At 37.6% G+C, this 60,948-nt stretch overlaps 3 protein-coding genes across 4 annotated transcripts; 2 read left to right on the top strand and 1 right to left on the bottom strand.

Annotated features, from left to right (window-relative positions):
• The first annotated feature begins 918 nt into the window (after window positions 1-918).
• On the top strand, window positions 919-20,299 carry LOC100894028. 2 transcript variants are annotated; one of them, XM_003725441.3, is made up of 17 exons: window positions 919-978; window positions 1,425-1,562; window positions 2,296-2,486; window positions 4,930-5,037; window positions 6,204-6,391; window positions 7,152-7,267; window positions 8,286-8,551; window positions 9,363-9,524; window positions 10,396-10,436; window positions 11,420-11,520; window positions 12,725-12,986; window positions 14,743-14,954; window positions 15,574-15,824; window positions 17,691-17,870; window positions 18,270-18,372; window positions 19,144-19,333; window positions 19,712-20,299. In XM_003725441.3, the coding sequence occupies exons 2-17, from the start codon at window positions 1,437-1,439 to the stop codon at window positions 19,909-19,911; spliced, it is 2,697 nt and encodes an 898-aa protein (XP_003725489.3). In that variant the 5' UTR covers window positions 919-978; window positions 1,425-1,436; the 3' UTR covers window positions 19,912-20,299. The 2 variants fall into 2 exon arrangements, with proteins under 2 accessions (XP_003725489.3, XP_011672146.2); XM_011673844.2 differs by having other exon boundaries at window positions 935-969.
• Window positions 20,300-25,764: 5,465 nt separating this feature from the next.
• Window positions 25,765-30,002, bottom strand: LOC100893014 (protein LTO1 homolog). The gene is made up of 5 exons (XM_003725721.3): window positions 29,842-30,002; window positions 29,192-29,377; window positions 28,225-28,339; window positions 26,988-27,112; window positions 25,765-26,285 (listed from the first exon to the last, which is right to left on the bottom strand). The coding sequence occupies exons 1-4, from the start codon at window positions 29,919-29,921 to the stop codon at window positions 27,044-27,046; spliced, it is 450 nt and encodes a 149-aa protein (XP_003725769.1). The 5' UTR covers window positions 29,922-30,002; the 3' UTR covers window positions 25,765-26,285; window positions 26,988-27,043.
• Window positions 30,003-31,263: 1,261 nt separating this feature from the next.
• Window positions 31,264-39,814, top strand: LOC105442065. Its single transcript, XM_011673847.2, has 2 exons — window positions 31,264-31,465; window positions 37,531-39,814. Exon 2 carries the CDS (start codon window positions 37,560-37,562, stop codon window positions 39,459-39,461), a length of 1,902 nt encoding a protein of 633 aa, XP_011672149.2. The 5' UTR covers window positions 31,264-31,465; window positions 37,531-37,559; the 3' UTR covers window positions 39,462-39,814.
• The last annotated feature ends 21,134 nt before the right edge of the window (window positions 39,815-60,948 follow it).

Genomic DNA, 60,948 nt, shown 5'->3' with positions numbered 1-60,948 from the left:
TGAAATAATTGTTACATATATCATGTATATATACATTTTGTTTTATATTGTGCTGTTGAGAAGGAAATAAATGTTAATAAATAAATAAATAAAAAAATAAAAAACCAACTTGATATCAGGATGGACTTCGATCCCCTTTAAACCTTTAAGGATTGAAAGGAAAAGACAGACTATCGTAAAGTTGGACTATGAGGGTATGTCGTTTTCTCCCCCAATGAGGCCTAACATTCAAAGCTAGTGTCTATTACAAGAATATTGAATGATTTATGTCGAAGGGGTACTTATTTAGACTTGGAGGACCTTTTACTCGAGTGACGCCCTTATTTACAATGATCAATGAACCAATTTTTTTTTCTTCTTGTTCTTCTTTCTCTCCTTCCTCCTCCTCATCTTCTTTTTTTCTTCTTCTTCTTCTTCTTCTTCTTCTTCTTCTTCTTCTTTTTCCTCTTCTTCTTCTTCTTCTTCTTCTTCTTCTTCTTCTTCTTCTTCTTCTTCTTCTTCTTTTTCCTCTTCTTCTTCTGGTCAAACAAATTGTGTTCTATGTCCGTTTTCCAAAACCTTGTGTTTATAAGAGAATTTTTCATTGCTTTAATGGGAACAATTTGATCCCATTATAGTATTCAGTTAAGAACCGTCTTTTGTTTTTGTTCTTGTGTTGTTGTTCGTGTTTTTTGTTTGTTAAGTAGTTGTGGGGGTAAAGTTTAGAGCGGGGTGGGGAGAATAGAATAAATGATTTAAAAACGAACACAAACAAATAGCCTGCTATGCCTTCCACGAAATAAACATGCTTTTTATTCCCGAATTCCTCATATTTCATGTGTTTATGCATCGTCAATGACGTCATTCAACTTTTTGGGTCAAATGTGTCGTATTTCCAACTGTCAAATCATACAAATAGGCTGGAGTCTTCAAAAATCATCAGAATCATTATCAGCGAGAAGAGGACAAAACCGCTCAATATACATTTTGGTAATTTTGGTAATGGAAGTTTATCATGCTTTTTTTTCTCTTTTAAACTTTACGCAACATCGAGATATGGAATAAAACCTGAACGAAAAGTTTGTAATTTCGTTGATTTTGAAATAGGATGATATAATAAAAATAGATCAGCGGTACTCAGCACTACTTTTAGATTTTTATAAAGATTACCAACAAACACCAACACCATTTTGAGAGCGAGATACTAATTTGGTGCTTAGTTGTTGCATTAGACCTTTCTCAAAAGAACAATACTATGCTATATAGTATTTGCTTTCATATTTTCAATTTACACGTTTCCGTATTTCAAGACAATTTCTAGATCATTATTTTTTAAGTAGAACATCATAATAGGCCTATTCACTAACCGCTATTCGATCAGGCCAGGAAAACAGGAAAAAGAATGGTAAATGGGATTTTTTTTTCTCTCTCTTCTTAACGGGCAGCAAAGGAATATCATGATGACCTCAAACGGTTCGATATTAAAGCTATTCGTAGTCGTCTTCATTCTCGTCATCATTGACGTCGGGGATTGTGAACATTTTCGGGGTGGATCGATGTCATGGAGAGCTACGCCAAATGGGGTAAGTTTTTTTAGTTTGTCAATATCTTAATCATTTGATAGTTTGACTGTTAGGAAAGCATGTGTATGCTTAACGTAATCAACTGTGACCGATGGTTTTAAGTTCTCTCTGAGGGACTGGTTATTAGGATTACTGCCTTACCAAAGGGCTCTCCGACTAGTGCATCGACTTAGTGTCGAACCCAGGACCTCCTAGACCACTAGTCTACCACTGAGCCATCGCTCCTCTGCTTATTCCTTTCTTTATTTTTCAATTATACTTTTTAGGGGTCATCTCATACAACAGGAACATCAACAATGATAATGATAAAAATAATGATGATGATATTAATAATCATAATAAAGAAATTTATCATGCGCAACATATCCACCCAGGGGGGGGGGGGGGGGGGGGGCTCAAGGCGCTTACAATGAGCTACATAATTATAAACAATAATAAGATTATGTTTACATTACATATGGTGAAAAAGATGTTATTAGGTAAAGTTGGCCATTAGATAAGTTTTCAGACTGACCTTGAAATGATCTACTGATTTACAGTCCTTAAGATGTTGCTAATGTTAATACTATTGATGATGAAACGATAATAATATCAATACTATTACTGATACGATACGATAATATTATCAATATACTGATATTACTACTTCGAGTACTTCTAGTAATAATTCATCATCTCGATCACCATTATCAATATCGGTATCATTTTCTTCACCATTTTTTAAATGCCCCAGAATGTTGAGATCACGTACCGGCTCGCCTGGAAGGCAGATACCGATGAGGGCGACCACAACTGCACCTTCGACAGGGTCTCTGCGAACACACTGCTGAACGGTGATCGAGGAGGAATTCGAATCCAGTACCCCAATGTCACCAGAGATATCGGTTATGATCGGCACCGTTTGGACTACTATTGCACTGCAAGGTTAGGTTAAAGCATTGTTTATCGTTTCAATTCAATTCAATTCAATTCGTTTTATTAAACCATTTAAAATAAACAAAAATCAATATACAAATCATGAATGTATGAAAATTATTAATACAGTATAAATGGTCAGGGTGCCCCTAAAAGCCAAGGCTTGATTAATAATGGGGTGCCCAATATATAAAGAAATATACATTCAATAAACATGAGATACAAAACAAACTTAATTAAAAAAACAAAAAACATTAAACACTAAACATACAGGCAAAGGGATATAGGAAAAGGTGAAGTAAGAAAACTTAGGGAGGAGAGATGAAATTACATGTTTATTTGACATAGGTAATTATTATTGAACGTTTGAGTTTGGTTTTCAAGTTTCCATCTTTGAAATCTGAGATTCATGGCCCTTTGCGTTATCAGACAGTGTCTGTGATATGGTGTAATATATTAATTGAAGCCCTAACAAAATTGCTCTTTGAAATGATCATGAAGTGCTTCAAAAAAGTAAAAAATCTTTGAGTGACCGGTTTTACCATACTCATTTTACCAAATAGACTCTAGTTCTGTTCAAAACCGTTTGGCAAACGGTTTTGACAATCTTAATTCCAATCATAAATATCTTGATAATCAGACAGGCGATCGGCTTGTAAAAGTCATGGGATTTCTGACTGACCTAAAGGTTTACAATTATGATTGCAGCATGAGCTAAATTCCAGATTTTGTTTAGAATCTGAGGTAAAGTTGCCCAATCCTTTTAATACTTGCCGGTTTCACAAAGTTTGTAGAGACAAACTCGTGTCAGTCGCTGTGCGTAACAGTGTGTACAATGCGAGACTAGAGCATACTGCATATACATTAGGTTATGTATCTTTTGTTTTGTTTAGCTGCTCCGGACACTTTTGTTGTTTTTGTTGTTGTTTATTTTTGTTAGACAACAAGTCAAGACTATTATAAGAAATTATAATTATATGTGTGTATATATGAAAAACACGAAATAATGAGCAAAACTAAATACTTCCTTTTACTTATTGCAGACATAATTTTGTTATTATTGGTCCGATTCGCCCGATTTGTGCACCAGATGTATTTAATGCATATTTAAAACATTCGTGACTGTTATAAGTTATTTGTTTGATTTATAAATGTATATATACATATATTTTCACCAAATTTATGTTTTAGTACCTTCTCCGCTATGATTTTTCCTCATTGAAAAGAAAATCAAAATGTCTTTCCAATTAAACTTCGCCTGGTCGCACTATCAAGAAAATGGCTGCGCCCATGTCATAGTAAAAAGGCATTATGCATCATCATGCCAAGAATATCATTTGCATATCTCTTGTACACTTTTGTAAAGAATATTGTACATAAAAATGCAGGAAATACATATCATCTTTCCTCTTACCCCCCCCCCCCGCTAATTCAGCGGCCGGCTGAGTCGTTGCCATTTTTGGGGACAAAAAAAACACAAAAAACGTGTCCTCTTACCTCCACCACCCCCCTCCCACCCCCCCCCCCACTAATTCAGCGGCTGGCTGAGTCGTTGCGAAATTTTCGGCCCGATTTATAAATGTTAACCCCCCCCCCCCCTCCTTGAAAAAATCCTGCGTACGCCACTGCCTATACTTACTCTTTGGGGTGAGGTTCCTCTAATGTTTGACTGGCGCAATAGCTCACTGTTTGTAGAGCATTGGTCTCGTAATCCAGCGACCCGGGTTCGAAACCAAGGCGATGCGCAAGTGTGCTTTGGTAAGGCATTAATCCTCATTACCAGGTCTCTCGGAGAGGACCTAAAGCCGTCGGTCCTCTGGTCGCTTACTAACAAGCATTTATGCATTCTTAGCTGTCAGGTAAAACAACCACCACTACAAATATCACTACATATACTTTAAAGGGGAAGTCCACCCTGAAATTAAGTTAGTTTTAATAGGAGTAGAAAAATGAGAGAAACAAGTCAGTGAAAGTTTGAGCAAATTCCGATTAAAAATAAGGAAGTTAGGATTTCTGAAGTTGTGATCAATCAAACACAAATTGGCAACTCTATGACGTATCATGCGAGCTCAACTTCCATTTGCTCAGTACTAAAAAATCTAAAATTTTCATTTTCCCTCAAGAAAAATTTCAACCATACATGCACCCTAATTATAATAATTGCAAATATGTTTCTATACTCCCCCTGCAAGGAACAAATATATATTCCGTCATCAATAACGAAGAAAACATGATTTTATGGAATATTATGCACAAAGCAAATGAAGGAGAGCTCGTATAATAAATCACAGAGTTGCCAATTTGTATTTGATTGATCACAACTTCAATAATTCATAACTTTCTTATTTTCATTCAGAATTTGCTCAAACTTTCACTCACCTGATTTTCTTATTATTCTGCCTCTATCGAAACAAACTTATTTTTGGGGTGGACTTTCCCTTTAATGTTTCAGACACGAGGCGGCTGGCTACCCGGTAAGCCTGGACCGAAGCTGGGTGATGGGTGAAAACAAGAAGATTATCGCACCTCCGCCAGATGGACGTCTAGACTTTGATCTCTTGTAAGTACAACCATGATATGTTTTTTTAATCAAATCACTATTCAATTATATACTATCTATTTATTCATTCATTCATTATTGTTTATCTGTTTATTTATTTGTTTGTTCTTTTATCTAATCACTTTCTTATTTATGTATGTATTTAAACATTTATGTCATTCTTTAATATATTCATTGGCTCGATCATTCATATACCTATATATTCATATCTTTCTTTCTTGATTACATTTTTTAGGCTGTATTTTTTTAAAAATTTATTTATTTGTCTAACATTTATTTATTTAGTTATCATTTACTCATTCATTTATCATTTATTTATTCAGTTAGCATTTATGTATCTACTTACCTTTTTATTCATCATTTATCTACTTATTTATTTATACATATAGGTCTTTTCATTTTATCAACTTTTTATACTAATTGATTAATTCATTCTTTTATCATTTATTTCATCATTTAAAAAAAAAATCTTTATTATCGATTTATACACATTAGATTGATATAACTTTTCACTCGCATATTTTTTTCTTTTATTCTTTCAATCATTCATTTATCATTTATATGTATTGATTAGTTTAATCATTTATTCAACTTATTATTAGAAAAGGAAAAAGCAGACAATTGATGGAGAAAGAATATTTTGAAATGTACGAACGATTACATTTTCGGGATCCGAAAATGATTATATGCAATAATATATGGAATTGAATTGCCCTCAAATTAATTTCTTGAAACTCGTTGCGATCGTGATTCGCACTCGAACAAAATCGATTCAGTTTGGACTCTTGCTCGGTCAACAACAGTGACAACATAATTATCATTGTTGTCATTATTGTCGTTATTGTCATAATCATTATTTTTGGTTGCATAGTAGTAGCCTATAGTAGTAGTAGTAGTAGTAGCAGTAGGGAAGTAGTAGTAGTAGTAGTAGTAGTAGTAGAAGTAGTAGTGGTAGTAGTAGTAGAATAGTAGTAGTAGTAGTAGTAGTAGTAGTAGTAGTAGTAGTAGTAGTAGTAGTAGTAGTAGGATAATAGTAGTAGTAGTGGTAGTAGTAGGATAGTAGTAGTAGTAGTAGTAGTAGTAGTAGTACACTGTAGTAGCACTATTATTTGTATAATCATCATCGTCGTCATCATCATTATCAATATCAATATCGTCATTACTAGATGGGACTCGTGTTGCTGGGTCCATAGTCTGCTGAACTATGAACCTCCAAAGAACTGGGACTTCGTCATGTCGGTCAACCTGTCTGTCAGGGCGGACACGGGGGCAATCAACCACGCCCCTATCACCACCGGACTACCCGTCCAGAGGGTCAATAGGGGTTGCGCAAACGCCGTTCTAAACATACCAAGTGAGTATCGGTTCAAATTCAATTCAATTAAAGCCCCACTTCGCTACTCATAACTACTTGTGCCCTCTATTTAACAAACATTACCTAATCGGTGACCATTAGTCCCCCATGATCCCTTATTTCTTATGTGATAGCTTGATGAGATAACCACCTGTCACTGACCATGCAGGGAGGTGTAATCCATCCTGGCCAAACTTAGGCAGTGGGGCTTAAAAATGGTTTCGTGCACCGGTTTTAACCCTTTTTCTTTCAATCACGGCATAATTTTCAGAAATTAAAGGTTTCGCGTAACCCCAATCCCAAATTCATCACATGCTATTACTTGTGCATCACTTTGTAACTAGTCAAGTGCCGTGTGCACACTTACCATACATATTGGAATATTTGTTTCTTATTTTTGCTAACGGGCAAATCAAGTGAGCCCCCCTCCCCCCAAACAAAATACCAATTAAAAAAAAAATGTCATCTTTGATATGTTGAAATAATTATTCTGCGATCAACATACTAGATAATATATAACATAACGTATATGCGGTCACCCCGCCAACAAATATACAAGACAATGTGGATGTTCAGGCATCTCGTTCAAATACTAACAAGGAAATTTTCGTGAATGGGGTTTAGACTTAAATTAACGAATATTTTCAGCTTAAGTTTCGATAATAATGTATCCATATTATCCGCTTGATTTTCATTTGTATTTGTATCTCTTTTTATGTTTTGCTTTTTTACTTTTTTGTTTTCCCTTTTTGATTGAAAGCTTACGATGCGGACGGCGATGACGTAAGATGTCGATGGATTGACGGTGAAAGAGGCGAGTGTAGGAGCAATTGCAATGTTCGCCGCGTCTGGCCTATTTCAAAATGGCGTCTACAGGTAGGGTAGTAATCTAGGGGCGTGTAGTTTCGAATTGGAGGGGTCGTCGGACCTTGTAAACCGTATCCTGAAACCTACCCCCTGGACATCGACCCCCGGATAATCAACCCCTGGGTTTGAACCAGGGGGTAGTTGTCCTGGAGGGTGGTTGCCCTATAGGGGGTAGATGTCCTAGAACCCTTACAAACACAATCAGCCCTAGATCTTATACAAGCAAAGCAAGAAGAAAGTTAACAAATTAAACCAAAACAAAATCATCAATTTCTGCATTTTTAATTGCCAAGAATGCTCGAATATGTAATTCAAGATTTACCAATGGTAATGTGGGTTTCATTAAACACACCCCTTTATGTAGCGAAATCCCTGTAGTCAATACCGTCTTATTCTATCTATCTCAGTATCTTCTCCCGGTTCGGAGGTTGAATGCAACATCTCTCCATTTCACTCTATCTTCTGCCATTCTGGTGCACTCTTGCAGTTTTAGTCCACTCCAGTTCTTGACATTCTCTTCCCAGTTGATTCTACATGGTCTCCCTCTACGTCTATTTCCTTCCACTCTTCCTTCCAATACATCCTTTAAAAGGGTTTGGTGCCTTTTAACGTGACCAAAGTATTTGATCTTTCCCTCCTTAACTAATCCTACTAGTGCAATTTGTTTACGTCCTGCCATGTGCAATATCTCTTTGTTGGTTTTCATTCGTCTTATTATTCAGAGGTTAAACAGATTAGAAACGAGAGAGTAGTCAGCTCTCCCCCTCCCAAACCTATTAACAAAGTTACTCTATAATTTAACTAGAGTTAACTTTTTCGTTTCGGCTTTAAAACTACACGGGTGAACATACATATGTAATATGGCAATCAAAATAATAGGGAATCGTCATCAATAGTGATCTGTCAGTTTATGACAGGTTCAGTGACCCAATAAGAATTCTATGTCAAGTGTCAAGTGTCTCTCAAAATAGTAAATATTTTTAACGATCAGGAGACAAATCTTAGAGCCTCCCATCTCCCTTTCTAGAATCGAGAACTCGGCTGCCGCCTCATACTCCCCAACCCCGGTGCCATGGAAGTCGGCTGGTACGCCGTGGCCATCATGATCGAAGACTCCAGCAACGGCGTCGTCCACAGTAAGGTCCCCTTCCAGCTCATGCTGGAGGTCACTGGGGACATGACCTGTTCCAAGCCCGTCATCCTCGGCCCGTCGACGGGCTCCTGTTGGATCCTCCGGGTCGGGCAGACGTTCAGATTTAACGTCACCGCACAGACGACAAACAATGCAACAAGGTTAGCGAATAACCCAATTTAAGCTCCTAAATTCGTTAACAAAATTCAAGGAGGAAGGAGGAGTACGTTGATATGATGAAAAGTCCAATTTTTTGTTTATTTAAATGAGCTAAACAGAAAAGCATATAGAGTGTAAGCTTCTTTGAGAACAAAGTCATGTCGAATCCGTTTCCATGACCACCTGTTCTTAAAGGGCATCTGGGTAAGGGTGAAATGTGTGTTGCAGAGCCTTTTGCATAGCAAGGGCACATGGCTAAGGCATCTGAAGCCTTTTATTGTCAGACCTATATAGACCGAAAGCTTCATTCTCTGATATTGACGGTATCGCAGATATCCTCTGGCCCTGACCGCCTCACAAAGAGGTTGTATGTGTAAGTGAGTGGAGGTTGCACAGTGCTTGTGTTTACTTGATTGCCGATCTCATCGCGCACAGAAGCCTCAAGAAAATGGACAGATAAGCTAAATAATTGTTTTTGTTAAATAATTTGTTGATGTTGTTAGATTTTAGGCCTACCTCTGGGATGATTTAATTCATTTAGTTGTTTCCATGACCTCAGTTTTACGTCCCATGCGAAGTACATGAACTATAGGTATGGTTCATAATCTAAATGAAGTATCTATTATAATTCACCTAATATGCATTTTCTGACTACTGGCAATTAATTTCGGTTTCAGGAAATGCCAACATGAGACTCTCGTTAATAACTTGTGATGGACGTGAACTTTCAAAAGTAAGCCGGCTTTGTCCATTTTGCCTTCAACTTGTCCTCGTCGGTCTCTCTGATTCTTTCCCAAACTGAATCTTCCACAGGATCCGACAAATCGCCACGACCAGCGTGCGTGGAATGCAGAGGAGCCCTCTACGCCAGGTTCCAGGAAACCCATTGCAGGCTTACGTCACAATGTCATGGACACCGGAAGAGAATGACAGGGGTGTGTCTCTCTTCTGCTTCCAGCCAGAAGATACTACCGGGTAACAAAAATAGTGTTTTACCGCGATGTAATAGTTAACAGAATCATAACTACTTTCATCTGCTGTCAAAGGGGGGTGTAGCTTTGCAAATACTGGTTAACGCCATCTACGTCTTCTTTTGGACAACTGTACGTAAACGAATGGACTTGATGGACGGTAGTCAGCAACTTAATCTCTACATGGTCAGCGCGCGCTAGCGTTCGCGAAACAGACCCAAGTTCTTCTCACGCTTCGGTTTCGCGTACGGTTCCACGCACCGGCTGCGGTCGCGTCGTCCGAATTCGTATTATACCCGATTGGCCCCGAGTCAGGCCACGCGGGAAAGACACGTATAGTCTCGTCATGCTACACTCCCTTTAATTTTTTTTTTGTAATGAACATACCAGATATAAAATAATGTACGCGTGCAACCCGCCATCATGATAATTATATGCATGAATATGAGGATATTCGGGCATCTCGTTGCTCGGAATTATCCCTTTCTAAATGTTGCGAGGGGGTGAAGCGAACAACTTAGTAGTAACATAAATATGTAATTTTTATTCGAAAGATATAACAAGAGATTGTATCTTGGTCTATGATTTATATTTCTTTCCCGATTGTCATTAAATAGTGCAATACTGAAAACACCTCGTGGGAAACCGAAGAATCGTTAAAATTGGCCCAATAAAAATGACGCACCGATTGCAGACGTCATCTTAACATAATTATGCTTGTTTTAATGAAATCCCAATTTGTAAGTGGGCTTTGATGATGGGAAACGCTTTGTTTGTAACGTTAACACTGATGTATATTTCTCTATACCTCTGTCACAAAATGAAACCCTCCTTGGTTATAGTAATATTACGATTTTCTTCCCCCTCAAATTCAGGTTGCAAGGAAGTCAAGGATGTATTGACATTTCAGTGGGAGGTAAGATAGAGTTTAGCTTCGAACCACAAATATGCTCACCCCAAGCACTTCAACTCCATACACACTCCTTCGGCCCCCTCCCCCTCCTCCGTATCCCTTCACTAAATTCCTGATAAATCCTGTTTTTATTTGAACCAATGACAGACGAGATGAGTTTTTAATAATGTTGTTTTTAGTACGCCTATTAATATTTTCAGTGATTACAACTTTTGAATGTTACTGTTTCATACTGTCTCTCTTTGTCAACATAATGTCTCTATAATTCCTTTCAAATCTCCATGAATTTTAGATCTGTGCACAGTCATGACTCCTATTATTTCATAACAAAAAAAAAGGAAGAGATGAAAAGCAACAACTGATACTTTCCGACAAATAGGGTTTCCAGCTTTCACCATTTCCAGTTTACATTCTAGTTGATATCCCCTATCAATAATAAGTTTTAACTGAATATAGGGCTCGTTAGCACTGAATGAAACCGTGCATTATGCATCTCGTGTAATTATCATGAATTTGTTAATCGCATTTGTTTACTTGTACTTATATTATCATTTATAATTATTAATAATTGATCAATATTGTAGTTATTTTTGGGACCCCGAGGAAGAACGGATCAGCTTTGTCGATGGATCTGAATCGGATGATACCTCGATCTTTATTTGTTATTTCTTTTAATAGAATAGTCCATGTAAATATATTAGTGTTTTGTTTCTTTTTATGTTATTATGTTTGTACAGTGTGAGTCAAGAAAAAGTTTACAACTAGAAAAAGCGTGAACATACCACACAAAAATGATACTAAATGATTTGGGATAAAACGCTCTTTCACAAGATGTATAATGATTTACTGTTCATAGATGATTTTTTAAATAATCAGCAATTTTCCAGGTGTATTTTTTCTTTTGGCTCACATGGTATTTTATATTTTATGATCATAAATATAACCAACCAATATCCTACCAACTTTAACGTATTTTCACGTCTTAGATGAGAGTGCTCCGACACCGAGTCCTCTCTTCTCCTATCCGGGTGACGGCATGGCAGTCCGTCCCGAGGGGACAGCTTTTGAGATTGTCTTTGATGATCTGGTAAGCTTTTGATATACATCGCAGTATTTTCTTGCTTCTCTTGTTTATAGCCATTATTTATAGTCAGTAGATTCTATTATACTTATTTATGTTTATATTTTTCTTAGTTCATTATTTAGTTTAGTTTGTAAGCATTTTAATGAATGCAGTATTCTTATCTGACGAGTTTTTTAAATTTTGGACATATTCATGTGCTACTCGACCACGAGGGACCTTAATTCCACAAGCCTTGCTTTCAACCAAGGTCATCTCATCTAACGCCATATTCTGTCAACTTGTAATATATTCATGTCATATTTGTAATGCGTGTTATGAAAGAAAGATAAATAAAACTGGAACTGGAACTTATACAAGCGTCGTGTTCATTAGACGAATCTTCTAGCAGATGATTTGTCCTGTTTAAATTGTATCGATTCGCTGTACTTCTGTATGTTTGTTCTTTGACATCTGTACGTCTCATTTCTTACCACGTATAGCCTCTTAGACATACGCCTATCATCGTATAGGCAGCAAATTGACTAGACATTTTGTTGTCCAAAGCTTAATACGAAATCGTAAGTCACACTCCGTGATCGGAGGGATACCATGCGTGTTACCAAAATGTCCGGTAAAAGGGAACTTTTCACGCACCAAAGTTCGGCTCGTAGTACACAAAAGCCCGTTTTAAACACCGGACTTAGGTTTTTTTTTCAAAGAGGGTACATGCATATGCGTACCCTAAATAACACTGAGTGGGGGGGGGGGGGGGGCGGGCTTTTCCCCCTTATACACAAACCGAATGAACAGGAAGCAGAGATAAACAAAATCGGTGTCCACTTCAATGTGAGCCTATCCCTGCGCTTATATACAGATCTGGGCCCCGTTGCATACAACTTACTATCGATGATGTCTTTGCCATCAATGGCTACTACCATGGTAACAGGGTTCAACAGCCAATCAAAATCAAGGTTTCCATTGGTAGTTACCATTGATGGCAAAGTTACCATCAATGGTAAGTTTTGTGCAACAGGGCCCTGAACAGCCAATCGAGATGATATATCGAGAAATGGAACCCAGATTATTATGCTCTTTTGGAAGATGTAATACAACCACAACAGTCTGTGATTGATCCAGTTGTATTGAGTGTTTAAGGATATGAAGATTCGTTTTTGGCACAACCATGCTCGAATTCATAGACTTTGTTTCCTTCATATTTTGATCACAGATAGCCCGCCCCAATCTGATATCCGAGATCCGAATCCTTCGGGCCGACGACCACTCGACCCTGGTCCACTCCGTCAAGGTCGAAACCGAACCGGGCGACGGCCTCATCTACGACTACAACGCCATCTTGTTTAGCGTCCCCGATGGTCTGCTTCACGAAGGCACCAACTACACCCTCAGCCTGCCCGAAGGTCTGGCGAGGGGATTCAGCACCTGCGAGCCCTGGTCAAAACCGGCCGCCTGGGACTTCTACATAGGCACAGGTAGATTTGAAAGTGGCTACAGGGATTGTTACCGGGGAACAAGCGAGATGAAAAGTAATTCAAAGTTGAATGTTTGAGCTAGATCGCTTGAGTCGCTTGTAGTCATGCAAAATCAAAAGTAGAAAAATTTGGAATCCTGAATTTCTTAGTCCATAAATTACCGGAGTATGACGTTATTAGATCGCTTGATTCAATTTTCGAGATTGCAAGAGGCCCTAGAGTAAAATAAATTTTCTTATCTGCAAACAATATTACTGGTGAATGGTCAAGAGTTAATCAGCTCCTATATCGCTTGCATTGTTTGGAGTGGCTTTGTCTAGTGCTACAATGTAGAGACCAGATTTCATTTGGATACTAACTTTTCTTTTGCCGCCTCTCATAATTATGAATTCCTAATCCGTCTCTGCCAAAGAGAGCATGTGATAGGCTTTGCATATCAGCGAAAAAGACGTCTCCTATTGGTTGGAATGTTTTAAAGCGGACAGTGGCGCAGGCTTGCATTATCATGAAGCTTCAACAGTGAACGAAAATCTATAATGAAATATAATTTAAGTCGTTCAGTTTAATAGCCATCAGTTTCAGCACACCTTTTTCAATATTACAGGTAAATGGCCGAGAGTAAGCTCGTCTAACGCCCGATTGTTTTGCAGTGGCTTTTTAGTGTTACAATGTAGAGACTAGATTTCAGATGGGCACTAACTTTTATTTTGCCGCCTCTCATATGAATTCCGTATTTAAGCGATTAGCAAAAATTAATCACCAGAATTAATTCCTAATCACTGATTTAAATATCAAGTTTTAATTAATTTTGATCAACAATTACTTATGATGATATTTTAAACAGAAACAAAAGCCAACTACATTCTTTACGCCTTCAACACCAAGTTCCCTTTCAAAATGCATAATTTTGTTAGACCATAAAGAGGGCGTCCTAGCTTAATTTGTTTACATTGAAGTTGACACAAGATGAATAGATTTTTATGCGAGAAGAAGTGAGACCAAAACGAGAGATTGCTCAGCATCCTTATGTTTTTATAATATGAAATTATGGCAATATCTTTGATAGAAAGGTAGGCGAAATAAATATTCTTAAAAGGCTTAGATCGTCTTTATCCCAATTCTAGTAATGTATTTGCTTGATCCCATATAAGCGATAAGCAAAAATTAATCACCAGAGATCGTACTTGATGTGCCCGTTAACGACACTACCTTACGATCAACAGGGATGTGGGGAGGGGATGTTCGGGTGGGGTGGGGCTACTATGGCAGATTTTTATTTTTTTTTATTTTAATCAATATGTATTATGAACTTCTAAAAACAATAGCGGTTGGACTGCCTGCGAGAAACAGTTAATTTTGTAAATACTGGAATGACATGAAAACAAAGTTATTTGTTTTAAAAGTTTGATAACCATCAATATCTATTTTTTCTAAAGACAAAGGCCTAAAAAAATATTTAAAAAATAAAATGCCATGGTGGTAGGAAGCTTACCTTTAACAGAGTAGTCGAAGAGATGCTAATGTTTGCTCGACATCCCTTTATACGGTTATGTCAGTTTTTCGATTTTTATCTGTTTTATATGTGGTTCTCGTATCTTGCATTCATTTTCTTGGTGTGCCTCGGGAAAAGGTTTTGGAGGCTTGAACATGTATTGTTAAGGGGCGGGAACTTGAGCACCCCCACCCCCCCCCAAAAAAAACAACAACAACAAAACAATAGAACCGATTCGATGTTGATTTGCTTTATTTCTTATAGACTCGAAAGGGATCACGCGTCCTCCAACCGACCGGTTCCTTCCGCGTCCGCAATGTTTCGGGACTTTCATGCAGATCTTCGTTCCGAAGACAATGGTCCCATTTGAAGACCCGAACAACATGCACTTCAATGAACCAACTTGTGTCGGGCAGGAACACAATGGGACCCATTTTGTAATGGGGACCCACTACCAGTATTGTGGAACCCAAATCGTAAGAAGTCAATCTAATTATCTCAAATCTAAATACGGTAACGGTATAATATCCCCTTCTTCATCCCTTCCCTCTTTGTTCCATAATGTGATTTACCCTCTCCCCAGCCACCCCCCCCCCCCACTTTTAGTACTTACTTCTTAGTACTCAAAAACTTTTGACAAGACTTTTTTTTTTAAAATTTAAGCTCTTAACTGTATTAACTAAATAAATTTACTAAAATAACTAACTTGTTACCTAGTTCTTATATTGTTACCTTACCTTGTTATCTTATGTTTCATAATTTCACTTTATATTTGTTTTCTTGTCATTACTCTGTTTAGTTTTAATTGTATCAATATTGTAAAGCGCTTTGATATAAATGTTTTATGAAAAGCGCTATATAAGTAAAAGTTATTATTATTATTATTATTAATCCATTCTAATGTTTGCTCCGATTCAATGAACCAGTGTAGGCATATTTGAAATATCAATCTACCTTGTCATTAAGTACGGTACTTGGTATATATATCTCAGGCCCAAGTATTTTCCCCTATAAAGAACGATAATGAAGACTGTATAACATTAAAATCCCTCTTTTAAATATGATAAGCAAAATCTCGTTGATTATTTTTGCCAGGATGCGGGACGTGGAAAATCAATAATATCCAACACAATTCGGATAGCCCCATTGACGGTTCTTGGACACCCGTCGGTTACCCGGCACAATGCCATGGCAATCAACGTGATCTGCGAAATGGATAAGGATAAGATAACGTTTGTCGAGTTCGACGCGGATCTACCGGCGGTGGTCTTTAACCGAACCGGCCATGGTACTTTCAATTTTTCCATGAAGATGTACGAGGATGAAACCTATTTCCGAAAATATGTGTAAGTCTCGAAGTGTAACCCTCCATAGGTTAACCCTAATAGGGCCGGGCTATTTGAAGTCTTAGTAGGGCCGGGGGGGCATTATGGCCCCCCCCCCCCCCTGAAGATCTCGGCCGCGAAGCGGCCGATCGCCGCGAAAATTTGCACGCATGTCAAGTGAAGTGTAAAGAATAATATGATAATTTCAATTTTTTGAAAAATTCACTCATTTGCATATTTATGGTAATTTATGCAAATAAAGTCATAAAAATTACATTTTTACCCATAAATCATATATTATTCATTTAAGCATTCTTTTTCACTAGATATATTCATTAGACCATTCTGAATAATAATACGACAAAAAATTTAGAAGAGCCAGCTTATTTCTTATGTTATCCCTTGTTTTGATAATTTCTTATGTATTTCATTGTTTTTTTAACTTATGTATTTCATTGTTTTTGTTGTTTTATTTCATCTTTTACTACAATTTAACTATTTTGGCTCCCAAAACAACCACCTAAACTTTAAACAAGACCCAATAACCCATGTTTGATCTGTTTTTAGGGAAAATGACTTTGCCATACGTTTTGTACACAAATCACGAAAATGAGCGAATTTCAGGCTGACATGCAAAGACAAAAGGTCACGTGACCTTGTAACCGTAGGTCCGATTTTCAAAAAAATTATTTTAAAAGTTGCGCAAGACTCGAAAGAAAAAAGTCAGCGAGGGGCGGGGCGCCATCCATATGCGTTCCCGAGCAATCAGAAAAATTGTGGAGGGGGGGGGGGGGGGCCATAATGGCCCCCCGGCCTTATTAGGGTTAAAACAGAAAGGAATTAGACAGAGAGAGATAGATAGACAGAGAGAGATAGATAGAGAGAGAAGTGGGGGGGGGGGATTGTTCACTCGAAAGAATGAATAGAAGCTAGGAGAATTTTAAAAAGAGATTATATTCAAATTATGAGTTTGCCTACATAATCTCGACTGTGAAAACAAGTTTTTAGTTGCTTGTGTTTTGGATTCCATCCTGGTGTAACAAACTGCTAGAGTTTATAGGAAATAATTCCACGCTTTCCTTTTCTGGTTATGGAATTTTGATTTTGTTGTAATATGCGAAATTGACTGAAGGAAAGTGACTTATTTGAACGAATTATTGAACGAATGATAGAATAAATGTAATGAAAATTGATTGAAAGAATGAACAAATGCAAGAAAAATTATTAGAGGATGATTGATGAACTAAACATTATTATAGACGTTTGATTTGATGAATGTAAGAACGATTGATTAATTGAATGTAAGAACGATTGATTATATTGAATGGATGAATAAACAAACGATTGAATGAATGCACAAATGAATCAACGACTGAAATAATGAAAGAATATTTGAAAGAATGAACGACTGATTGTAATGAATGAAGGAATGAATGAACGAATGACAATGAATGATTTAAAGGAATGAATGATTTAATTGTGTGAATGAATGATTTAATTGTGTGAATGAATGATTAAATATGAATGATATGTGGAATGAATATATGAATAAATGAATTAATTAATGTTAGAATGACTGAATGAATAAATACAATATTGTAATAGTAATAGTATAAATGAGTGAACGTTTGAATGGTCTTAATAAATGACTAAAAGACGAAATTAATGAATGTGGTATGCTTATTAATTTGAGCCTAGTAGCTCTTGTTGGAATGCTCCCAAGGGAGTGGAGACAGTGCATACATTGTGTGTGGGCAAGCCAGAATCCGATGACCGGGGTAATAATGTACAACGCTTAGAAACTCAGACATTCCCAACGTATTAAGCGCTATATAAGCAAAAATATTATTATTATTAATGAATATATAATGTTTTACTTCGATTTAGATACACCGACTACCCACTCGAAGTCACGCTTGAGGACAGATTGTTCTTTGAAGCTAAGGTCATCCTGGATGCCCCTCAGACCAACACGTTGCCAGGGCAACGCATCTTCTTGAAATCTTGCGAAGCCACGCCTACTCCTAACCCTGCCGACCGTTTGTACTACCGGTTCATTGAAAATGGGTAATCAAACAACACATAACTAAACTATATGTACGGTGTAAATATCGCGATGTTAAGAAAAAGGGTTAATTTTAAAGTAAAGTTAGTAAAATCACAATGGTTTGACCGTACAACTAATGGCTTTACATCAATTTCTAGTAGGCCTACGATGTATTCGGCATTATTTATCTTCTGTCTTATTAGTTCTGCATACAAAAACAAAATATTTGAAGAAAAAAAAATGTTTTGTACTTCTTTATCTCGTCATTCATCCCGTCTGCATCTTCTCGTTGATAATTTACCTGATCCATTTATATTTTATGTTGAAGATTGATGAAACCTATTTTTCAAAAGAAGGAATCCAGTTCATATATATTTGTAACTCCATACTCTATTTGTTTCCCTTTTTTAATAAATTAGCTGTGCTTTGGATGATACGGTCCAGTTTGAACATCAAGCTCGTCTGAAGACCCGATTCTCAATTCAGTCCTTCGCTTTCCTCGGCCACTTCATGAGCGAGTCGGTACGTTACATGATTAAATTGTGACTTAATACCCGACAAGAAGTTATTGTGCCATGAATGTTTGTACAATTTTGCAGCGATTGGTATCACTTTATAAGATCAGTTGATGTTATTACAAACAATTACATAAATAGTTACAATTTTGCAAATTGAAGTTTCAGGAAGAAGAGGCCTATCTAAAGTTCACGAAATTATGCTTACAGAGAATGTTTCATTTCATTTCTCTCAGAAACCTGTTTTATTGCACAAAATATGGGGCCTATACGCCTGTGTAGTACAGACAGCTCTGGTAATTTTAATTTTGCATGTTTTTCCGGCCTTATAATCCTATATCACTTCACTCGGAAATTTATTCATAAAGCCTTTAAGCCATACTATTTTGTTAACTTTAATCCAAGACGTAATATTTATCTCCTACTAAAACCGGTCTATGATTCAAAAGCTATACGCCCTGATGCACGGCAACTATTGTCTAATCGCAACTCGCATGCAATCTCCCCTCTGTACTATTAGCCAATCAATATCCGTCAGACTCGATGTATTCCGAAACGACGATTCTGATTGGCTTATTAAACCAATGTCATTCTCTTCTGCTATGCATCTTCCTTCAACGTGAAATACAGCTTAGGGAGAATGGAAGCTTCAATTTTATTTCTTCATGTAATCTCCCCCCTGTGGTTTTAACCAATCAGTATCCGTCTTTTAACAAGGTGCTCTGAAACCTCGCATCTGATTGGCTAATTGGAAAAATCCCATTCTTTTTCGTTGTAGATCTTCGTTCACTGTGAAATACAGCTTCAGGATAATGCAAGCCTGCGTCACTGTCCTCTTTACAACATTCCAACCAATAGGAGACGTCGTTTCGCCGATACGCACAGCCTATCACATGCGCTCTTCGGCACAGACGGACCAATCAGAGTTGTTAAGGAGAATGGTCGTGGAAAATCGTCCTCCTTAATAGGTGGGAGCAAATAATGACATGTTTTCTCTTTCTTTTCTTCCTCCCCCTATCGGCCTATTCCTACTTTTCCTATTTGCATTCATTTAAAAAAAAAGAAGAAGCTTATCTGTACTAGTTTATAGGAGGGATTAGACCATCCTGCAAGGTCACTCCACAGGTGGTTATCTAATCAACTCGGCTCTCAAATAACATACGAAAAAGAGGATCATGGGGGATCAATGGTCACCGATTAGGTATTGTTTTCTATATAGAGGGAGCAATTACAAGTATACAGTGTGGCTTTAAAATAGGTGATAGAAAATGGAACTATTATGCCTTCCTTTGTTTTGCAATCATGTTGTGTAATTGTTGTTCTCTCTCTCTCTCTCTCTTGTCTAGATAATAAGAATAAGACCCTATCCCAGAGTCCTCTCGGCTCCATCTATGTCTCGGTGAGCGCCCTCATCATGTGCCTCGTCCTCGTAGCTCTTCTCGTTTCCATGGTGACGGTGATGCGAAGACTCAAGATCCAGAATCGGAGGTTGGGGAAGTTCGTGGGTCGCCCCGGCATCTCACTAGAATCCATCACGGAACGTTAGAAATGCCGGTTGAACATAAGGCAACAGATGTCGGCCAGAAGGAAGATGGTCAGAATAATTTGTCAGTTTTATGGAAAAAAAGGACACTTCGCCAATGGTTATAATGTTCATTTCGAGGTTTGAAAATAGGGCAACGGATGTAAGAAGATGGTCAGAAGAATTTTGTCAGTTTTATGAAAAAAGGGACACTTTGTCAATGACTATAATGTTCATTTCGCGGTTTGAAAATAGGGCAACAGATGGTAGAAAATGATATGAAGAATAAAGTCAGTTTTATGGAAAAAGGACACTTTGTCAATAATGGCTATAAATTCATTTTAGCGATGAGGTGACGAATGTAGGCCCTACTCGATTAAGACTTTTATTTATTCTGTTCGTTTTCTTAACAGGTGGAAAGATTTGCAACGAGAACCTGAAGGGAGGCGAGACATTTCTGTCCAAGAGAGAGAGAAGGGGGGGGGGGATACATTCTAGTAATAACTTTGTCACTCTCAGAGTCTCAGTAGTACAAATCGACCACTACTTTTGAGTGGGTTCAACATCATGATAATCAGGATTATAATCATTATTAATATGACTCCAAACAGTAGATTTTTACTCTTTTGAATCGAGAAATTAAATATGTTAACACTTGACTTGAGTTTCGGTGATGGAATTGCGTTCAGAGAAATTCTTTGGACCACAAATAAAAACAAATGAACAAATTAATCCATCTTCGGATAGGGGAGGAGGGTAAAGTAATAAGGATTTAAACAATTTGCGCCTTGTATTTGAGTGTTTTCATTACTTTGGGATGAATGAATCTCAAGAATTGGAGAAAAAAATTGATAATAGATTGAATCAACCATCGACAAGTACCTGCAAAATCCGTCGTACTCGTGCAAGTAGCGCGAGTGACATGCTTTCTCGGTAGATATTCAATGCCAAGTAACTTGTATATAAAGTGATTTAATACTAGCCACCAAGCCTTATAAAATGTAAAATGAACGGATATAAAGGTATAATTAAATTTCTAAATATTATCGTTGCCAGTATGTGACTATACTTTAGAATACTAGAGAATTAACAAATTTGACAATCTATTTTTGCATTATTTGGCAGTTGCCGACCTGGATATTTGTGTTATTGGTAACACTCAAGGAGAGAGGAAAAATAGAGGTGAATGCAAAATAAATGAGAAGAGGGGGAGAGAGAGAAAAAAAATAAGCGAGAGTGATAGCGAATGAGAGATAGGTAGAGAGAGAAAGAGAAAGAGAGAGTGAAGGGGGGAACTTAGGAAGGGGAGGTACAGGAAGCAGGAATTAAAGAGATAACAACAGTACCAACAACAAAAAAAGAGATAATAATAATAGAAAGAGAGAGAGAGAGAGAGAGAGAGAGAGAGAGAGAGAGAGAGAGAGAAGGGGGGGGGGGCAGAGAAGTAGAAAACAAATTTGGAAAATATATTACAGTAACTTAATAAAATCCATTCTCAATAACGGTGATTTTTTCAATAATATGTCAAATGAGTTTATTACACAAAATAATAGATTTTTACTCCTCTGGAATCGAGAAATAAAAAATGATGTTAACGCTTGCCTTGAGTTTTGGTGATGGAATTACGATCAAAGGAATTCTTTGGACCACACATAAAACCAAACTAAAAAAAATTAATCCACCTTCGAGGTGGGGGTAGGAGGGCAAAGGAATAATGATTTAAACAATCTGCGCATTGTATTTGAGCGTTTATAACCTCAATGGGATGAATCAAATCTTAAGAATTGGCGAGTTTTTGAACCAAGTCATGGACAAGTACCTGAAAAATCAGTCGTACTCGTGCATGTAGCGCGAGTGACATGCTTTCTCGGTAGATATTCAATGCCAAGTAACTTGTATATAAAATGATTTAATACTAGCCACAAAGCCTTATCAAATGTAAAATGTAACTGATAGAAAGGTATAATTCAATGTATAAATAGTATCATTGCCAGTATGTGACTATACTTTAGAATACTAGAGAATTAAAAATTTGACAATCTATTTTTGCATTATTTGGCAGTTGCCGACCTGGATATTTGTGTTATTGGCAACACTCAAGGAGAGGGGAAAAAAGAGGTGAAAGAAAAAATAAATGAGAAGAGGTGGAGAAAGAGAAAGAAAAGAAGAGAGAGTGTGAGATAATGAGAGAGAGAAAGAGACAGAGAGACAGAGAGAGAGAGAGAGAAACAAAGAAGGAGAGAACAAATTTGGAAAATATATTACAGTTAACTTAATAACATTTAATTGTCAATATAATAGCAATTTTTTCAAATAATATTTCAAATGAGATTTATTAAAAAAATAAAGTATTATCTTACATTGCAGAAATCTCAGTATAGGAAAAATGTGATTTAAATATCGCTTTTTTAATTTTCAAATACAATTTTTTTTCTGTAAAGATTAAATCGCTAAATTAGAAGAACAAAAAAATCATAAAAATGAATAACTAAATCTGGGAGCATGAATTTACATTTTTGTTACTTCTTACATGTACATGTATTCCTAAAATACAAGAAAGAAAAATAAACTCATTGATCATGATTTCATCTACCAAATAAGGTAAAAATATATTTAAACATGTAGGCATCAGCTACATTAAAATAAAAAAACCTGTTACAAAACACAAAAGTTTCTTTTTTCTTTCTTTTAATGAGTACATGAACCTGCACACTAATACATTGCTCCCCCACCACACAAAATCTCAATCGGGAAAAAAGCCTCATTTTGAATTTGTCTATTTTGATACAAAATCCTGATAATACACTACATTCACAATCCAATACTCCCAACTTCAAGAAGAAAATAAGGAAAAAAGGCAGGCCTGTGTCTGTATTGATACTGATACCTACATGTACCCAATTAGTAATACAGTGATAATATTAAGACAATTTTTAATGATAATTGGGGTTTGACTAGCCCACAACACTGACATTATTATGTGTAGAAATTGCCATCTGCCCAATTGAGTAAATAAGCCTAGAATTCAATGGAATGTATGTGTCATTATTTCAGGCTGCCCCTGGAAAGCTTGCTTTCTTTGTGCCATGCAATGCAAATTGTGTAGCATTTTTATAGACCAGTTCATGGTTAGCACATGGCCCAAATGACCCGAAATATCCACAGATCTTCAAAACATGAAGAGGTCCCACTTTGTACATTTTGAAATAGTCACTCCTACAGCGATGGAGGTGCTACATAAATAGCTTTTGTTTCCCCTTTTCAAAGAATACTTCCACCTGTGTATCATAAAGTGCATGCCCTGTTTGTGCATAAACGAATAATGATAACATAACTTTCATGAGCACGTATTCAGTATTTTGTCTCTGTGTATTTCACAATTCGGTCTGTAATGACCTTTATCTGCTCATGCTCAGACTGCAACCGGAACTGGCTTATTCAAAAGATGCAATATCATTCACGGATAAATATCAATATAACAGTGATGCCTTTTTGACTATAAAGGATGAAACTCAAATACACATACATTGACGTACAACAGGGCATGATATTCTCAATTTGTGTAAAGTTGTCAGGAAGACTGTATATTTCAGAAATATTGGTAGGTATATCTCAGTCCTGTGAATATACAATACTGTATTGCACACCAATACTATCTACTATAACCCAAAGACCATTATATTTGTAAAGTCCTAGACCCATACAGGGGGCATACATGTATGTGCCCACCCCTGTCAAATGTCAAAAATATTAATAAAAAGGGGGATGGAATAAGTGGCAATAGGAATAGGGTTAAAGCAAAGTTAAAAGAAGATGACAACCCCCCCCCCCCCCTCCTCCTCACCCATCACTTGCTGGCCTAATTCTTTGCATTTTATCCACCTACTTTTATAAACCCAATGCGCCCCCCCTCTACAGTTCCATGTAAAGGAGGTTCCATGCTCTGCAATGCAATGCAAAGAACCTAAAATTACCAAACAATCTTACAAAACCAATGTGCGTACAAAAGTTGATACAGTTGGTTCCACATTATTGTATTCCTCGTTAATGACTGTCACTGAACCGGAGTGCCTTTAACGACAAGTTTAATGAATCTCTATTAACCTTTGCTGCTGAACAGCCAAGGAACGAGTAGCCGGCAGACCGCATGTTTCACCAGCTGATCAAAAACGCTAACAATGACTAGTCTAACTAGCATGTGCTAAAGAGCGGAGTAAGAAGATGTCAGACCAACGGTCCATCTCGTTGAACTGGACTGGTCTATTTTCTGACCGATTTAAAGCCTATCTGCACTAGTTTGGCCAGGAGGGATTAGACCTCTCTGCATAGTGCACTGACAGGTGGTTATCTCATCAAAATCAGCTATCTATTAACATAAGAAAAGGGAGACCATGGGGGACCATCAGTCACCGATTAGGCATTATTTGCTATGTAGAGGGCGCAAGTAGATATAAGTAGTGCAGTGGGGCTTTAACTTAACAGCCCCCCAATACAAAACAGCTGTCATATTGAGACTGGTTTGAAGTGGTTCTGATGATTTTCCAATGTAGACTGGGTTACACAATAGTCAAAAGAGGAGTAGCTTTAAGATAAAGGGGTCGAAGTAGCCAATGTAATTGCTAGTCTTCCAAAGACAAATACATAATAAGAATATGAAAGAATAAAGTGAGTGGGAGCAGCAAGTAGGTCATGGTACACAAAGTGAAATGCAACATGAGCCCCTGCACTTGCTTCTCCCAGTACATTTCTATCATAAAATCTCTACATTGAGTATTGCACGTGAGAGAGCATTTACATCAAACAATTACAAACAAAAAAATTAAGAGGTTGAATATGTTGTGACTAAAAAGAATGCATGAATGTAGTCTGAACGTAAACTTTAAGGCCTAAATTCACAAAGGAGGTTTAACTTTAAACTCTCATTTACATAACCCATAATTAAAAAAATTAGCGCAAAATAAGCGTACCCTGCCTTGAGCGTGTCTAATATTGGACCTCTGACTGCGTCACGCTTATTTTGCGCTAATTTTAGACCATGGGTTTTGTAAATGAAGATCTAAACCATGGGTTAAATTTTAACCTCCTTTGTGAATTTGGCCTACAAGTATATCAAAGAAACCAAATAACATTAAAGGAAAATACTAATTTACAAGAAAGAATGTGAAATGGGCCATTAGAATGACATATGAAAAATGTACATGTCCAAATACAAATTCTGCAATCATTATCATACAAAAACAGTACAGGTATAACAGGTGGTGCCAATCACAAGGATTAGCCTTCAGTTTTACGACCTACAGGCTTTACGTAGTGCTCTGCACTTTCCACCATTTGGAAAAGATATTTTCTTACATTTCCCTCAACCGCAGACTCTCCAAGAGACTAGGGGTATTTGTTGATGGGACCAAGGGTTTGCTGTGTGCAAGACTTGTACACCCATTGATGGTATTTCCAACAAGACTAGTGTCGGCGAATTACGACCTACTGCACATGGAAACTAACTTCCGTCTCCCTTAACGATAAAGTTGAGTTCTGGTCATGTGATTGCATTGTGAAAGAAACGGTGTGGAATCTATAAGAAAAGTTTGATCATCTAGTATTTAAGTATTTGTGTGTATTGCAAGGTTCTGGAATCATCAAAATGATAAGAAATTTGGCCAAATCTTGGCAAAGTTACAAGCACTGTACACAGAATGATGTATATGGGACTACACAAGCACATGGCAAAAAAAACCTACCCCCCGATTTTTACGACGTTTCATGTCATATTTAGAATATGAAGGCATTTGAAGAGCCATGCTTTTCAGGGAACATGTTTAATCTGATGTTCTTCCACCTTTGCTTAATAACAATGATAACGCTCACAAATTATTTTTTTCCTCTTCCCAGAACTCAACCTTCTCTTTAACAGCTCAGAAAGAAGCAGATGTGATACTAACAGTTTCACCTTGCTGATCTAGACCCTGTATTATAAAACTTGTTATCAATAACAAATGCTACATTTCTATGGCATATATGCTCTCGGCCAATCAAATGTCAGGATTTCAGTAGCTTATAACAGTTATTGTAACTTGTTATTGATAACAAGTTTCATGAAACAGGGCCTTCAGAGTATGTCCAATGACTGGTCCAATCAGGGAGTTGTTGCTATACAGCCGAGAAATATCAGAATTAGAGTTCCACATAGCAGATTTTAGGTCCTTCCTTTAGGTAGCCGTAAGAAACCAAGGTCAAGAATGGTGTCAGAACAAGAATGGTGTCGCACGAAGAAGGACTTCATGTTGGTAAACTGGAATCCTGTCAACGATTGGTCCAGCACACCCTATGCACGTTCTCAGCCAAGAAAGACATCAGATCAGATGTAGCTATCAGATCATGGGTTTCATGTAAATGATTAGCTGTAACAGTGGATAAAATAAAGAACAAAATGTTGTTTAGAGTCAGAAGGTCGTTACCTCATTTGCTTCAAGTTCAGCACAGTTAAAGCCCTTCTGGCTTTGAATGGGTGAAGTATTATAGGTACTATTGAGTTGTTGAACATACATTTCGAAATATCAGTCAATAAAAGTAACAGGTGGGATATTTGAATATCTTTTTAAACTAACCCATTTCATACCTGCCAGAATTTGAAAATAAGAATTAGGAACTTTTAGCACGGTATGCCTTCAAAAATAAGAAATCGCACTTGCAACTGGCAATACGTGGTAAATCTGTAGGCACTACAAAAAAGCGAATACAAATTCACTGCTCAATCATGCAGCCATTCAACGCACCCAATACGTGAACTCTCAAATCGTGGCACATGATAAAACAAGTTTAATTTGGCTTAAGCATCATTTCCTGAGAGAAATATTCTTATTGAGTGATTTCTCTGTCACATCATACATTCATCTTAAACCCAATTTACTCAATCAGGTAATATTAATAATAGATGTGGAATTAAATTTTTGTTTGAAAATCGCAATGTCTTTCTTCACCACATCATGACAAACTTTATGCTAAATTCGAGGGGAAATGAAACATTAGAATCAACTTGAATGCTGTATTACGTGGTGTTTTTTTCCGGAAGAAGAATGAACAAATACTTAATTACAACGAACCTCCATTTATGTAGACGTCTCATTTTCCTCACTTTGAAACCAAGATCAAAATGAGATCAAAATGAAAAACCTTTGTGTTCAGTCTTTGGAGTGTAGTTGACAGAGATTTTCAACAATGAGGCAACCTGCAAAAAAATATTTTAAAAAATAACGGATTATTCAGAAAAATTGCATCAGGGGATCATTAAATTAAAGGATGAGTCAGACAACAGTTATTGACAAGTTTAAAGATTACTTGGTGAAAAGAAAACACATTTCAGGTAGAAATAAAGAAAAAAAGGTCCTCACATTAATATCTTAACAAGTCAACGCAAAGCGTAGCATCCCCTCGCAGGGCACAAATTGCCTATATACATCAGAACATTGGACTATACTATTATATTACTAGGCAAGGAAGTTAACCACATTTTCACATATATAATTAGGTGTTTTTGCATATTTAATGAGCTATGACCTTTGACCTACATACTCGGAAATTGAACTTGGGCTGTGTTTTGATACCATATACCTTCATATCAAATTTGATTAAAATCCGTCAACCATTACTGAAGTTATCGAACAGAAACCAGATTTGGATATTTAATGAGCTATGACCTTTGACCTACATACTCCGAAATCAAACTTGGGCTGTGTTTTGATACCATGTACCTTCATATCAAATTTAATTAAAATCCGTCAACCATTACTGAAGTTATCGATCGAAAACCAGATGTGTATTTTTTCGCATATTTAATGAGCTATGACCTTCGACCTTTTACCTACGTACTCCAAAATCGAACTCAGACTGTATTTTGATATCATGTACCTTCATATCAAACTTCATTAAAATCTGTCAAACATTATTGAAGTTATCGATCAGAAACCAAATTTGTTACGGACTGACGGACGCACTAACGGAGCACGGACGGAAGGAAGGAAGGAAAGACGGACACCCTCCGACTTCGTCGGCGAGGGGATAATTAGCCTACATGAGTATAATAAATTTACACATTTTGCCAGAAAAGCAACGATCAAAAGTGAAATTATCACCTGCACAACGACCAACCTCTCCTAGCCCCTCCCCCAGAGCCCCCCCCCCCCCCAATGTCCTATGCACTACCAATTTGAGATGGATGGTTGTAAAAGATTACTGTGCAGGAACTACATGTAGTGGTCCAGATAGCTGTACCGATACTGTAAATTAGCGGTCTACAATTTTATTTTAAGAAAAAAAGATACCCTACTGTACTGTCTTTACCTGCTTAAATTTTGCTCTGATCTTCTGTATTATGTCCCAGTACTTGACACTGTTTGGTTCTTCTTGTGGTAGTTCTTTAATGATGTCGATTAAACTCTCAATGATCTTCAAGGGCCTATGAAACCCAAATAAGGGGCAGAGAGAGAGAGAGAGAGAAAGAAATTATAAGGCGACCTGTAGATGATGTTGCAAATGTTTAATAACGGGGTCCAAACATTGATTTTCTAATATATAATGTACATGTACAGAGTACAATATAACCCCTGAGGTTTTCTCTGGAATGTCTTAATTTTTAGGAAATCACATGTCAGTTTTGCATCCATATGATTAATCTGCCAAAGTCAGCCAACTGTCTACAGAAACCGTCATAAGTACAAGTTCACTGACATCCCATTGGAACGCGTGTTAAACTTAATACACACATTTCAATGAGATGTCGATGAACTTGTACTGTTGACGGTTTTGTGAGATCCTGCCCAGGTTAAGTTTCCCGTGTTTTGTATGGCTGATATCGTTAAATGTGAGCAGCTAAAAAATATAACAAATTGTTTCCCATTTTATTTTTTTAAAACATGTTTCTATCTACATTAAATGAAAAGATATTAAAAAAGCTAAACAGTTTTATCCGTCAAATTTACAGCTAATTTGAAGTATGAAACCAAATTGAGTCAGAAAACATAAAGACTGAAATTTTCTAAAGGACAAATTTCACAATGATTAGTGCTATTTGATCCGAAGGAAAAAGGGAAGGCTTTATGTTTGTTGAGTGTCCAGAAAAACAACCCCAAATCAAGCAAAAATTGAGTCAGTGAAACATAAATACTGAAATATTCTACAGGACAAATTTTATGATGGTTAGTGCTTTTTGATGAATATTGTTTGTTAAATCCAAGACAAAGAGGAGGCTTTATGTTTCTTAAGTCTCTGGACGGCGGACGCACAACCCTCAATCATGCAACCATCTTACCTGGGGACGTCTTTGTCACCATCAGGTTTGTTCTTCAGCAAAGCTCTCCATGTGACAATGAAACCAAAGTAGAAGCCCAACTCATCTCCAATCTGCCCTCCTTTCTCCATCCCCATGACTAGGCCCTGCTCTCTCCCCAACTCCTGCCCTTTCTTAAAACCATCCTCATAACCAGCAGCTTGGCATCTTAAGTTGAAAGAGAGAGGAAGAGAGAGAGAGAGAGAGAGAGAGAGAGAAACAAAACAGTTTGTTTATACAAGTTCATTTATTTATTGAGGGATTTTTTTTTATAACACATTCTGGAACAAAATGAGCGGAAGAAAGCTGTGTATTCAATAGTCAGGCTTCCAGTTCCAGTTTGTGCACTAGTATTCATCCTTCTCATAGCAAGATGTGTTCAGCAGGTAATCTGGCTCAGCAATGAAAGCGCGTACCGTAAACTCCACTGTACAACCAATGCGCAAAGTTCTTCGTGTCGTCGTAGCGAGGCCTAGTCCTAGACTACTAGACTCCTAGAGGTCGTTCTTTCTACACTCGAGTTTACCGTCACATTAAATCCAACATGTGGGGCAAGGCAAATTGATTCGGTCAATGTAAACAACGAAACGCCGTGGGAAAATAGCAATACAACGACATGAAAACCAACATACCTCTCTTCCGCCATCACAACACTGTCGAAAATATCATCTTCATCACACATTGAATCGTTATCCTCTTGAAATCGAGCCATTTTTCATTAATTTGTTCTCGGAACTAGATCCCAGATCTACATGTAGAGTTTGTAGCAGGACTGAACTTTCTGGCTATCATTATTAAGGATTCAGGCGAAGTTAGCCTGGAAAACGATAGAATAAGTACTATGGTGTCTTCGAAAAGAAAAACGAAAATGAATGTGTAACATTGGTAATAAAGAGAAGAAAAAATCTTTTAATACTACAGTCTTGAATGTGAAAATAAAACGTGGCATATTATGACAGAGCAAATACCTTATAAACCGGTACGTTTCAGGCGTTGAAAACGTCTAGTTTCAATTTAAAGTTGAGATCATGATACACCAATTTAAGAAAACGCGATTCTACAAATGAATAAAAGTACGTAATTTTAGCATGTTAAGACAATTCTTTAAAAATAAAATTGAAATTGAACTATACAAAAGAAAATTTCTTTAGTTTTAAGAGATTTTGGCTGAATTTTAAGAGTTGCAAAATATTATCAAAGTTTCAACGCTTTTAAAGCATAGCGTTTGATGAAATGCAATTATAAACCGGCAAATACAGGATTTATACGCTCTGTTCTTCCAAAAATCCCAGAAATGCGTTTTTAACTTGATGACCTACATACTTTTAAGCTGAAAAATTGTTTTTTACTTTTATTATGTCACATGCTGAAACTTTGAAGTGTGTTAAAGCTATCGTATGACATTTTAACTACATAATTAAATAATTACCCCCCCCCCCCCAGCTTATTCAGCGGCTGGCTGAGTCATTGCGAAATTCATTTGGGACATAGAACAAAAAAATGTCCTCTTGCCCCGATTTCAACCGCAACAACGATCACTGAATATCGTAGGATCGCATATGCTTCCTATAATGTTCATTTGAACCGAACTTCTTACCCAAACTTTGTATTACCTCTATAAATGCAGTGATTCCCGCTACATACATTTTCTTTTAAGTTCTCAAACAATGGCCCTAATAGAAGATGAAAGAAGAAGAACAACTAATAAAATGAAAAGGAGGAAGTATATTAGCAGAAGAAGGGCAAGAACAAGAAAGAGACTACTGAGTTCATTAACATTGTAAGGGCATTTTCGAGCGAGATAGGCTATAGAAGCGCTGAATGAGTAATTTAAAACCTATTATATATTATGCAAACTTTGGACCTATGCACACGTATACCTTCTTGATTACACGAATGATACTGTTCATAACCTCAGTCACACACTCGCTCGCCGACTCCAAAACCGACCGATCTTGTCATGCAATTAATTGTCTCGGTGTGTAGCCGGTCTGGTATCGGTCTCTTCGGTGTGGCCGGGGTCGGAATGATTTTGTATACTTGGCCAGCTGACATGGGACTGCAATTAACTACGCGAAACATTATCCAAACAAAACATCAACGCGGCCGTATCGTATAATCTTCGAGTTCTAGCTCCCCGCAAAGCTAATTCTTGCTTGAATTTAGAGACGGACGATGCATGGTACAAGATTAAATGTGATCATTTTGCCTACGGTATTTGAAGCGTGAAGTCAACGGTAACGGAAACTCTCTGATGTAAGTAGACGTTAATCTTCTTTGTCGTTGCTGCGTGAATGAATTGTTTGGTTGATCTCAGGGTTTAACAGAGACACCATAGTAATATTCATGTATTTCACGGAGATCACACTCGTTTATTGTACCCCAAATTTCAGTTAAGCAAGGATTAACCGGTTGCCTTCGGTTGCCCATCTTCAGTATTAGGATTGCGTTGAAGCCACGCAAACTATAAGACTGTTAAAATGTAATGGTTCTGTTGGTACTTTTACCAGTTCGGGAGTGATTTTACATCATATTTTTGCAGTCTGGGTAAGTTGTCTTCCTTCTTACTTAGAAACAGAAGTGTAGAAAGTCGGGCTATTGCGAAGGGATACGAAGAGTAGATAAATGGACAGAGAGATAGATAGGGAGATAGGTACGTAGGTATACCAGAGATAGTACATGTGTGTGTGTGTGTGTGTGTGTGTGTGTGTGTGTGTGTGTGAGAGAGAGAGAGAGAAAATCAATAATATTACGTTTTTTTACCGACTTTAATTTCATAACTATCTTTTAATCTTTAGCAAGCCTGTCTTTCCTCGTGGGAAGGTGAACATGTTTGCAATGGCATAAATGTCATAATCATGAAACCTCGCATGGAGAAAAATTAATTGTGTATCGATTGGTTATCTTAAGAGCGCAATCAATGATTGATAAGATCAAAAGAAGGACATTCATACCACTCATCCCCACGAGAAATTTCTCCTACCCTCGATTTTCTTTAATCGAGTGATATGACAATTATATATTGATAGGTTTTGAATGTCATTTATTATTCATAATATTTGACAGCCTACCTGAAGAGTCTCTTAAAGGTAGTACAAAGTTCTAGTATGGGGTCATGAATTTGGTTAAAATGAACATATTTGAAACAAAATGCGATCCTACAATATTTAGTGATCGTTGTTGCGGTTGAAATCGAATCTTAAGTGATGTAATTGTAAATATTAAACTATTTTCGTTGTTTAGCTCCCTCTCAAGGTCGATATATTAATTTAGCTATAAAACAATGTTTATTGAATAAATCGACCAATTGGCTATTTCCGTTTGGAAATTATATATCACAATTACATATTCTGATATTTTTATGGTCGCAGCTACCATTGTATGGCCGTAGGCGCTATTTGAAAATTATCGAAATTTACCGGGAGCACCGGTAAATTTTGATATTCAATTTTTCTCGAAAGTAAAAGTGTTTTAGGGCTAAAACTCTTGTGCTTATAATACATCCACAGAGGCATCCAAATATTTCAAAATTGTAAAGAATCACTATCCAGCCAATTTTCAAAATTTCCCAAAACTTTGTAAATACTTTTAAAGGAAAATTTCAAACCCGTTTTCATCATAATAGTTTTCAAATTTGTAAGCACAATTTATTGTGTGAGTGGGATTTAAAACGGGAATAAGAAATCCTGTGTATATGTTTTTTCAATTGAGGTTATATCCTTTACAAATAATCGAAAGCATTCAGAAATTATACTAGACCTTTCTTTCTCAGCAAGAAAAGAAACGGAATCATTCAGGACCCATAAGGATTCGAAAAAAAGGGATAAGAAGGATAAAAGAAGAAGAAGCTGAAAAGGAATAAGGAGAAAAAGAAATAGCAGAAGAAAAATAAAGTAGAAAAAAATAAGAAAGAGAAAGAGGCAGAAGAAGAAGAAAAATAAAAACATGAAAAATAATGATAATAAGAAGATGGAAATAAGAAAAAGAAGAAGAATAGGAAGAAGAAAATAAAAAGCAAGGAAAAAGTACATCAATAATTATGCTATATAATTAGATTTATTCTAAACTACCACAATTTTCAACAATACGGTGTATGTTTGTGTGTGAGTGTGTGTGGGGAAGGGGGGGGGGTCTGTCTAGACACAACCCCACGATATTCCCCTTCAAAAGAAGTTGTGGCTGGTGTATTTTTGCAGGATCATGCTAAACACTATCATTGTCCGGTTTGAAATACAAACACACATCGCAGTTCTACCATTGTAGGTCCATGGTAGGTCCATGGCTCTAACTTATTTTTTTGTTATAGTAAGCGTTGAAAGTATAGCTCGACCGAAAATCTCTGACTTCGGCGATCTTCTCTTTGTAATCCACTATTTGCACACCAAACATTTTGAGTGTGTTTGATCAAAACCAAGAAGTGTTTACCAGTGGCGAATCGTTGCCTCGTCTAAAAGGCCGCAACAAAATGGGGAAAAGGTAGAATGCATATCAATGAAGAGTTTTATAGGAGAGCAGGGGCGGATCTAGGGGAGGGGGTTCGGCGGTTTAACCCCCCTCCCCCCTTGGGCGACCAAGTGAAAGGGGGGGGGGGGGGTAAAGGGAGAAAAGAAGAAAGAAAGAAAAAAAAGAAAAGAAGGTAAAACAGTAAAACAGCGCGATTTTTGGAAAATCATGGATCCGCCACTGGATTCGCTATAGCAACCACGGACCATTTGAAATGGAATGTAGCATAGATTGTAGTCTTTGTGGTGTTATTTACCAAAAATAAAATGGACTCTTGTCATATTGATATGGTATTATGGCCGTCGAGCCATCTGGTTAGAATGAAAGGGAGGGGACAAACCCGTTGGAGGACTAACAAACGCGTCGAAAGGAATATACAGTGATAATGATATTGCTAGTAATAATAATAATGATGCTAATAATAACACCGATGATAAACGGTAGTAGTAGCTGTACTACTACTAGTAGTGGTAGTAATAATACAAATAAGCCTAATAATGAAAATGATAATGATAATGATAATGATAATAATAATAATAATAATAATGATAATAATAATTATGATAATAATAATAGTAATATTAATATTAATATTAAAACAAATAACAACACCAGCAATAGTAACAATGTTACTGATTTTAATAACCATAATAACAAACAAGAAAAACAATAATAAATTAAATACTTGTAGTATGTTGAAATAATGTTACTGGTCAAGATCATTGTATTTTCATAATCTTACCGCTTCTGAGAAATTGTTGCCGTTTTAATAATTTATTTCAAAGAAAATTATAGCAATGCACGAATTTGTACAATTACAATTAAAGTAGTCGTGGCCAGGGCCCCATTCCACAAAACTTGTCATCAGTGACAAATGACAGTTGTTATTATAAGCTACTGAAATCCTTGCTTCTGATTGGTTATCAGCAGATTTGTCATTGATTTTTTTTTCATTTGTTATTGAAAAAAAGCTTTGTGAAACAGGGCCCTTGGATTCAAGGCTCAAGTTTGTGCATGGAACTTAAATCATCGTGACTTTAAAAGAAAAGCATATTGCCATTATTGATGATATTTATAATATATTAGCAGGCAAAGTAATTAACGAAAAGTTTAGATAAAATATTGATCATAATAATCTATGGGTGATGGGTAATGCTGATTAAACATGAAATGAGAGAATGAATAAATCAACAAATATTTATGAAAATACGGGGGTGTACACGGGGTTAGAAAATTGTTTGCACAATGTTTTTTAATATGTACTACATATTAGGTAAAGTATGATGATTATCATGAATCATTTGTCATAGTGACGGGATAAATCTAAAATAATATTTATTTAAGTGATACACGTTTGCATATCATAGAGATTGTAATCAGTAAATGGGTACAAATTCCATTTATTTGAAAATCGTGTTCAGCACATCCTGTAATCGTAGTATGTTTCGGAATAATCGAGAAACAATACACATTTGCAATCAATCAAGTTAAACCCATATATAGTTAGTCCCAGAGATCCTTTAAAAAGTAGTTTCTTTCATGATTTACTTCCATCTATACGGCTTTTAAGCCAAAATGATAATTGAACTTGAAATCAATGAGTAGGTTTTCCGATTCAGATTTCTTTCTTCTATGATCATAAACGTATTACAAACCTTTGAAAGTATCATACATCACGATATGGCTTTCAAATTGATAAAGTGAAAATCTTAAAGTACAATCATGACGTTTCGTTTACCCCTCACCCTCATCGGTTTCCACGTCCTTAGCATGAATCAGTAGCGAGTGACCCTTCATCAGGTTATGGAAAATTGTCTAGATTAGTCATTGAGCAACAGCAATATCAAAATTAATGTAGAAAAAACTGGGCGGGGATGAACTTTACCCTGGCTCCAAACAAAAACTCGGTTTCAAAATTCCCCCAACCTAAACATTTTGAATTTGCGAGAGCGGGGAGCAGGGAATTCTTTCCATGTAATTATTCCGGGGAGGGGGGGGGGGGGGGCGGTTGAGGAGGGTGAATTATGATCCGAAACGTTCAGAGTTGAGTATGCAATCCACAATCTTTACGCTGGGTGGCCCCGAGGGGGGGGGGGGGGGGGGGGGGGGGCGGCTCCAAACGGCTGCGTCACTACAATATCACAACCTGTCTTTCAATACATTTATAAACACGTAATTGACTTTTGATAACAACTAGTAGATAATAGGATAACATTTCTATTATTCATCTGGCAATCAGACACTTTGATTTCAAATTATCTGCATGTTTTGTTTACACGCGTGTAATTGAACCTCAACAACACCAATTTAGATGATTATGATTCATTGTTTATAGTTATCAGATAATTGGAAATCTTATAAGCTTAATGATTGAACAATATAGCACTCAATGTTACCTGACTTTACTTACCCAAATGCACTTGATTCTTGATACTTTCAATCTGTGATAATCTCTTAGTAATTATCAGGACCAATTATTGATGGGCGTTAATGATCACCTGATAATCAAATGGCAGTTTGCTTGTAATTGTTTAGCAATAACACATTCATTAAAGGTAGTGTACCCCTTTTGCAGCCAACATCAAATTATGTAGAACTTTGCAGGAATTATGAATATGTATGTCCTATCTGTACAATTTAAACGTTAGCAGTGTCGTAGTATTCAAATAATGCAAGGAAACCCGTTTACTTTCTAGACTTCACCGTCAGACAATATTGAGTGACTGACTGATTTTTATCTTCTTTGGTAATAAAATACATAAAATGAGCTGTAAAGGGTACGTGAGCATTTGCTACATCTAAAACCCACTTCTTGTAATGGCCAAAATCAAACTGATTGATTCTTTACACAGAACAAAACGTCGACCGTTCGGTACAAGAGTCTGATAATCCGACTAATAGTGAAACGACCGCTATCGCTAAATTCGATTTTACAACTAACTGTCGTTATTTCCCCACGAAAAGACATTTTCAAGCCCTCTTGTCTTGAGGAAAGTTCTAAGTTCTAAGTTCTATTTTTTTCTTCTTCAAATGCCGTTAAAATTTAATCATTGCATTTTTGGGGCCTGCAAATGGGACATAGTACCTTTAAAGATAAAGTTAAGTGTTGGTCATGCGATTGCATTGTGAAAGAAAAAGAAAAATGGATCAGAAAAAGTTGATCATGTAGCATATAAGTATTGGTGTGTACTGCAAGGTTCTGGAGTCATCAAAATCAGAATAAATTTGGCCCAGTCTTGGTAAAGTAACAAGCACTGTACACAGAAAGGTGAATATGGGACTATGGTGTCGGGCCTACTTACCTTGATTTCCTCATCTTTCTATGCTCATTACTCAGCCAGTATAATTTTCTACCAACATTGTTAGGCTAATTACATTTTTTTTGTAATCTTGAACATTCAGTGTAAGTTTCGTTCGATTCTGTGAGAATTTATTTTTTCTTTTTTTACAAGAACTCAAGTTTATCTTTAACATCGCATCTGAATAGAACATGTCTTCAAATAGATGAAATACGATCAGGCCTGGATACGACACAATGAAACAAAACCTGCTTAAATTGATTAACCCAAAGTTCCCTATTATCTAAGCATAATAAACGGATTTCTGAGCCTTATTATAGTTGAAAGATGGCCCATTGTGATGATTCTATTTTAAAGGATGAACGTTATTTTTTTAATTTTGTTTGTACTCTTAAAAAAAAAAAAATCTTTGTTTGTGTAGTATGGCCTTGATTTAGATAAACTAATAATTGATATTGTTTATTGTGTGTTTAGCATGATAATTCCCGTTTTTCTATTCGATTGTGTATTCCAAAATAGGTTGACCAAACGTAAGCATCACAGTCACCATGTCGAGATCGAACAACGACAGGACGTCGTCGAAGCACACGAAGATGGACCGGTACACGGAGGACCTCAAGTATTCATTGCGATCTCAACTCTCCGAGTCCGTCGGTAAGGGGACACTCCGTACCGACGACATCCTCGCCCGCGGTCACCGACAAATCGTTGCCGACTTCACCGACCCCAGGCAGTGGTACTACTCGGCCACTCACGACTACGTCATCGCTCTCATGCGAGAGAGTCAGAAACAAAATGGTGGCTCGGTATGGGGAAGTGGAAGTCGAAGGCGGGATAGAGGTTCAACGACTTCAAGGCATCATCCGTCATCAGCAACACAATCAAAGGATGTACGACCAGGGAGGAAAAAGGGGTTGTTCGTCGAAATTCTTGCCACAACTTCTGACGATCTTCAAGAAATACGTGGGTCCACTGAAAAGACATCGGACACTAAACTAAAAAAGGACTATATCTCTGGTGAGGGAATAGGCTTGGAAGGCAGCGTGAGTTTAACTCAAACACAGAATTCAAAAGAGACGACGGACAATGGTGAAGACAATGAAATCGCACTTCTTGATTATGTTGCGCCAGGTAGCATCTCACCTGAGGGGAAGTCAAACATTGTAAGCAAACAGGACGCAACCGTTCCACTTCGTGTAAACAATGATCAAAACATTAGCGTGTTATCGCAAGATTGCACCGGATCCGACATACCTTCCAATACGTCTGTCGAGAAATCAAGTACTGAATACCAGGATAAATCTGTTGGAATCCATTCCAAATTTGTAACAGATATAGACAGCATGAGAGAGCCCTACGAAAATGAAGCAATAGTCGATGAATATAACGTAGCCGCCATGGAAACTTACAGGGCATCGAAACAAAGTCAAAAGTCTCGTATCCCCTCGAAGAAGCAGAAAGTTCCAGCGGCCTATTGTGACACACACAGCTATTATCCAGGGAGACTGGAATCTTTTGAACCTATGGGGAAGCGAGGCAGAGCGGGGCCTGGTCTGAAAACCCCAGTATCTCTACCTCAGATTGGGAAGAATATTCAGATCGAACAACCTGAATTCCCAAGGAAAAATCTGTATAAGGTCAGACGTGGTAGAGTTGGGAGTCGCAAACTTAGGCTGCGTCCTCTGACGGGTCTAGAGAGAGTATCCGACAAGACGGGAGACCTTCCATACGTTGAGGATTGGATCAGGAAGCTTCAAATCAATGGGAAAGATCTAGGTAGCGATAAACACCTGGAACCCATCGAACGTGTTGATGAAACATTTCCTTTCAAGTCACAACAGCGCCCGCAATTGGCCAACGCTGTGCACCAACTGATGGAGCTTCCGACTGATTTTATACCTGTGACAGGTTTTCAGCCATTTCAGCCCCACCCGAGTCTCTATTTGTACTCTTTGAAACAGAAGTCAGACCTCAATGTTAAGTTGCAGTATTTGGATATCCCCAAACCTGTCAAACAGCAAACCGATCCAGGTATTCAACAAAAACATTCCTTCAAGGATGACCTGACAAAGGTGAGATCGAAGGTGAATTACATCGAGGACAGGCTAGGGGAACTCTATAAGTCCGAGGCGAATCTGGACAGAATCGTTTCAAGGCAACAAATCAAGCCATTGAAGAAACAGAATGGCAGGTTTATTGGAATCACAACAGGAATCACCAATCGCAATCCGGACTTAAACTCGTCTGAAGAACGTCCCGTTGATCACTCTGGTGCTTGTCTACCTAAGGTTCCTGCAACAAAGGATCATGCTAGCATACCAAGAGTTGCCGATGAATACGATAAAGGACATCATTCCAAGATGAACACTATCAGCTTGGCACTATCTCCGAATGAAACACATTTTGCAACGAGGGATGATGGTCCATCAAACCCGAGTCGGAATCATTGACTCAGGGAGAAGACTTTCATGCAACATCAACGTCGTCGTGGAAACAACCGTATCCAGTATCTCCTGGAAGACAAAAGAGTGGTAGGGCCGTTGAGGGGAAAATTCTTCGCGTCTTTGACAAGCGTGGTGTGGGAAATGACGATCAATATGTAGACCACACAAACAAGGTTCTGAAGGATGATCCAGAAGAGGCCATTGCATCTGTTCAGGAATGCAATGCCTCAGGGTCAGCAATCGATCCCCCAAAACAGGAGCATCATGGTATTGAAACAGGAGACGAAGAGCTAGATGAGGAGAAGACCGGTTCCAGGTTATCAGTACTTGTGCTTGAAGTCCTCAATGATATGATGGATCGTCTTGAGTTACCAGCAGATATCAGTGATTATGGTACACTGCCAAGCAATTTCGGTGCCGGTGGGGCCTCATCAACCGAAGAAATCCCAGTTCAGATGGCTCAGGATACATCAACACTCGAAGAATCGCAAAGTCCGATTAGAGGAGATGGCAATCAAGAACCGATAAATCTAGTGCGCCTTTGTTCATTTTGCGATGAGCCACATGAACTAACCTGAAATATGGACTGTTGTTCTAAGTCAGCATCAGAGAAAGGTTTTTCTTGTTGTTTTATTTTATCTGACTGCTAAGAAAGCCTGTGTATATTTGTACGAAAGCAACCCGGGGACCGACGGCTTTAAGTTCTTTCCGAGGAACTCTTTTACCATGCATACTGCATATGAGTGGAAATATTCTTTTCATGAGCCATCTGAGGGATCAATAAAACTCCAATTATAGCGGAATCCACTCCAACCTTGTGATTGGATTACGCCTTTGAGTTTTGTTTTAACTATAATTTTTTTGCGGAAATTTCCACTCAAAAGAAAATAATGCATAATATATGTTTCAACCCTTAAAGGTATTACAAAGTTTTGGGAAGATTGACAATTGCGTGGATAGGGATTCTTTACAATTTAGATATATTTGGATCCCTTGTGGATGCATTATAAGCACTGGAAAATTTAGCCCCTAAAACACTTCTGCTTTCGAGAAAAATTGAATATAACAATTTACCGGTGCTCCCGGGAAATTTTGATAAATTTCAAATAGCGCCTATACGGCCATACAATGGTAGCTGCGACCATGAAATTTCGTAATATGTAGTTGTGATATACAATTTCTAAACGGGAATGGCCAATCGGTCAATTTTAGTCAAGAAATATTGTTTTATAGCTAAATTGATATATTGACCTTGAGATGGAGCTATACAACATAAACAGTTTATTATTCACAATTTCATCACTTTAGACTCGATTTGAACCGCGACAACGATCATTGAATATTGTAGAATCACATTTGCTTCTAATTTGTTCATTTGAACCGCATTCATGCCCCCATATTAAATCTTTGTATTACATTTAAGTTTGTTTCAAGAGAATTAATCTAAAGAAGCAGACTTATAAAAGACGCAGACCGGTGATTTTTTTTTTTACAGAATCGGACAAAAATAAGTAATGAATTACTGAAAGTTGTGTAATCATATACGTATTGGCATTTTAAATTGGCTGGATCGGTCATGTCCCTGTAATGTGGTGCCGGACAATTTTCGCATTTGTTCCAACACGCAGAATGACTAACATTTTATTTACAAAACATGTATGAATCATGACTGTATTTTTTATAGGACGTTTGATTATATGCTATCCATAACATATGTTGATTAGTGCCCCAAGGGAGAGGGCACTCAGGAGAAAAACTGAAATTAATTTTTCGACACGACAAACTGGAGAATTATCAGCTGACCAAATGGCCAATTTGAGATTCGCGAAAATGTAGTGGTCTCCTTTTTATTTTTAAACATTCACAACTTTCTTATTATTACTATTAGTCCGGTTTATTTCAAACTATTGCCATTTTATACAGTAGGCTTGTGGGTGCACCATGTGAGAGAGAGAGAGAGAGAGAGAGAGAGGGAGGATTGAGGAGTCCTAAAAAGGACTCTGACGCGTAATCTTTCTTGAGGGTTTGTTAGTCCTGAAAAGGACTGTCGGTATAGCCTTGAAAAAGACTGTTGGTTATCTTTCTTAGCTATAGTTCTAAGGAGAAGTATAGCGCTTGGAGAGTGGCGGGAGTTGGCTCGACGTTTCGAACAGGTTGACTATCCGTCGTCAGGAGTGGAGAATAGCTGGCGTGCGTGAGCTTAATATTGTCATTTTGTTTTTCTTATTTTTTCTGTTTATTGCAATGGTTGGATTACCCTTTAGAAAGTGGCCTCATAATCTACGTATAAATGCTTAGAATTAATTGCGTAACTATACTGAAAATCTAAATTTCTTGCCTATCTATAATTTTGTACAAAGTGGAGTTGCGTTCATGTAAAAGCCCTCTCACACTTCTTTGTCTCCTGAAGTATTTTCTTTTCATTTGTATTGATATTTAAATTGACTATTTCTTGCGACTTTGTAAATGTTATCTGAGAGCTTTACGTTTTCGTGTATCTTCGAGAATGTTTGTTATTATTTCCATATTTGATTTAATTTACCTCTAAACATATATTTTGTTTGTATTTCAGAATTTCATAAAGCAGAAAAATATGAGAGGGCATTTCACGTCCAGCATTCGCGACCCTTCATAGATAGTTTTCGCAAGTGCTGACTACTGGGTATTTAAATGAGCTCGCCATCCCGTACTAGCTCGACCGTACTCCCGACGCTGAATACCGTCGTATAAGCTTGGACGATACGCGGAAATTTTCGCTCTGAGTGCGACCCCCGCTAAGATTAGCGTTGTAGAAGGCCGCGTCGCCGGTTGCGAAAACTCGCCACTACTGACGCTGACGGAGCTAATAGTTTACACATTCTGTTTTCACCGACGAGGCATTAAGTAAAGGATTATAAGATTTATTTCTGTATACGACGGGGGGGGGGGGGGGGGGGGGGATCGAACAGCTTTTCATTTGTTTCCATGAACATGAATAAGAAGTTGCAGTGATTTCTGATGTAAGGAATTAATGCCTTTAACTAAAGCCAAGAGTTATTTCTTACAGTTATTTTACATCTAAAGGAAAGGAATTAAAAGAATACACATGTACGCGTTGATTTTGTTGATATTAAAAGTTAATGAGTCTGACATAAATATTAGAAATGTGAATTACTGTGACCCGCCTTGTGATAAGTCCTTCTGGTAGATAGACACAGAGAGGAGAGATAAAGAGAGAGAGAGAGAGAGAGAGGGGGGGGGGGGGCGAAGTGGGGGGGGGGGGGGAAGAGAGAGAGAGAGAAAGAGAGAGAGAGGTAGAGAGAGGGGAGGGGAGAGATAGAGAAACATACATAGAGACAGATATAGAGAAAAGGAGAGAGGAAAGAAAGAGAGATAGATAGGAAGAGAGAGGGAAAGAGAGAGTGGGGATACATATGCTGAAAGTAAGAGAGAGGGAGATAGAGAGGGGGAGAAAGCGAGAGAGAGAGAGAGAGAGAGGGGGGGGGGAGGGAAGAATGAGAGAACTCGTATGCCTGGATTACATTTGGCCTGCGATTAGTCTACGGAGCCCGTATCCTGCCCGTATCCCCTTTTCCGTGCGGCCTCTGTGCGGAGGCAGGAGGCGGCCGTGAGATTTTCGTACGGATTCACGGGCTCCGCAGCCTTTACGATTTTGTTTCGCGAGAACTTAAACAAATTTGAAAAAATCGTAAGCCCGTAGTCCGTATACATGTCGTAGGTGGCATTGCACAATCCCCGCACGGGCATCGCCCGGAGGTCTCGCACTGATTGTGCAGCAAACGTACGATTTTTCGGTGAACATAGGGACAAACAAAAATCGTACATAGATTGTAGACTCGTGGGGCATTCGCACGGCCATTGCACAGCTATCGCAAGGTTGTTGCTCGCTGCCCGTGCACTATCCGTGATATTGAGCATTCAAATTGCACGATTTCCGTACAATCTCCGAGCAGCCTCTATACGGATTTGCCCCGGCCTGCCACCGAGGGCCAATACAATAAATAGCACGATGCTCGTAGATAATGTAAACACAAACATCGTAGCCCGTAGCCTCCTACGATATCTACGAAAAATCGTAGACTAATTTATCGTACGGCGCCCGGGGCAAATGTAATCCAGGCATTAGATACCGCTTCTATTTATAAATAAATAGTAAAACCTTTGTATTAACATACACAATCTAGCGTGATGTAGGTTTAATGATTGAAGAAAGTACAAGTACATTAATGACGTGGATCGTTCAGCCCCAATACAATCATTTCTTTACACCCCCCCCCCCCGCACACTCTCTTCATCTTTAACTTATACTCTTTCTGCCTCTTTTTCATTTTCCTCATATTACTAGTCTTCCGTCCACTTTCTCTCCAATGATCAGCCCAGTTGCTTTTCTCGTTCCTTTACATTTCCTTTTCTCTTTCCCTGCCCCCTCATGTGGTGTAGTAGCAATGCACCCTCACGCATAGACATACTATAATGATATTAAAACTAATGATGATAGTGACAATAAATATAATTATAATAATATTAATCATGATAATAATTACAATACAAATAACAATAATAACAATGGCAATAGTAATAATAGTAGTAATAGCAATGCTGAATAAGAATACAAATTACGCTTTAATAATGATAAAGATAACGTGTATATAAGGTAACGTTGATTAACGAACGTAAGTGGTTAGTGTGAAGACAATATGTCTTTTTTAAAATCAGTATACAATGCCAGTTGAAAAACTATTTTTTGCTCTTGATATAATATAGACGCGGGGCGTTAAATAAGTTTATAAGATGATGACGTGGATCCTAATCAAATGATTGCGTACACGTGACCAGGCATTTATTTTGCCTAATGCGTAATTTGGATAATTACCGGTCATTAGTAAAATCATGTAATAAAACATCATTTAATATAACAAATAAAACATAATTTTATAAAACATATAATACACAGCATTTTGGTTTGGGTATTAGTAAAATTAGCCACATTCGGTACCTTCAAAATAGTCCAAACATCCTCGGCTACCGCCTCGGGCGTGTTAGACTGTTCCAAAAGTACCTTGTGTGGGTAATTCTTACTAATGCCCTAACTGCTGTGTATTATTGTATATTTAAGCATTGTTTCCTAATAGTGACATGTTTTAAAGTCCCTGGTAATGTAATGTAAACGGCTGCTTTAATACCTAAGTAGGGGTGCAACTCAACTTAAATCTCGTCACCTATAATGGACATAATTACGTCACCGAATTATACCTTCTCCTTCAAATTAGTGCTTTGAGCGTATGTAGTGGTGAAGTACGTGTGACTTCATCAAAAAACTATTGTTTTAGAATTTCTCATTTTTTTCCTTTTTTTTCAGAAAGAGCATCAAAAATAATGTCCGAATGTCGAAAACCAATTGAATATATTAAGTATTGGCTGAGATATGACCATCTGAATAAATATATGTCCTATGGGAACCCAGTGTTGTAGTACTCTGGTTCATAACATTACGAGCCAGAGCACTATAACACTGCGTTCCCATAGGACATATATTTATTCAGATGGTCATATCTCAGCCAATACTTAACATACTCAATTGGTTTTTGAGATTCGTATATTATTTGTTATGCTCTTTTGGAAAATGAAGAAAAAAATTGAGAAATTCTAAAAAAAAATTAGCTTTGTATGATGTCACAGATTCGGTACTCTATTGAATAACCCTTGTATACAATATATACATTCAATAATAATGTTCAGAACAATGCAAAAAATGATCTATCACAATAGAAGAAAAAAAAGACTAGATTCAAAGCTACATTTTCATCAAATTTAACAAATTCGCAGTCAAACAACTAAACACTAACAAGACAACGAGAAAACCACACACAGACAACTGAACACTAACAAGACAACGAAAAAACCACACACAGACAACTGAACACTTAACAATTTAAAGCCAAATAACGAACACATCTATTTACATTAAGGCTGTTCAACCGTATAACATATATTTATTTCACCATACGACTGCCAGTCTTGTTATAAATAATCATAATAATAATTTTAAAAAAGTCACGAAATTAGGAGAAATGTTGCACTGTCTGTCAATCCAACATAACCGTCTCAATATTTTGGTATCCGGCCTTTCGTACAACAATTTTAGCAAACTTCGGAAAACAATTGCAGGATATATCAAACACGCTCACACTCGCTTCCTGAAATAAAAACATATTTGCAATTCATTGATTGTTCAAAATAATATTGATTTTTTTCCTTCATTTTGTAAGCCTTAAAGGGATAGTTAAGTTCTGTTTTCAGACCGCAAATGCTATCAAAGTGCATGGTTATTGCTCTTATTTGTTTTATCTAAGACATTTCTAATGTCACCTGACCTGTTTTCTCTGCATGTCAGCCCGAAAAAAACTCATTTTCGTGATTTGTGTACAAAACAAAAGGATATGTCATTTGTCCTAAAAATAGATCAAACATTGGTTATTGGGTCTTGTTTAAAGTAAGGTGGTTGTTTTGGGAGTCAAAATAGTTGAATTGTATTTAGAAATGAAATAAAATAATAAAAACAATAAAACACATAAGTTAAAAAAAACAGTGAAATACATAAGAAATTATCAAAACAAGAGTGCTCTGATTTCCTCCCGTCTTGATTTTGCCAATGCCCTCCCAATCAATCTACCCCAGAATCTAGTGTCCAAGCTTCAGAAGCTTCAAAACGCTGCAGCTCGTATTGTTTCTCTGACCACCAAGCGTACCCACATTTCCCCAGTTTTGCAGTCGCTACACTGGCTCCCAGTAAAAGATCGCATTGTTTTCAAAATTTTGTTGCTCACCTTTCATTGCGTTCACGGCTCTGCTCCTCAATACCTTATCTCTCTAATCCAAAACTACACTCCTGCAAGACCTCTACGCTCATCCACTTCCAATTTTCTTGTAACCCCCAAAATTACCAAAACGTGGGGGGAAAGATCCTTTGCATACTCTAGTCCTAAATTATGGAATGGCCTTCCTGAAGACATCAAAAAATGTTTATCCTCTGATTCTTTCAAAACTCATCTCAAAACATTTCTTTTCAAGTCTTGATCTTTTTTCCTGTTTACACGCGCCTTGAGCACTCCACAGAGTGGATTTGGCGCGATATAAGTTACATTATTATTTATTATTATTATTAAAATAAGGAATAAGCTGGCTCTTCCAAATTTGTAGTCGTATTATTACTCCAAATGGTCTAATGAATATATGTAGTGAAAAAGAATGCTTAAATATGAATAATATTATGATTTATGGATAAAAATGTGATTTATTACCTTATAAGTTACCATAAATATGTAAATGAGTGAATTTTTCAAAAAATTGAAATTGGCATAGTGTTCTATACACTTCACTTGACATGTGTGCAAATTATTTTCAGGAAAATCGGCCGTATCCCGAGATCTTAAGGGGGGGCCATAATGCCTCCCCCCCCCCCCCCACCGGCCGTGCTAAGACTTCAAATAGCACGGCCTTTTTAGGGTTAAGAAAATATTCAATCAAACATTCACCCTAAATATATTAATTGCAAATCAAATCTATTCCATGACTAAGAAAATTAAGGTTTATGAAATTTGTGTACAGAGCAATTTGGAGAGGAGCTCGCAAGATAAGTCACAGTGTTGCCAATTCGTATTCTACTGATGACAACTTTAAACATTTATAACTTTCCGATTTTTAATTCAACTTTGCTCAAACTTTCACTGACAAGTTCCACTTTTTATTCTGCTTTTTTTTAAAACCAACTTAATATCAGGGTGTACTTGCCTTTTAATGAACACGGTTAATGGCTCATAGGAGTGGGTTATTTCTCAATCATTTACCAAGAGTGACTTCAGTAACACAGCCGGCATGTGTTGAATAAACTTTGAATTTGAACTGTGCCCTATAACTTACCTCAATAACAAATTCTTTTCATAAGAAAAACCCTTCCCTCGACCTTGAGATATCAAGGCAAGCTGGAGTACTTTTCTCTTGGCTTTAATGCATACGTCTTCGCGAAGTGCCTCTATACAAAAAATATTTTATTCATCTGTTACAAATAATTGTATCGCAATGGTCAGCCTGCGTGTGTTCGTGTGAGCCCCCCCCCCCCCCCCCCCCCCCCCCCCAAGACCGATGTCATTATCTACCAAGGCATCGTTTTACAAAAGCCAGCATAAGTTTAAGATCACCGAATTATCTTGGAAACGAGTGTTTACATAATACACGCCTTTTAATGGGTTGTCTGCGAACTTTTATTTAATCAACAAACCTGGAATTCGGCAGGTATAGATCGCCGGAATGCCGTCGTGTAGTCGTCCAGAACGGTTCTTGGACGCGATTCCTGAAGGGATGAGCTTGGGTATGAGCGGGATCCCACAACCGTTGGTCATGATAACCTCACATTTGAAACACGTCGGTAGAGTGTAGTTGAGATTGTAGCCATCCGTGCACGAACTACCCCCTAGTTTATCGTATTGATTGAAATAGTTTCATCAGCTATGGATAGGTATCGATTTCTTAAATCAAATTTTTGAAATAGTATTATCATTTCGTATTACATTAAGCTATTGCATAGACTTCGAAAAATCTATTTAAGGGCAATTTCTGTACATCCAGTCGTAAATCCCGTCATATCCATATTTTTGTACGTAAAACGTCAACTTATTGGCAATTAACATTGATGATAGACAAGGGTATAGAAACAGTCGAATGGGTTGACTTATGTTGAGCGTCTGTTCGATGTGCCTGACGACAAAAAGACCTACTTGTTTCTAGGAGAATTATTGATTTGTTAGACATCACTCACGACAATACACATAGCTGCATTAGTACTGCACACACACACACACACACACACACACACATTTAAACAAAAAGAAATCGTCGATTTTTCGACATTCCGGTGTATAGCCGGTATTGCGCAACTACCGGCAAAACGACGAGAAAATCGAAAACGCAAAATCAACCTCTGCTGTGTTTTTTTTTAACGGATGCCAAAGTTTCACCGACTTTTGCAGTGTCCATGCATACTTCGATAAGATACCGATCTGCGCTCAGGTGACTTTCCCCACTTTCGCGCAACGCATGCAGAGTGCCGACGATTGGCGCATGCGCAATAATCACCAACGTGTAAATTCAAAAATCTCATCTTTCCCAAATAGAAAGGCATCAAGATTTCAAAATATTCGACCCTCATATATTTGCATATGTTTATCAATTTCATTTGTTTCGGTCATAGGTTAAAAAAAGACCCCCCCCCCTAATTATGGGAGTTCTCTGTAAGTTTACAATTGTGACACTAAGAACTCCTTTGCATTGTACAATAAACCTTTGGTGAACTTCTTTGGAATGTATATGTAGAGGGGTTTAAGCACTAAAAATTGACACGCAAAGGTCTTGGGTTTGATCCCCTACACGGCACTGATGTCCTTCGTCCAGTAGCGTTTCTAGAGGATTTTTTCTTCACACCCCCCCCCCCCCGCCCCCTCCCTCCCAAAATAAATCAATACAAAATCGCGAGACGTGTGTAGAAAACGAACGTAAGAACATCAAGCACTGCTTAGCGCCCCCAAATGTTTTTAATTGTTTCTTACTACCGTCAGGTTACCGTTCTGATACCATTTCATAGTTTCAGTTATCGTTTAGCTGATAATGGAACATCCATTCTATTATGTGCACAGTTTTTGACCGAGGTGAAATTGAAAGGGCATTAGGAAAGAAAGTAATTAATATGAGGAGTTAATATGCACCTGAGCTCACCACTTGGCATAACAGCATAGCCGAGATGACGTCCATCGATTTGCGAATTAACAACTGCACAGTTCAGAAGAATATATAACTTTACATTTTGTCATTATAGTAAATTACTTAATCAGTATATATATATATATATATATATATATATATATATATACACATATAATAGGCGCATATCACATACAAAAAACCCCACAAACACAATCATTAATATAACGGACTATTAAGGCCTTGCTTTAAACAAAGTTGATGCTGGTAATAGTGAACTTAATTCACGCAACTATTCTCAAAGAAAGCCGAACAGTCAGAGAAGCCGAATTTCGAAATTTTGAAGTCGGAAAAACCATGGTAAAGTTATTCATTTTTAGAAAATTGTAATCATTATACAGTGCGTCCCAGAAAAAACGAAACCGAGAGTTGTCGATGTTTTATCATAACTTAGTCACATTTATAATTGATAAATGACACATATTTGGAAAGCTTATATCCTCATCTATTATTTGATGTAACTCATTATGATGCATATTTCACGCATGAGTGATTAAAATTAATTTGAAGAGAGGACACCAAAAAGTCATTTGACGGGACGGTAGCTGAATTTCAAAGAGAAAATCACATTTCTAGAAAGTTGAGTTTCTGCCCTTTCATATGACACCTCGGTCAGAAAATGATCTAGGAATAACAAAGTTTAAAGTAGTGCTTGCATTTCCATAATTGTATCAAACGTATTCGTTCACTAGTTTCTGCCGTAGCAACAAGCAGAACTTACAAAAGACTTAAATCCGTTTCGTTGACAATCAGCCATGCACGAAGTCTTTCGTCTTTCATCATATTAGTTGCGTCAAATGAAAGATGAGGATATAAGCTTTCCAAATATGTGTCATTTATTAATTATACATGTGACTAAGTTATGATAAAACATCGATAAATCTCGGTTTCGTTTTTCCTGGGACGCACTGTATGTATTGGCACTTCAAATTGGTTCAGCCGGTATTGTAACTGTGACGTGGTGCCGGACAACTTTCCCATTTATTTCAACACATACAAAAATGACTTGATTGGCAATTTCCTCATTGTTTGAATTAGGAGGGTCTTTTCTTTCTAAAGCATCTATCATAAATAACTATCCACACTATATTTTGAGTAGCTCCCCAAGGGAGAAGGCACTTAGGAAAAAAGACCCATAAATTAATTCTGTTTTACTGCACGACAAAAAGGTGAGTTGTATATGACTACGACAAATCTATTTTCCAATTTTCCAATTTGAGATTCACATACGTAGATATAGTTATCTCAGATTTTGAACATTCATAGCTTTCTCATTACTGGTCCGATTTATTTCAATATTTCGCCATTCTGTTTCTCCTTTCCTGTTACGTACTACAAAGGATTATTGGATTGCACATTAATATCAGACTTAAAAGTGCACTTAATTGCAGTTTCAAACACTCCACCTCACGCATTGGAACTTACCATATTCTTTAGTAAAATCTTGACGTCGGGAGCGAACAAATCAGTGTCAATTTAGACTTTTCAAAATGCTGTGATGTCTGATGCAGTCCTGAAGTGAGAGTGGGGTTTTTTGGGTCAAAAACCCAAACCACACACTTACTCTCTCTCACAAACAAAACGCACACAGAGATTGTCTCCAAAACTACCCACGGCGCCACTTACCATGCAATTGCCATGGTTGCTTGTTTCACCATTGAATAAATCACGTGATGTGCATACACATTTTTCATCGTTATTGATAAGGCTTTGTCTTTGTAAATCATCATTGGAAAATATGATAGTGTCTGTTTTAATTAAACTAGGATCGTGCAATACGTGTATTTTTGAAATATATCGCGACAGGTTTGTTTCGTAATAATTTTGAAACGCGTACCAAAGTTTCACTAAAAGCTTTTTACGTAAATATTTATGTTGCGCTTATGATATCAAAAAATCTTAGCTTACTGAAAACGTCAATTAGCTTGTAATTTTTCGTGAAAATGCACGCACGAGCCAAAAATTAGATTATTCTAGTGCTTTTGTTGATTGGGTCCATTCCTTCTTTAAAAAAAAATATCTCGAGAATATTTCAAATTAATTATGCATTAAAGCAATTTATCGCGTAAAAGTTTCGACGCGTAATGGCTGGTTACGACCACTCACGTGATCACTTAATCACATTTCGGGTACCTTCCTCATGGGCGGCGGAGCGTCTTCCAAAAGGGAAAGGGGGCACCAAGAAAGAAGCTTACCTTTTTTTTAAAATAGGGGCACCTACAAAGGGAAAACTCAATGCAAAAATATAAAACTTGTAGACATTAGTATCAACCCCTACATTTTGATTATATAATGAGGAAAGCAATAATGGAATGCCGTAAGAGGATTTTTTTAATGTTGGGGACCGGGGTAAAATGCAATGAATTATTGATAATTTATTGCATTTTCTTTGGGTTTTGTTATCAGCCATGCATGAAGTATTTCGTCTACGGCTGGTTGTCAACGACACGAAGTTAAGTCTTTTGTTAATTCCGTTTGTTGCTACGGAAGGCAGCCAGTGAAAACGAATTCGTTGAAAATTAGGGAAATGCAAGCACTACTTTAAACAAACATAACTTTGTTATTCCTAGCTCATTTTTCCTGATGGAGGTGTCATATGAAAGGGCGGAAACTGAACATTCTATAAATGTGATTTTCCCTTTGGAATTTAGATACCGTCCGCCAAATGACTTTTCGGTTTCCTCGCCTCAAATTCATTTTAATCACTCATGCGTGAAATATGCATCATATGAGTTGCATCAAATGAAAGAAGAGGATCTCAGCTTTCCAAATATGTGTCTTTTATTTATTATAAATGTGACTGAGTTATGATAAAACATCGATAATTCTCGGTTTCGTTTTTTTCTGGGTCGCACTGTATAATCAAATTCAATACACAATTCTTTGTTTAGTGCCTCGTTACAGATGATATCATTCACATGTTACAACAAATTGTATTTTGTAATAGTCGTATTACTTGTAATTGTCTATATGCAAATTGTATACATCAATTGTTGCTAGGTCGGACAAACATTATGTCTATTCCTACCTATTAAACACCACTTATTATATGCAATAAGTATTTGACTATTGAAATACAAAGATACATGTAAATGGATACGTTGCAACATGGTTGTTTATGCATTGAATTTGATTACATTTCGAAAATTGTCTAATGCCTTGTATTTAGTGTCAGGTTCACTTTCATGTGAGGTTAAATGACTTTCAATGTTTTCTCATCTCATTTTTTTATTTATTTATTTTTGTTGATTGATTTTTATTTCTCATGCAAAACATAATACAAAAATAATTATATCACAACAAATATGTAATGAAACGATAAATATAGTGGAAATAGCACGAGAAAAGAGGAACTAACTTCAAGCAGAGCTTGTTGAAATCTTAGTTCCTTAGATGCAAGTTTTACAATAAAACATGAACAAAGTATGCTTATAGATCAATAAATAGACAATTTATGTAGCTAGGAAGAAGGAAAAAAAAACTAATTCCGAGTTAATTGTATTTAGGAGACTTTGGGGGTCATGACAAGAGAGAAAAATATTAGAGTCATCAGCAAATAATATGAAAGATAAAATATTAGATGACCGTTTGAAATCATTTATATATAGTATGAAAAGAAGAGGGCCAAGAAGAGAGCCTTGATGCACCCCACAGGTAATATTTTTAATTGATGACTGGAAATTATTTACAGAGGTGTATTGAGTTCTGTCTGAAAGGTAACTACTTAACCACTTTAATACGCATTAGACGAATTTGACTTTATACCGGTCATTCCTTTTTCACTTTAGGTGTAACATTGTTGCTATTGTAATAATTAGTTGAACCAATAAATCGCTTTTATATCTCAATGTTGCATATGAGTAACGATCAGGCGCGTACGCAGGATTTTTTCAAGGGGGGGGGGGGGGGTTTAACATTTATAAATCGGTCCAAAAATTTCGCAACGACTCAGCCAGCCGCTGAATAAGCGGGGGGGGGGGGGGGGGGGTAAGAGGACACATTTTTTTTTTTTTTTTTGGGTCCCAAAAAAATCGCAACGACTCAGCCGACCGCTGAATAAGGGGGGGGGGGGGGGGGGGGGGGGGGGGGGGGGGGGGGGGGGGGGGGGGTAAGAGGACACTTTTTTTTTTTTTTGGTCTCGAAATTTTGAAATTTGACATTTTGACCCGTTGGGGGGGGGTAAGGTCACCTTTTTTAGGTCGGTCATGGGAATAACTTTTTTTTTTTTTTTTTTTAAATAAATAATAAAAAAAAATAAAAAAAAAAAAAATCCAAAAGGGGGGGTTTTAGGGGTTTTTTTTTTTTTTGGGGGGGGGGGTTTACACACAAAAAATTACCAAAGGGGGGGGGTTTAACCCCCCAACCCCCCCCCCCCCCCCCCTGCGTACGCGCCTGGTAACGATTGTAACACAGATCGTGACAATTTGAATGAAGAACGAAGACTGTGTGCGCAGACTTTATTTGCGCAGACTTTATTTTACACTTGCTGAAATAAACCAATTTGTTGATACAATCTGCGCATGTGCAATTAAATGTAATTTGTTCAAAGTGTTACCCACCACTGAGTTGAAAGTACGTGCTTATGAAAGTTTTATCTCGTCATCATTCTATGAGTACAATACACAAGTGGAAGTATTCTTCTCAAGAGAGCAAACAAAAGGTACACATGAATTGATCACCTGCGTGACTATGGTTGTGATTATTCTTAAAGATAAAAGGTGAGTTCTGGTAACAGTTGATCATGTAGCATGTCAATATTGGTGTGCACTGCAAGGTTCTGGAGTCATCAAAATCATAATAAATTTGGCCAAATCTTGGCAAAGTTACAAGCACTGAACACAGAATGATGAATATGGGAAACCACGAGCACATGGCGAAAAAAACCTACCCCCCCCCCCGATTTTTACGATGTTTCATGTCATATTTAGAATATGAAGGCATTTGAAGAGCCATGCTTTTCAGGGAACATGAATAATCTGATGTTCTTCCACCCTTGCATAATAACAATGATATAGCTCACAAATGCACAAAGTGGGATTTCTCCATGCCATTTAAGATCTGTGGATGTTTGGGGGTCATTTGTACCATGAGCTACCTACGACCGGTCTATTCCATAAAGCCTTGACCCTCGCTAAATATGTCAGTAATGCGGTGGTCACAACCCGCCGTACTTGCAAGTGCGTGCTGTCTACGTGCAAAAACGTGGGCAAAATTTGGGTATCCGTACGTGGTGAGTACCGCGTCCGTACGGATTTGGAAGCACGGTTAGCACGCAGACACACTGTAGCACTTTTAGTGCACGAGGAACTTTCGCTGCGTTCGGGCTGCGGCCGGGCTACCGATTCACCCCCAGTGCGTGTGACGTGCGTTGCCGGTACTCCCTCCCTGCCTTTGCCACTCCCAGACCACTCCCTCCCTACGTTTTCAGAAAAAACGTGGCGGCCGTGGCCTCCCCCAAAACCGTACGGACTAACAACACACACGATGGGTTGTGACCAACGCTTTACTGCCTAGGAGCTACATAATTTCGGGGCATATGCGTATTTGTTGTGTGGATGTGTGTGTGTGTGTGGGGGGGGGGGGATACAGTATAGCCATACCGTTTAGCAATTCAGACTCTGAGTAACATAGATTTCCACATGGGGACACATTTAAATTGTAAATGTGGAACAAATAATCTCCAAACTTCAAGCTTCACACTTCAAAAACTACATGCTACGTGCCGGTAGATGGCGACGTTCTTAAAAGAATTGAGGCACGGATTATACGTTCGTAATACAAGTCAGATCTATGTATGAATATACATGCACGAGACATACGCGTTTACAAAAAGGGCTAAACACGAAAATTCATCACAAAAATGTAAACGTGTGCGTGGGATGTCATTATGCACTAATTAGCATGCATAACTACCAAATGACCAGTATTTGATAGGCAGGATACCAAGAATAATTTAGACGTGTCCACTTTCACTTCGGTGCATTAAAATATTATACAATTTTCTTCAGCAGCAACACTCCTACAGTCCAGAATATCTCCTTCACACTTGATTCAAGCCGCCGAAGATGGCGTTATCCACGAACTCATACTTATGCTCAGGTCAGTGTCACCAGCTGTTCGTCTAGCGTCCTAATTTAATGATCACGCCATCTTCGGCTGGTAGCAAGTAAGTAGGGGGTGGTAGCGTCGGTGTGGTGGGGATCAAAATTAAATAGGTCAGTTTCTGGACGAAAAGACTCCATGAACAGTACAATGAACATATATTAATGATATTACAGCAAACTAGTGATTTTGATTGTAAACTTTCCATTCATTTAGGATAAAAATTAATGTTTAAATTAGTTCGTTAATAATGTCTATGTCGAAGTAAAGTATGTGCTAGCTATTATTTAAGATAAAGGTGAGTTCTGGTCACCCGATTGCATTGTGAAAGAACAGGTGTGGAATGGATCAGGAAAAAAAGCTCATGTAGCATGTAAGTATTGGTGTGTACTGCAAAGTTCTGGATTCATCAATATCATAATAGATTTGGCCCAGTCTTGGTAAAGTAACAAGCACTGTACACAGAAAGATGTACATAGGACTACACAAATGGTGTCGGGGCTACTAACCTTCGTTTCCTTATATTTCTATGCTCATTACTCAGCCAGTATACATTTTCTTTGTAATCTTGAACATTCAGTGTAAGTTTCGTTTGATTCTGTGAGAATTCCTTTTTTTAAACCAGAACCCACATTTATTTTTAACTATGCAACTTCATTTTAAAATGTGCACGCGAAAAGCTTAATTAGTTCGTATTCATCTTATTTTACTTCAATACAAGGTTTACAAAAATGTTGCAGATAATACACACCTCGTCCCCGTCTTACAAAGAGTTGATATTGATCCGAATCAATATCAAGTCCCTAAATCAATCACAAGTTTGCAGTCTCCTATCCCTTATGTACATAGTTGTGATTGATATCAATCACAAATAGGTTGCGATTGATATCAACTCTTTGTAAAGGCCCGGTCCCACTGCACTTACGGATGCAAAGAGGATGTAAAACGTAAACAAAATCTTGCCATCCGTTGGAAAACGCTATGCATCCGTTGTGTACTCATTGCATACGTGTTTCATACGCTCTATCCGTCGAGCATCCGTCCACTGTGATTTCATCCGCGCAAAAAGTTTTGAGCTGCACAAAACTTTTAGAACGGATGAACTTCCGCCGTGTACGATGTAAATCCGCGAGAAATACGAGCAACACACGTTCTATGTCCGTTATCATCCGTTAAACGTCCGCTATATCCTCTCTGCATCCTCTGGGCATCCTCGCAACTCACATCCGCTGCAGCTGAAAACGGAAAGAGGGAGGAAAGATAAGGTACGTGGAACGTCTATACATCGTTAGTAGCACGGAAAAAGAAAGGATGTAAGCGTATGCATCTCGTATATAAAGTATTCGAAGCTGTCATCCACTTCCATCCGCTTTCATCCGCTAGGCTTCCGATGAACATCCGTTTAACATCCCCGCTACATACTACCTACGTCCGTTATTTTCCGTTCTGTTTTCGCAAATTTTCGCAAATTTTGTCCATTTCTGGAGCGGATGAAAACGGATGGAGCCACCCCCGAAATTTTGCTCGTCCGCTGTGTCCTTTATGCATACGTTTTGTGTCCGTCGGCCAGTGGGACCGGGCCATAACACAAGACCCTGCTTGGTGTGATCGTGATCGAGTCAGTTTAACACCCAATAGTTATGTGTATACTGAACAGTAATGCAGGCTCTAAACAAAGCACAAAGTGCAATAAAATTATTTCAGTTTATTGTTTTTATGTCTCTCATTCTAAACAAGAAATATGTATAAATTAAGTAAATAGGCCTCCATCATATCGTCAGGATAATTTTACCTTCTAGCGATAGGAGTATTAAGACTCAGCTGTATTACTTTTTACTTAAATAAAATGGAATAAAATAGGCATCATTGTTATTTCATATATTTATTGAATTATAACATTATTATTATTATTCTCATTAATATTTTTATCATTATTACTATTGATGTGGTTTTTCAGTGTTGTTGTTGTTTTTACCATTATTATTATTACAATTTTTAATCATTAACATCAATGATGTATATCGATACATTTTCAGTATGAAATACTAACGCATGCTATTAGCATGATATCCGTACCATTTAGTACATTTTTTTTCGCTTGTGATTGAAACGGATCTAAGACCCAATTTCCACGTGTATACCGAGCTCTAATGCCGGCTCTAAACAAAGCATTAGATGGGACAAAATGGTGTGTAAACATTCCAATATTCGTCTCAACAACGGACTCCAAGAGGCACGAGCTCGTGATAGATCGCCCTGAATTCCGGGAGGGTTGGCATCGGAGACGGGGTCGGATGTCGTTTGGCACAGAAACGTAATGAAGAGAATACAGAAAGATGAGGGGGGGGGGTCCAGGGGTTCACGTAGCCCCCTGCCCATTAATTAACAGGAGAAATACATTTTTGGCCAGATTTTTTGCAAGTTGTAGGTGTAATTATAAAATATGAATGGGATATTGATTTATTTTGTTGTACCTCTCTGTCGGAGCCTATTGTGTATGTGTGTGTGCGTGTGTTTGCGTGTGTGTGTGTGTGTGTGTGTGTGTGTGGGGGGGGGGGGGGGGGTCGCCAAGGGTCTGACACTCTCCCCTTAAAACGCAATAGACAAATGCTACATGCATTTTTATTGCAATATATTTTGTACAAAATCAAATTACATTTGGCATACGCATGTATGTATACAATAAGTTACAGCTGTTCCCCTTATTAAATAGACTGGACCCAAATAAAATACTTGACTATTCAAAAAATCAAATTAGATGTTTGGCAATATTAGAGCAATACCATACGCTTTCAGTAATGCCATACTTTTGGACCTTGTTAGTCTTATTTGTGGCTGTCAAAACTTATTCTGTATTACTTTAAAACGTGATTATTAAAATGATATTGGTACTAATTTTCACTTCGTCTGTTCATGCATTATTTTAGATACACGTATTGTAAAGAGGTATAGGGGTAATCATCTGATCAGAGGTGATCAGAGTATCGGAGAAAAAAGAATGAATCTCAAAACATAGCGATAGGATTTAGTTATATTTTGAATGCTTGACAGGTAAAATTGATGTTTACGAAACATTGTGAGAAAAATAAATAATGGAAAGGTAACGAATTAGAGAAGCGTAGAGTGTAAAAGAAAGAGAAGAGACAAAATAGAGAGGGAGCGAGAGAGAGAGAGAGAGAGAGAGAGAGGGGAGAGGGTGAACGTGAGGAGTGAAAATCCGAGAGAAATATAGGAAGAGATAAATCTAGAAAAAGAGAGAGAAAAGGAGAGAGAGAGAAAGACGTACCTGTGGGATGGAGAAAGAACTATTTATGATATATATAGAGAGAGAGAGAGAGAGAGCGTGATGAAAACGAATCCAAGAGAAAGAGAGGTAGAGATAAAGCTCTAGTACAGGATAGAGAAAGAGAGAAGGGGGGGGGGGGGAGTGGAGATGGAGAGGGGGTTGGATATGGAAATAAGAACCACTATCATTATTATAAAGGGGTGTGGGGATACAAGGGAGGCTAGGGGGGAAGAGGCTTTCGAGCATACAGTGCTTCTTGAATGGTAACATTTACCAACGAGATAACTCCTTGTATTAACTTACAAGCCAAAAAAAAAAAAAAATTAATTTCCAATTATATATTTCCCCTACATTTGTTTAGTGGCATTTAACTTATGGGCTATACTGCAGAAAGCGAAATACCGCAAGGACTATGGATACAAAAACAAAAATGTTGACTGCTGTAATGCACTTTCAACTGAGGAAATAATAGAGGGCATAGATGGAATCACGAACGGTCCGAGTCTTGGCGGCCTATAGCGCGCCACAAAGCACAATAAATCTTCTCCCATTTGCTAATGACATTAGTGACGTCACAGTGAAGTACACACCTGTCCAATTCTTCGTGTTGTCATCGGAAGGGGGTCCGCTGGTAGACACGGAGGGGCGGTGCTCAGGGGAGTGCATGGGGGCAGTGTTACCCCTCTCCCAAATCGGTGTAATGATGGAGCTACTCAGAGTGACGCTGTGGTGTAATTGCAACTCTGTATCACATGGTGGAATAAGGGGCTAGTGATGTGATCTATAATGTTGCCGGTCGTAGTATTTAAAAAAAAAAATAGATAGATAGATAAATGGAGTTTATTAAAATCTTCGTGTCTGGCAGTTAAAAACTGAAATGAACATGAATTACAATACAAATTTCCAAAAGAAATACAAAAGAAAAAAATATGTACGTATTTATTCATTCCAAGTTGCAGATTTCAAGTCTTTATATAAATTATGTAAGTATACCATACACGTTGTTATCAAAACTACCAAAGTATTGTTGTTGGTATTGTTGTGTTTAGTCATGTCCATATAAGGAAAACAACGAAAATCCATCTTACTTTTTTTTTGTCAGCTTTGATTTGCCATTCTCTTTCGTGTCCCGTGCCATCATTAAGCCACACAATGTATCTGTAATAAATCATAATAGTGAATGGATTAGTGAAAGTGAGGGGAGGGGTGATAGAAAAAAAAAGGACTGTTAAGACAGAGAGAGAGAGAGGGGGGTAATATTTAGCACGAGAAGAGGAAATGTGTGTGTGTGAGAGAGAGAGAGAGAGAGAGAATGAGAAGGTAATATTTAGAACGGGAGGACAAAATGTGTGTGTGTGTGTGTGAGAGAGAGAGAAACAGAGAGACAGACGATAGACGATAGAGAGAGAGAGGGAGAGAGAGAAACAGACATAGAAAGAGAGAGAGAGAGAGTGGTAATATAATAGAGAACATGGAATGAAGGCATGAACAATGGATGAAAACACATGAAATGTAACACAATACATGAATATTAAAGAAAGTGTCAAAACACATGCAGTTAACATGAAAACTGAACAATACAATAGTGTATGAACTCAAGATCATTGCAAATTTTGATATATAAATGTAAAAAATAGTACATATATTACTAAGTGTATGTTAATGATTTTCGAAAATAAGCACCGCCAAATTAAAGCCCACTATCCACAGAAAACTGGCTCCTTGAAAAGAGAACACAAATCCACCCGTGCCCAGCCCAACATCAGCACGTTCTCCCTCACACGCCCCAGTCTCCTCCGATCAACGAATGTCATTCACGTCGGAGTAGAGAAGTAGTTCATCAACATCAGCAGTGCTCTAAACACCGGACTATTTAGACCCCCGATCCCGACATCAAACGTCCCAGTAGTTATCCGTACATGCTGATCCCTTAACCCTACCACCTCCTCTAGCATCAACATCCGTTGGAGCTTATACATCACCGAGCGAAGGGGTGCGCATCTGCGGCGCGCAAGGGGTTAAGACGGTCTTTTTGCATCTCCGCTGCGTCGGATGCTGATGCCATTTTCATCGGAGAGCTGAGCGATTCGGTCCCCATCATTCAGACGGAATATAGGGGCCTCATCCCGGTGGAGTACAGCTACTGGTACTTGCATCTCGCAGACCCCCAGCTCAGGATTCGTTGGAAGAAAGTCGCATACCAAGGTGGGTTATAGCGGTAGCATTACGGTTTAATTTGATTTGATTTGATGTATATTTATTTACCTATTCATCACAATAATTTCAATAAGA

The sequence above is a fragment of the Strongylocentrotus purpuratus genome, unplaced genomic scaffold, assembly GCF_000002235.5.
Source record: "Strongylocentrotus purpuratus isolate Spur 01 unplaced genomic scaffold, Spur_5.0 spur5_scaffold_17, whole genome shotgun sequence".
Classification (NCBI taxonomy): Eukaryota; Metazoa; Echinodermata; class Echinoidea; order Camarodonta; family Strongylocentrotidae; genus Strongylocentrotus; species Strongylocentrotus purpuratus.
Note: the sequence above shows the minus strand (reverse complement) of the source record. Positions and strands in the feature narration are given on the sequence as shown.

Coding starts and splice junctions, on each gene's coding strand:
- LOC100894028 (XM_003725441.3), top strand. CDS start 1,437: ATGATGACCTCAAACGGTTCGATATTAAAGCTATTCGTAGTCGTCTTC. Junction 7,268..8,285: donor TTTCAAAATGGCGTCTACAG/GTAGGGTAGTAA, acceptor CTCCCTTTCTAG/AATCGAGAACTCGGCTGCCG. Junction 17,871..18,269: donor TACCGGTTCATTGAAAATGG/GTAATCAAACAA, acceptor TTAATAAATTAG/CTGTGCTTTGGATGATACGG.
- LOC100893014 (XM_003725721.3), bottom strand. CDS start 29,921: ATGGCTCGATTTCAAGAGGATAACGATTCAATGTGTGATGAAGATGAT. Junction 29,378..29,841: donor GTTGTGATGGCGGAAGAGAG/GTATGTTGGTTT, acceptor TTTCAACTTAAG/ATGCCAAGCTGCTGGTTATG. Junction 27,113..28,224: donor TCAGAGCAAAATTTAAGCAG/GTAAAGACAGTA, acceptor ATTTTTTTGCAG/GTTGCCTCATTGTTGAAAAT.
- LOC105442065 (XM_011673847.2), top strand. CDS start 37,560: ATGTCGAGATCGAACAACGACAGGACGTCGTCGAAGCACACGAAGATG.